Source organism: Schistocerca americana, chromosome 5 (assembly GCF_021461395.2).
Source record: "Schistocerca americana isolate TAMUIC-IGC-003095 chromosome 5, iqSchAmer2.1, whole genome shotgun sequence".
Classification (NCBI taxonomy): Eukaryota; Metazoa; Arthropoda; class Insecta; order Orthoptera; family Acrididae; genus Schistocerca; species Schistocerca americana.
Genome location: NC_060123.1, coordinates 692,595,316 through 692,667,404, shown reverse-complemented (window position 1 = coordinate 692,667,404; position 72,089 = coordinate 692,595,316).

The window sequence follows — 72,089 nt, the reverse complement described above, 5'->3', positions numbered from 1 at the left end:
ACTTCAGGTTTACTCTATCCCTTGGACAATCTTATTGACGATGAAACACAGAAATTGCATCCGAATTTAATACAAATGGCACAATGCCGACTTAAGTACAAGAGGACTGACACTCTAACTTTCAATGATTTGAACCTCTCCTGTGAGTCCAGTTTTAGTTTCCGATGCTTCACTTCAGGTTTACTGTATCCCTTGGACCTTCTTATTGACGATGAAACACAGAAATTGCATCCGAATTCAATACAAAAGGCACTATGCCGACTTAAGTACAAGAGGACTGACACACTAACTCTCTATGATTTGAACCTCTAATGTGAGCCCAGTTTTAGATTCCGATGCTTCACTTCAGGTTTAATGTATCACTTGGACCTTCCTAATGGCGATGAAACACAGAAATTGCATCCGAATTTAATACAAAAGGCACAATGCCGACATAAGTACAAGAGGACTGACACTCTAACTTTCTATGATTTGAACCTCTGCTGTGAGCCCGGTTTTAGATTCTGATGCTTTACTTCAGGTATCCTGTATCCCTTGGACCTTCTTCTTGACGATGAAACATAGAAATTGCCTGCGAATTTAATACAAAAGGCACAATTCCGACTTATGTACAAGAGGACTGACACTCTTTCTTTCAATGATTTGAACCCCTCCTGTGAGTCCAGTTTTAGATTCCGATGCTTAACTTCAGGTTTACTGTATCCCTTGGACCTTCTTATTGACGATGAAACACAGAAATTGCATCCTCATTTAATACAAAATGCACAATGCCGACTTAAGTACAAGAGGACTGACACTCTAACTTTCAATGATTTGAACTTCTCCTGTGAGTCCAGTTTTAGATTCCGATGCTTCACTTCAGGTTTACTGTATCCCTTGGACCTTCTTAGTGATGATGAAACATAGAAATAGCATCCGAAATTAATACAAAAGGCACAGTGCCGACTTAGGTACAAAAGGATTGACACTCTAACATTCTAATATATCAACCTCTCCTGTGAGTCCACTTTTACATTCCGATGCTTCACTTCAGGTTTACAGTATCAATTGGACCTTCATAATGACGATGGAACACAGAAATTGCATCCGAATTTAATACCAAAGGCACTATGCCGACTTAAGTACAATAGGACTGACACTCCAACTTTCTTTGATTTGAACGTCTCCTGTGAGTCCACTTTTAGTTTCTGATGCTTCACTTCAGGTTTACTGTATCACTTGGACCTTCTAATTGACGATGCAACACAGAAACTGCATCCGAAATTTATACAAAAGGCACAATGCCGACTTATGTACAAAAGGACAGACACTCTAACATTCTCTGATTTGAATCTCTCCTGTGAGTCCACTTTTACATTCCGATGCTTCACTTCAGGTTTACTGTAGCCCTTGGACCTTCTTATTGACGATGAAACACAGAAATTGCATCCGAATTTAATACAAAAGGCGCAATGCCGACTTAAGTACAAAAGGACTGACACTCTACTTTTCTATGATTTGAACCTCTCCTGTGAGTCCTCTTTCAGATTCTAGTGCATCACGTCACGTTTACTATATCCCTAGGACTTTCTTATTGACAACGAAACACAGAAATTGCATCCGAATTTAATACAAAAGGCACAATGCCGACTTAAGTACAAGAGGACTGACACACTAACTTTCTATGATTTGAACCTCTCCTGTGAGTCCAGTTTTAGATTCCGATGCTTCACTTCAGGTTTACTGTATCACTTGGACCTTCTAATTGACGATGAGACACAGAAATTGCATCCGAATTTAATACAAAAGGCACAATGCCGACTTAAGTACTTGAGGACTGACACTTTAACTTTCTATGATTTGAACCTCTGCTGTGAGTCTAGTTTTAGATTCCGGTGCTTCACTTCAGGTTTACTGTATCCCTTGGACCTTCTTCTTGACGATGAAACACAGAAATTGCATCCGAATTTAATACAAAAGGCACAATGCCGACTTAAGTACAAGAGGACTGACACTCTAACTTTCTATGATTTGAACCTCTCCTGTGAGTCCAGTTTTAGATTCCGAATCTTCACTTCAGGTTTACTGTATCCCTTGGACCTTCTTATTGACGATGAAACACAAAAATTGCATCCGAATTTAATACAAAAGGTGCAATGCCGACTTAAATACATGAGGACTGACACTCTAAGTTCCTATGATTTGAACCCCTCCTGTGAGTCCAGTTTTAGATTCCGATGCTTCACTTCAGGTTTACTGTATCCCTTGAACGTTCTTATTGACGATGCAACACAGAAATTGCATCCGAATTTAATACAAAAGGCACAATACCGCCTTCAGTACAAGTGGACTGACACTGTAACTTTGTATGATATGAACCTCTCCTGTATGTCCAGTTTTTGATTCCGACGCTTCACTTCAGGTTTACTGTATCCCTTGGACCTTCTTAGTGACGATGAAACACAGAAATTGCATCCGATTTTAATACAAAAGGCACAATGCCGACTTAAGTACAAGAGGACTGAAACTCTAAATTTCTATGATTTGAACATCTCCTGTGAGTCCAGTTTTAGATTCCAATGCTTCACTTCAGGTTTATTGTATCCCTTGGACCTTCATATTGACGACGAAACACAGATATTGCATCCGAATTTAATACAAAAGGCACAATGCCGACTTAAGGACAAGAGGACTGACACACTAACTTTCTATGATATGAACCTCTCCTGTGAGTCCAGTTTTAGATCCTGATGCTTCACTTCAGGTTTACTGTATCCCTTGGACCTTCTTATTGACGATGAAACACAGAAATTGCATTCGAATTTAATACAAAAGGCACAATGCCGACTTAAGTACAAAAGGACTGACACTCTAATATTCTGATACTTCAACCTCTCCTGTGAGTCCACTTTTACATTCCGATGCTTCACTTCAGGTTTACTGTATAATTTGGACCTTCATATTAACGATGGAACACAGAAATTGCATCTGAATTTAATACAAAAGTCACAATGCCGACTGAAGTACAAGTGGACTGACACTGTAACATTCTATGATTTGAACATCTCCTGTGAGTCCAGTTTTAGATTCCGATGCTTCACTTCAGGTTTACTGTATCCCTTGGACCTTCGTTATGACAATGAAGCAAAGATATTGTATCCGAATTTAATACAAAAGGCACAGTGCCGACTTAAGTACAAAAGGACTGACACTCTAACATTCTAATATATCAACCTCTCCAGTGAGTCCACTTTTACATTCCGATGCTTCACTTCAGGTTTACTGTATAATTTGGACCTTCATATTGACGATGGAACACAGAAATTGCATCCGAATTTATTACAAAAGGCACTATGCCGACTTAAGTACAAGAGGACTGACACTCTTACTTTCAATGATTTGAACCTCTCCTGTGAGTCCAGTTTTAAATTCCGATGCTTCTCTTCAGGTTTACTGTTTCCCTTGGACCTTCATATTGACGATGAAACACAGATGTTGCATCCGAATTAAACACAAAAGGCACAATGCCGACTTAAGGACAAGAGGACTGACACTCTAACGTTCTATGATTTGAACCTCCCCTGTGAGTCCAGTTTTAGATTCCGATGCTTCACTTCTGGTTTACTGTATCCCTTGGACCTTCTTATTGACGATGAAACACATATATTGCATCCGAATTTAATACAAAAGGCACAATGCCGACTTAAGAACAAGCGGACTGACACTCTAACGTTCTATGATTTGAACCTCTCCTGTGAGTCTAGTTTTAGATTCCGATGCTTCACTTCTGGTTTACTGTATCCCTTGGACCCTCTTATTGATGATTAAACCCAGAAATTGCATCCGAATTTAATACGAAAGGCACAATGCCGACTTAAGTACAAGAGGACTGACACACTAACTTTCTATGATATGTACCTCTCCTGTGAGTCCAGTTTTAGATTCCGATGCTTCACTTCAGGTTTACTGTATCCCTTGGAACTTCTTATTGACGATGAAACACAGAACTTGCATCCGAATTTAATACAAAAGGCACAATGCCGACTTATGTACAAGAGGACTGACACTCTTACATTCAATGATTTGAACCTCTCCTGTGAGTCCAGATTTAGATTCCGATGCTTCACTTCAGGTTTACTGTGTCCCTTGGACCTTCTTATTGACGACGAAACACAGAAATTGCATCCTCATTTAATACAAAATGCACAATGCCGACTTAAATACAAGAGGACTGACACTCTAACTTTCAATGATTTAACCTCTTCTGTGAGTCCAGTTTTAGATTCCGATGCTTCACTTCAGGTTTACTGTATCCCTTGGACCTTCATATTGACGATGAAACACAGATATTGCATCCGAATTTAACACAAAAGGCACAATGCCGACTTAAGGACAAGAGGACTGACACTCTAACGTTCTATGATTTGAACCTCTCCTGTGAGTCCAGTTTTAGATTCCGATGCTTCACTTCTGGTTTACTGTATCCCTTGGACCTTCTTATTGACGATGAAACACATATATTGCACCGAATTTAATTCAAAAGGCACAATGCCGACTTAAGGACAAGAGGACTGACACTCTAACGTTCTATGATTTGAACCTCTCCTGTGAGTCTAGTTTTAGATTCCGATGCTTCACTACTGGTTTACTGTATCCCTTGGGCCCTCTTATTGATGATTAAACCCAGAAATTGCATCCGAACTTAATACGAAAGGCACAATGCCGACTTAAGTACAAGAGGACTGACACACTAACTTTCTATGATATGTACCTCTCCTGTGAGTCCAGTTTTAGATTCCGATGCTTCACTTCAGGTTTACTGTATCCCTTGGAACTTCCTATTGACGATGAAACACAGAACATGCATCCGAATTTAATACAAAAGGCACAATGCCGACTTATAAACAAGAGGACTGACACTCTTACTTTCAATGATTTGAACCTCTCCTGTGAGTCCAGTTTTAGATTCCGATGCTTCACTTCAGGTTTACTGTATCCCTTGGATCTACTTATTGACGATGAAACACAGAAATTGCATCCTCATTTAATACAAAATGCACAATGCCGACTTAAGTACAAGAGGACTGACACTCTAACTTTCAATGATTTGAACCTCTCCTGTGAGTCCAGTTTTAGATTCCGATGCTTCACTTCAGGTTTACTGTATCCCTTAGACCTTCTTATTGACGATGAAACACAGAAATTGCATCCGAATTTAATACAAAATGCACAGTGCAGACTTAAGTACAAAAGGACTGACACTCTAACATTCTAATATATCAACCTCTCCAGTGAGTCCACTTTTAAATTCCGATGCTTCACTTCAGGTTACTGTATCAATTGGACCTTCATATTGGCGATGGAACACAGAAATTGCATCCGAATTTAGTACAAAGGGCACTATGCCGACTTAAGTACAAGAGGACTGACACTCTAACTTTCTATGATTTGAACCTCTCCTGTGAGTCCAGTTTTAGATTCCGATGCTTCACTTCAGGTTTAATGTATCACTTGGACCTTCTTATTGGCGATGAAACACAGAAATTGCATCCGAATTTAATACAAAAGGCACAATGCCGACTTAAGTACAAGAGGACTGACACTCTAACTTTCTGTGATTTGAACCTCTGCTGTGAGCCCGGTTTTAGATTCCGATGCTTTACTTCAGGTTTACTGTATCCCTTGGACCTTCTTCTTGACGATGAAACATAGAAATTCCATACGAATTTAATACAAAAGGCACAGTGCCGACTTAGGTACAAAAGGACTGACACTCTAACATTCTAATATATCAACCTCTCCTGTGAGTCCACTTTTACATTCCGATGCTTTACTTCAGGTTTACTGTATCAATTGGACCTTCATATTGACGGTGGAACACAGAAATTGCATCCGAATTTAATACCAAAGGCACTATGCCGACTTAAGTACAATAGGACTGACACTCTAACTTTCTTTGATTTGAACGTCTCCTGTGAGTCCACTTTTAGTTTCCGATGCTTCACTTCAGGTTTACTGTATCACTTGGACCTTCTAATTGACGATGCAACACAGAAACTGCATCCGAAATTTATACAAAAGGCACAACGCCGACTTATGTAAAAAAGGACAGACACTCTAACATTATCAGATTTGAACCTCTCCTGTGAGACCACTTTTACATTCCGATGCTTCACTTCAGGTTTACTGTATCCCTTGGACCTTCTTATTGACGATGAAACACAGAAATTGCATCCGAATTTAATACAAAAGGCGCAATGCCGACTTAAGTACAAAAGGACTGACACTCTACCTTTCTATGATTTGAACCTCTCCTGTGAGTCTAGTTTTAGATTCCGGTGCTTCACTTCAGGTTTACTGTATCCCTTGGACCTTCTTCTTGACGATGAAACACAGAAATTGCATCCGAATTTAATACAAAAGGCACAATGCCGACTTAAGTACCAGAGGACTAACAATCTAACTTTCTATGAATTGAACCTCTCCTGTGAGTCCAGTTTTAGATTCCGACGCTTCACTTCAGGTTTACTGTATCCCTTGGACCTTCTTATTGACGATTAAACACAGGAATTGCATCCGATTTTAATACAAAAGGCACAATGCCGACTTAAGTACAAGAGTACTGACACTCTAACTTTCTTTGGTTTGAACGTCTCCTGTGAGTCCAGTTTTAGTTTCCGATGTTTCACTTCAGGTTTACTGTATCACTCGGACCTTCTTATTGACGATGAAACACAGAAATTGCATCCTCATTTAATACAAAATGCACAATGCCGACTTAAGTACAGTAGGACTGACACTCTAACTTTCAATGATTTGAACCTCTCCTGTGAGTCCAGTTTTAGATTCCGATGCTTCACTTCACCTTTATGGTATCCCTTGGACCTTCTTATTGACGATGAAACACAGATATTGCATTCGAATTTAATACAAAAGGCACAGTGCCGACTTAAGTACAAAAGGACTGACACTCTAACATTCGAATATATCAACCTCTCCAGCGAGTCCACTTTTACATTCCGATGCTTCACTTCAGGTTTACTGTATCAATTGGACCTTCATATTGACGATGGAACACGGAAATTGCATCCGAATTTAATACAAAAGGCACTATGCAGACTTAAGTACAAGAGGACTAAAAATCTAACTTTCTATGAATTGAACCTCTCCTGTGAGTCCAGTTTTAGATTCCGATGCTTCACTTCGGGTTTACTGTATCCCATGGACCTTCTTCTGGACGATGAAACACAGAAATAGCATCCGAATCTAATACAACAGGCACAATGCCGACTTAAGTACAAGTGGACTGACACTGTAACTTTTTATGATATGAACCTGTCCAGTGAGCCCAGTTTTAGATTCCGATGCTTCACTTCAGGTTTGCTGTATTTCTTGGACGTTCTTATTGGCGATGAAACACAGAAATTGCATCCGATTTTAATTCAAAAGGCACAATGCCGACTTAAGTACAATAGGACTGACACTCTAACTTTCTTTGGTTTGAACGTCTCCTGTGAGTCCACTTTTAGTTTCCGATGCTTCACTTCAGGTTTACTGTATCACTTGGACCTTCTAATTGACGATGCAACACAGAAACTGCATCCAAAATTTATACAAAAGGCACAATGCCGACTTATGTACAAAAGGACTGACACTCTAACATTCTCTGATTTGAACCTCTCCTGTGAGTCCACTTTCACATTCCGATGCTTCACTTCAGGTTTACTGTATCCCTTGGACCTTCTTATTGACGACGAAACACAGAAATTGCATCCTCATTAATTACAAAATGCACAATGCCGACTTAAGTACAAGAAGACAGACACTCTAAATTACTATGATTTGAACATCTCCTGTGAGTCCAGTTTTAGATTCCGATGCTTCACTTCAGGTTTACTGTATCCCTTGGACCTTCATATTGACGATGAAACACAGATATTGCATCCGAATTTAACACAAAAGGCACAATGCCGACGTAAGGACAAGAGGACTGACACTCTAACGTTCTATGATTTGAACCTCTCCTGTGAGTCCAGTTTTAGATTCCGATGCTTCACTTCTGGTTTACTGTATCCCTTGGACCTTCTTATTGACGATGAAACACATATATTGCATCCGAATTTAATACAAAAGGCACAATGCCGACTTAAGGACAAGAGGACTGACACTCTAACGTTCTATGATTTGAACCTCTCCTGTGAGTCTAGTTTTAGATTCCGATGCTTCACTTCTGGTTTACTGTATCCCTTGGACCCTCTTATTGATGATTAAACCCAGAAATTGCATCCGAATTTAATACGAAAGGCACAATGCCGACTTAAGTACAAGAGGACTGACACACTAACTTTCTATGATATGTACCTCTCCTGTGAGTCCAGTTTTAGATTCCGATGCTTCACTTCAGGTTTACTGTATCCCTTGGAACTTCTTATTGACGATGAAACACAGAACTTGCATCCGAATTTAATACAAAAGCACAATGCCGACTTATGTACAAGAGGACTGACACTCTTACTTTCAATGATTTGAACCTCTCCTGTGAGTCCAGTTTTAGATTCCGATGCTTCACTTCAGTTTTACTGTATCCCCTGGACCTTCTTATTGACGAAGAAACACAGAAATTGCATCCTCATTTAATACAAAATGCACAATGCCGACTTAATTACAAGAGGACTGACACTCTTACTTTCAATGATTTGAACCTCTCCTGTGAACCCAGTTTTAGGTTCCGATGCTTCACTTCAGGTTTACTGTATCCCTTCGACCTTCTTATTGACGATGAAACACAGAAATTGCATCCGAATTTAATACAAAAGGCACAGTGTCGACTTAAGTACAAAAGGACTGACACTCTAACATTCTAACATATCAACCTCTCCAGTGAGTCCACTTTTACATTCCGATGCTTCACTTCAGGTTTACTGTATCAATTGGATCTTCATATTGACGATGGAACACAAAAATTGCATCCGAATCTAATACAAAAGGCACTATGCCGACTTAAGTACAAGAGGACTGACACTCTAACTTTCTATGATTTGAACCTCTCCTGTGAGTCCAGTTTTAGATTCCGATGCTTCACTTCAGGTTTAATGTATCACTTGGACCTTCTTATTGGCGATGAAACACAGAAATTGCATCCGAATTTAATACAAAAGGCACAATGCCGACTTAAGTACAAGAGGACTGACACTCTAACTTTCTATGATTTGAACCTCTGCTGTGAGCCCAGTTTTAGATTCCGATGCTTTACTTCAGGTTTACTGTATCCCTCGGACCTTCTTCTTGACGATGAAACATAGAAATTGCATACGAATTTAATACAAAAGGCACAATACCGACTTATGTACAAGAGAACTGACACTCTTACTTTCAATGATTTGAACCTCTCCTGTGAGTCCAGTTTTAGATTCCGATGCTTTACTTCAGGTTTACTGTATCCCTTGGAACTTCTTCTTGACGATGAAACATAGAAATTGCATACGAATTTAATACAAAAGGCACAATGCCGACTTATGTACACGAGAACTGACACTCTTACTTTCAATGATTTGAACCTCTCCTGTGAGTCCAGTTTTAGATTCCGATGCTTCACATCAGGTTTACTGTATCCCTTGGACCTTCTTATTGACGATGAAACACAGAAATTGCATCCTCATTTAATACAAAATGCACAATGCCGACTTAAGTACAAGAGGACTGACACTCTAACTCTCAATGATTTGAACCTCTCCTGTGAGTCCACTTTTAGTTTCCGATGCTTCACTTCAGGTTTACTGTATCACTTGGACCTTCTAATTGACGATGCAACACAGAAACTGCTTCCGAAATTTATACAAAAGGCACAACGCCGACTTATGTAAAAAAGGACAGACACACTAACATTCTCTGATTTGAACCTCTCCTGTGAGTCCACTTTTACATTCCGATGCTTCACTTCAGGTTTACTGTATCCCTTGGACCTTCTCATTGACGATGAAACACAGAAATTGCATCCGAATTTAATACAAAAGGCGCAATGCCGACTTAAGTACAAAAGGACTGACACTCTACTTTTCTATGATTTGAACCTCTCCTGTGACTCCTGTTTCAGATTCTGGTGCATCACGTCACGTTTACTATATCCCTAGGACCTTCTTATTGACAACGAAACACAGAAATTGCATCCGAATTTAATACAAAAGGCACAATGCCGACTTAAGTACCAGAGGACTAACAATCTAACTTTCTATGAATTGAACCTCTCCTGTGAGTCCAGTTTTAGATTCCGACGCTTCACTTCAGGTTTACTGTATCCCTTGGACCTTCTTATTGACGATGAAACACAGGAATTGCATCCGATTTTAATACAAAAGGCACAATGCCGACTTAAGTACAAGGGTACTGACACTCTAACTTCCTTTGGTTTGAACGTCTCCTGTGAGTCCAGTTTTAGTTTCCGATGTTTCACTTCAGGTTTACTGTATCACTCGGACCTTCTTATTGACGATGAAACACAGAAATTGCATCCTCATTTAATACAAAATGCACAATGCCGACTTAAGTACAAGAGGACTGACACTCTAACTTTCAATGATTTGAACCTCTCCTGTGAGTCCACTTTTAGATTCCGATGCTACACTTTAACTTTACTGTATCCCTTGGACCTTCTTATTGACGATGAAACACAGATATTGCATCCGAATTTAATACAAAAGGCACAGTGCCGACTTAAGTACAAAAGGACTGACACTCTAACATTCGAATATATCAACCCCTCCAGTGAGTCCACTTTTACATTCCGATGCTTCACATCAGGTTTACTGTATCAATTGGACCTTCATATTGACGATGGAACACAGAAATTGCATCCGAATTTAATACAAAAGGCACTATGCAGACTTAAGTACAAGAGGACTAAAAATCTAACTTTCTATGAATTGAATCTCTCCTGTGAGTCCAGTTTTAGATTCCGATGCTTCACGTCGGGTTTACTGTATCCCATGGACCTTCTTCTTGACGATGAAACACAGAAATAGCATCCGAATTTAATACAACAGGCACAATGCCGACTTAAGTACAGGTGGACTGACACTGTAACTTTTTATGATATGAACCTGTCCAGTGAGTCCAGTTTTAGATTCCGATGCTTCACTTCAGGTTTGCTGTATTTCTTGGACCTTCTTATTGGCGATGAAACACAGAAATTGCATCCGATTTTAATTCAAAAGGCACAATGCCGACTTAAGTACAATAGGACTGACACTCTAACTTTCTTTGGTTTGAACGTCTCCTGTGAGTCCACTTTTAGTTTCCGATGCTTCACTTCAGGTTTACTGTATCCCTTGGACCTTTATATTGACGATGAAACACAGATATTGCATCCGAATTAAACGCAAAAGGCACAATGCCGACTTAAGGACAAGAGGACTGACACTCTAACGTTCTATGATTTGAACCTCTCCTGTGAGTCCAGTTTTAGATTCCGATGCTTCACTTCTGGTTTACTGTATACCTTGGACCTTCTTATTGACGATGAAACACATATATTGCATCCGAATTTAATACAAAAGGCACAATGCCGACTTAAGGACAAGAGGACTGACACTCTAACGTTCTATGATTTGAACCTCTCCTGTGAGTCTAGTTTCAGATTCCGATGCTTCACTTCTGGTTTACTGTATCCCTTGAACCCTCTTATTGTTGATTAAACCCAGAAATTGCATCCGACTTTAATACGAAAGGCACAATGCCGACTTAAGTACAAGAGGACTGACACACTAAGTTTCTATGATATGTACCTCTCCTGTGAGTCCAGTTTTAGATTCCGATGCTTCACTTCAGGTTTACTGTATCCCTTGGAACTTCTTATTGACGATGAAACACAGAACTTGCATCCGAATTTAATACAAAAGGCACAATGCCGACTTATGTACAAGAGGACTGACACTCTTACTTTCAATGATTGGAACCTCTCCTGTGAGTCCAGTTTTAGATTCCGATGCTTCACTTCAGGTTTACTGTATCCCTTGGACCTTCTTATTGACGATGAAACACAGAAATCGCATCCTCATTTAATACAAAATGCACAATGCCGACTTAAGTACAAGAGGACTGACACTCTAACATTCTAATATATCAACCTCTCCAGTGAGTCCACTTTTACATTCCGATGCTTCACTTCAGGTTTACTGTATCAATTGGACCTTCATATTGACGATGGAACACAGAAATTGCATCCGAATTTAATACAAAAGGCACTATGCCGACTTAAGTACAAGAGGACTGACACTCTAACTTTCTATGATTTGAACCTCTCCTGTGAGTCCAGTTTTAGATTCCGATGCTTCACTTCAGGTGTAATGTATCACTTGGCCATTCTTATTGGCGATGAAACACAGAAATTGCATGTGAATTTAATACAAAAGGCACAATGCCGACTTAAGTACAAGAGGACTGACACTCTAACTTTCTATGATTTGAACCTCTGCTGTGAGCCCGGTTTTAGATTCCGATGCTTTACTTCAGGTTTACTGTATCCCTTGGACCATCTTCTTGACGATGAAACATAGAAATTGCATACGAATTTAATACAAAAGGCACAATACCCACATATGTACAAGAAAACTGACACTCTTACATTCAGTGATTTGAACTTCTCCTGTGAGTCCAGTTTTAGATTCCGATGCTTTACTTCAGGTTTACTGTATCCCTTGGAACTTCTTCTTGACGATGAAACATAGAAATTGCATACGAATTTAATACAAAAGGCACAATGCCGACTTATGTACAAGAGAACTGACACTCTTACTTTCAATGATTTGAACCTCTCCTGTGAGTCCAGTTTTAGATTACGATGCTTCACTTCAGGTTTACTGTATCCCTTGGACCTTCTTATTGACGATGAAACACAGAAATTGCATCCTCATTTAGTACAAAATGCACAATGCCGACTTAAGTACAAGAGGACTGACACTCTAACTTTCAATGATTTGAACTTCTCCTGTGAGTCGAGTTTTAGATTCCGATGCTTCACTTCAGGTTTACTGTATCCCTTGGACCTTCTTATTGACGATGAAACACAGAAATTGCATCCGAAATTAATACGAAAGGCACAATGCCGACTTAAGTACAAGAGGACTGACACACTAACTTTCTATGATATGTACCTCTCTTGTGAGTCCAGTTTTAGATTCCGATGCTTCACTTCAGGTTTACTGTATCCCTTGGAACTTCTTATTGACGATGAAACACAGAACTTGCATCCGAATTTAATACAAAAGGCACAATGCCGACTTATGTACAAGCGGACTGACACTCTTACTTTCAATGATTTGAACCTCTCCTGTGAGTCCAGTTTTAGATTCCGATGCTTCACTTCAGGTTTACTGTATCCCTTGGACCTTCTTATTGACGATGAAACACAGAAATTGCATCCGAATTTAATACAAAAAGCACAGTGTCGACTTAAGTACAAAAGGACTGACACTCTAACATTCTAATATATCAACCTCTCCAGTGAGACCACTTTTACATTCCGATGCTTCACTTCAGGTTTACTGTATCAATTGGACCTTCATATTGACGATGGAACACAGAAATTGCATCCGAATTTAATACAAAAGGCACTATGCCGACTTAAGTACAAGAGGACTGATACTCTAACTTTCTTTGATTGGAACGTCTCCTGTGAGTCCACTTTTAGTTTCCGATGCTTCACTTCAGGTTTACTGTATCACTTGGACCTTCTAATTGACGATGCAACACAGAAACGGCATCCGAAATTTATACAAAAGGCACAACTCCGACTTATGTAAAAAAGGACAGACAATCTAACATTCTCTGATTTGAACCTCTCCTGTGAGTCCACTTTTACATTCCGATGCTTCACTTCAGGTTTACTGTATCCCTTGGACCTTCTTAATGAAACACAGAAATTGCATCCGAATTTAACACAAAAGGCGCAATGCCGACTTAAGTACAAAAGGACTGACACTCTACCTTTCTATGATTTGAACCTCTCCTGTGAGTCCTGTCTCAGATTCTGGTGCATCACGTCACGTTTACTATATCCCTAGGACCTTCTTATTGACAACGAAACACAGAAATTGAATCCGAATTTAGTACAAAAGGCACAATGCCGACTTAAGTACAAGAGGACTGACACACTAAATTTCTATGATTTGAACCTCTCCTGTGAGTCCAGTTTTAGATTCCGATGCTTCACATCAGGTTTACTGTATCACTTGGACCTTCTAATTGACGATGTAACACAGAAATTGCATCCGAATTTAATACAAAAGGCACAATGCCGACTTAAGTACATGAGGACTGACACTGTAACTTTCTATGATTTGAACCTCTCCAGTGAGTCTAGTTTTAGATTCCGCTGCTTCACTTCAGGTTTACTGTATCCGTTGGACCTTCTTCTTGACGATGAAACACAGAAATTGCATCCGAATTTAATACAAAAGGCACAATGCCGACTTAAGTACAAGAGGACTAACAATCTAACTTTCTATGAATTGAACCTCTCCTGTGAGTCCAGTTTTAGATTCCGACGCTTCACTTCAGGTTTACTGTATCCCTTGGACCTTCTTATTGACGATGAAACACAGAAATTGCATCCGAATTTAATACAAAATGCAAAATGCCGACTTAAGGACAAGAGGACCCACACTCTAACGTTCTATGATTTGAACCTCTCCTGTGAGTCTAGTTATAGAATCCGATGCTTCACTTCTGGTTTACTGTATCCCTTGGACCCTCTTATTGATGATTAAACCCAGAAATTGCATCCGAATTTAATACGAAAGGCACAATGCCGACTTAAGTACAAGAGGACTGACAGACTAACTTTCTATGATATGTACCTCTCCTGTGAGTTTAGTTTTAGATTCCGATGCTTCACTTCAGGTTTACTGTATCCCTTGGAACTTCTTATTGACGATGAAACACAGAACTTGCATCCGAATTTAATACAAAAGGCACAATGCCGACTTATGTACAAGAGGACTGACACTCTTACTTTCAATGATTTTAACCTCTCCTGTGAGTAAAGTTTTAGATTCCGATGCTTCACTTCAGGTTTACTGTATCCTTTGGACCTTCTTATTGACGATGAAACACAGAAATTGCATCCTCATTTAATACAAAATGCACAATGCCGACTTAAGTACAAGAGGACTGACACTCTAACTTTCAATGATTTGAACTTCTCCTGTGAGTCCAGTTTTAGATTCCGATGCTTCACTTCAGGTTTACTGTATCCCTTGGACCTTCTTATTGACGATGAAACACAGAAATTGCATCCGAAATTAATACAAAAGGCACAGTGCCGACTTAGGTACAAAAGGACTGACACTCTAACATTCTAATATATCAACATCTCCTGTGAGTCCACTTTTACATTCCGATGCTTCACTTCAGGTTTACTGTATCAATTGGACCTTCATATTGACGATGGAACACAGAAATTGCATCCGTATTTAATACCAAAGGCACTATGCCGACTTAAGTACAATAGGACTGACACTCTAACTTTCTTTGATTTGAACGTCTCCTGTGAGTCCACTTTTAGTTTCCGATGTTTCACTTCAGGTTTACTGTATCACTCGGACCTTCTTATTGACGATGAAACACAGAAATTGTATCCGAATTTAATACAAAAGGCACAATGCCGACTTATGTACAAGAGGACTGACACTTTAAATTTCTATGATTTGAACCTCTTATGTGAGTTCAGTTTTAGATTCCGATGCTTCACTTAAGGTTTACTGTATCCCTTAGACCTTCTTAATGACGATGAAACACAGAAATTGCATCCGAATGTAATACAAAATGCAAAATGCCGACTTAAGTACAAGAGGACTGACTCTCTAACTTTCTATGATTTGAACCTCTCCTGTGAGTTCAGTTTTAGACTCCGATGCTTCACTTCAGGTTTACTGTATCCGTTGGACCTTCTTATTGACGATGAAACACAGAAATTACATCCGAATTTAGTACAAATGGCACAATGCCGACCTAAGTACAAGAGGACAGACACTCTAACTTTCTATGATTTGAACCTCTCCTGTGAGTCCAGCTTTAGATTCCGACGCTTCACTTCAGGTTTACTGTATGCCATGGACCTTCTTAGTGACGATGAAACACAGAAATAGCATCCGAATTTAATAGAGAAAGCACAGTACCGACTTAAGTACAAGAGGACTGACACTCTAACTTTCTATGATTTCAGCCTCTCCTGTGAGTCCAGCTTTAGATTCCGATGCTTCACTTCAGGTTTACTGTACCCCTTGGACCTTCTTTGTGACGATGAAACACAGAAATTGCATCCGAATTTAACACAAAAGGCACAATGCCGTCTTAAGTACAAGAGGACTGACAGTATAACTTTCTATGATTTGAACCTCTCCTGTGAGTCCAGTTTTAGATTCCGATGCTTTACTTCAGGTTTACTGTATCCCTTGGACCTTCTTATTGACGATGAAACACAGAAATTGCATCCGAATTTAATACAAAAGGCGCAATGCCGACTTAAGTACAAAAGGACTGACACTCTACCTTTCTATGATTTGAACCTCTCCTGTGAGTCCTGTTTCAGATTCTGGTGCATCACGTCACGTTTACTATATCCCTAGGACTTTCTTATTGACAACGAAACACAGAAATTGCATCCGAATTTAATACAAAAGGCACAATGCCGACTTAAGTACAAGTGGACTGACACACTAACTTTCTATGATTTGAACCTCTCCTGTGAGTCCAGTTTTAGATTCCGATGCTTCACTTCAGGTTTACTGTATCACTTGGACCTTCTAATTGACGATGAAACACAGAAATTGCATCCGAATTTAATACAAAAGTCACAATGCCGACTTAAGTACAAGAGGACTAACAATCTAATTTTCTATGTATTGAACCTCTCCTGTGAGTCCAGTTTTAGATTCCGACGCTTCACTTCAGGTTTACTGTATCCCTTGGACATTCTTATTGACGATGAAACACAGGAATTGCATCCGATTTTAATACAAAAAGCACAATGCAGACTTAAGTACAAGAGTACTGACACTCTAACTTTCTTTGGTATGAACGTCTCCTGTGAGTCCAGTTTTAGTTTCCGATGTTTCACTTCAGGTTTACTGTATCACTCGGACCTTCTTATTGACGATGAAACCCAGAAATTGTATCCGAATTTAATACAAAAGGCACAATGCCGACTTATGTACAAGCGGACTGACACTCTAAGTTTCTATGATTTGAACCTCTTATGTGAGTTCAGTTTTATGATTCCGATGCTTCACTTCAGGTTTACTGTATCCCTTGGACCTTCTTATTGACGATGAAACACAGAAATCGCATCCGAAATTAATACAAAATGCAAAATGCCGACTTAAGTACAAGAGGACTGACTCTCTAACTTTCTATGATTTGAACCTCTCCTGTGAGTTCAGTTTTAGATTCCGATGCTTCACTTCAGGTTTACTGTATCCCTTGGACCTTCTTATTGACGATGAAACACAGGAATTGCATCCGATTTTAATACAAAAGGCACAAAGCCGACTTAAGTACAAGAGTACTGACACTCTAACTTTCTTTGGTTTGAACGTCTCCTGTGAGTCCAGTTTTAGTTTCCGATGTTTCACTTCAGGTTTACTGTATCACTCGGACCTTCTTATTGACGATGAAACACAGAAATTGTATCCGAATTTAATACAAAAGGCACAATGCCGACTTATGTACCAGAGGACTGACACTCTAAGTTTCTATGATTTGAACCTCTTATGTGAGTTCAGTTTTAGATTCCGATGCTTCACTTCAGGTTTACTGTATCCCTTGGACCTTCGTATTGACGATGAAACACAGAAATTGCATCCGAATTTAATACAAAATGCAAAATGCCGACTTAAGTACAAGAGGACTGACTCTCTAACTTTCTATGATTTGAACCTCTCCTGTGAGTTCAGTTTTAGATTCCGATGCTTCACTTCAGGTTTACTGTATCCCTTGGACCTTCTAATTGACGATGAAACACTGAAATTGCATCCCAATTTAATAGAAAAAGCACAGTGCCGACTTAAGTACAAGAGAAATGACACTCTAACTTTGTATGATTGAACCTCTCCTGTGAGTCCAGTTTTAGATTCCGATGCTTCACTCCATGATTTCTGTATCCCTTGGACCTTCTTATTGACGATGAAACACAGAAATTGCAACCGAATTTAACACAAAAGGCACAATGCCAACTTAAGTACAAGAGGACAGACACTCTAATTTTCTATGATTTGAACCTATCCTGTGAGTCCAGTTTTAGATTCCGATGCTTCACTTCAGGTTTACTGTATCCTTTGGACTTTCTTATTGACGATGAAACACAGAAATTGCATCCGAATTTAATACAAAAGGCTCAATGCCGACTTAAGTACAAGAGGGCTGACACTCTAACTTTCTATGATTTGAACCTCTCCTGTGAGTCCAGTTTTAGATTCCGATGCTTCACTTCAGGTTTACCGAATTCTTTGGACCTTCTTTATGACGATGAAACACAGATATTGCATCCGAATTTAATACAAAAGGCAATATGCCCACTTAAGTACAAGAGGACTGACACTCTAACTTTCTATGATTTGAACCTCTCCTGTGAGTCCAGTTTTAGATTCCGATGCTTCACTTCAGGTTTACTGTATCCCTTGGACCTTCTTATTGACGATGAAACACAGATATTACATCCGAATTTAATACAAAAGGCACAATGCCGACTTAAGTACAAGAGGACTGACACTCTAACTTCCTATGATTTGTACCTCTTCTGTGAGCCCAGTTCTGGATTCCGATGCTTCACTTCAGGTTTACTGTATCCCTTGGACCTTCTTATTGACGATGAAACACAGAAATTCCATCCGAATTTATTGAAAAAGCACCGTACCGACTTAAGTACAAGAGGACTGACACTCTAACTTTCTATGATTTAAACCACTCCTGTGAGTCCAGATTTAGTATCCGATGATTCACTTCAGGTTTACTGAATCACTTGGACCTTCTTATTGACGATGAAACACAGAAATTGCATCCGAATTGAATACAAAAGGCACAATGCCAACCCAAGTACAAGAGGACTGACACTCTAACTCTCTATGATTTGAACCTCTTATGTGAGTCCAGTTTTTGATTCTGATGCTTCACTTCAGGTTTACTGTATCCCTTGGACCTTCTTATTGACGATGAAACACAGAAATTGCATCCGAATTTAATACAAAATGCAAAATGCCGACTTAAGTACAAGAGGACTGACTCTCTAACTTTCTATGATTTGAACCTCTCCTGTGAGTTCAGTTTTAGATTCCGATGTTTCACTTCGGGTTTACTGTATCCCTTGGACCTTCTTATTGACGATGAAACACAGAAATTGCATCCGAATTTAATACAAATGGCACAATGCCGACTTAAGTACAAGAGGACTGACACTCTAACTTTCTGTGATTTGAACCTCTCCTGTGAGTCCAGTTTTAGATTCCGTCGCTTCACTTCAGGTTTACTGTATCCCATGGACCTTCATATTGACGATGAAACACAGAAATAGCATCCGAATTTAATACAGAAGGCTCAATGCCGACTTAAGTACAAGAGGGCTGACACTCTAACTTTCTATGATTTGAACCTCTCCTGTGAGTCCAGTTTTAGATTCCGATGCTTCACTTCAGGTTTACTGTATCCCTTGGACCTTCTTATTGACGATGAAACACAGAAATTGCATCCCAATTTGATAGAAAAAGCACAGTGCCGACTTAAGTACAAGAGGACTGACACTCTAACTTTCTATGATTTCAGCCTCTCCTGTGAGTCCAGCTTTAGATTCCGATGGTTCACTTCAGGTTTACTGTATCCCTTGGACCTTCTTATTGACGATGAAACACAGAAATTGCATCCGAATTTAATACAAAAGGCGCAATGCCGACTTAAGTACAAAAGGACTGACACTCTACCTTTCTATGATTTGAACCTCTCCTGTGAGTCCTGTTTCAGATTCTGGTGCATCACGTCACGTTTACTATATCCCTAGGACTTTCTTATTGACAACGAAACACAGAAATTGCATCCGAATTTAATACAAAAGGCACAATGCCGACTTAAGTACAAGAGGACTGACACACTAACTTTCTATGATTTGAACCTCTCCTGTGAGTCCAGTTTTGGATTCCGATGCTTCACTTCAGGTTTACTGTATCACTTGGACCTTCTAATTGACGATGAAACACAGAAATTGCATCCGAATTTAATACAAAAGGCACAATGCCGACTTAAGTACAAGAGGACTAACAATCTAACTTTCTATGTATTGAACCTCTCCTGTGAGTCCAGTTTTAGATTCCGACGCTTCACTTCAGGTTTACTGTATCCCTTGGACCTTCTTATTGACGATGAAACACCGGAATTGCATTCGATTTTAATACAAAAAGCACAATGCAGACCTAAGTACAAGAGTACTGACACTCTAACTTTCTTTGGTTTGAACGTCTCCTGTGAGTCCAGTTTCAGTTTCCGATGTTTCACTTCAGGTTTACTGTATCACTCGGACCTTCTTATTGACGATGAAACACATAAATTGTATCCGAATTTAATACAAAAGGCACAATGCCGACTTATGTACAAGAGGACTGACACTCTAAGTTTCTATGATTTGAACCTCTTATGTGAGTTCAGTTTTAGATTCCGATGCTTCACTTCAGGTTTACTGTATCCCTTGGACCTTCTTATTGACGATGAAACACAGAAATTGCATCCGAAATTAATACAAAATGCAAAATGCCGACTTAAGTACAAGAGGACTGACTCTCTAACTTTCTATGATTTGAACCTCTCCTGTGAGTTCAGTTTTAGATTCCGATGCTTCACTTCAGGATTACTGTATCCCTTGGACCTTCTTATTGACGATGAAACACAGGAATTGCATCCGATTTTAATACAAAAGGCACAATGCCGACTTAAGTACAAGAGTACTGACACTCTAACTTTCTTTGGTTTGAACGTCTCCTGTGAGTCCAGTTTTAGTTTCCGATGTTTCACTTCAGGTTTACTGTATCACTCGGACCTTCTTATTGACGATGAAACACAGAAATTGTATCCGAATTTAATACAAAAGGCACAATGCCGACTTATATACAAGAGGACTGACACTCTAAGTTTCTATGATTTAAACCTCTTATGTGAGTTCAGTTTTAGATTCCGATGCTTCACTTCAGGTTTACTGTATCCCTTGGACCTTCGTATTGACGATGAAACACAGAAATTGCATCCGAATTTAATACAAAATGCAAAATGCCGACTTAAGTACAAGAGGACTGACTCTCTAACTTTCTATGATTTGAACCTCTCCTGTGATTTCAGTTTTAGATTCCGATGCTTCACTTCAGGTTTACTGTATCCCTTGGACCTTCTTATTGACGATGAAACACAGAAATTGCATCCAAATTTAATAGAAAAAGCACAGTGCCGACTTAAGTACAAGAGAAATGACACTCTAACTTTGTAAGATTGGACCTCTCCTGTGAGTCCAGTTTTAGATTCCGATGCTTCACTCCATGATTTCTGTATCCCTTGGACCTTCTTATTGACGATGAAACACAGAAATTGCAACCGAATTTAACACAAAACGCACAATGCCAACTTAAGTACAAGAGGACAGACACTCTAATTTTCTATGATTTGAACCTATCCTGTGAGTCCAGTTTTAGATTCCGATGCTTCACTTCAGGTTTACTGTATCCTTTGGACTTTCTTATTGACGATTAAACACAGAAATTGCATCTGAATTTAATACAAAAGGCTCAATGCCGACTTAAGTACAAGAGGGCTGACACTCTAACTTTCTATGATTTGAACCTCTCCTGTGAGTCCAGTTTTAGATTCCGATGCTTCACTTCAGGTTTACCGAATTCTTTTGACCTTCTTATTGACGATGAAACACAGATATTGCATCCGAATTTAATACAAAAGGAAATATGCCCACTTAAGTACAAGAGGACTGACACTCTAACTTTCTATGATTTGAACCTCTCCTGTGAGTCCAGTTTTAGATTCCGATGCTTCACTTCAGGTTTATTGTATCCCTTGGACCTTCTTATTGACGATGAAACACAGAAATTACATCCGAATTTAATACAAAAGGCACAATGCCGACTTAAGTACAAGAGGACTGACACTCTAACTTCCTATGGTTTGTACCTCTTCTGTGAGCCCAGTTCTGGATTCCGATGCTTCACTTCAGGTTGACTGTATCCCTTGGACCTTCTTATTGACGATGAAACACAGAAATTGCATCCGAATTTATTGAAAAAGCACCGTACCGACTTAAGTACAAGAGGACTGACACTCTAACTTTCTATGATTTGAACCTCTCCTGTGAGTCCAGATTTGGTATCCGATGCTTCACTTCAGGTTTACTGAATCACTTGGACCTTCTTATTGACGATGAAACACAGAAATTGCATCCGAATTGAATACAAAAGGCACAATGCCAACCCAAGTACAAGAGGACTGACACTCTAACTCTCTATGATTTGAACCTCTTATGTGAGTCCAGTTTTTGATTCTGATGCTTCACTTCAGGTTTACTGTATCCCTTGGACCTTCTTATTGACGATGTAACACAGAAATTGCATCCGAATTTAATACAAAATGCAAAATGCCGACTTAAGTGCAAGAGGACTGACTCTCTAACTTTCTATGATTTGAACCTCTCCTGTGAGTTCAGTTTTAGATTCCGATGCTTCACTTCAGGTTTACTGTATCCCTTGGACCTGCTTGTTGACGATGAAACACAGAAATTGAATCCGAATTTAATACAAATGGCACAATGCCGACTTAAGTACAAGAGGACTGACACTCTAATATTCTATAATTTGAACCTCTCCTGTGAGTCCAGTTTTAGTTTCCGTCGCTTCACTTCAGGTTTACTGTATCCCATGGACCTTCTTATTGACGATGAAACACAGAAATAGCATCCGAATTTAATAGCGAAAGCACAGTACCGACTTAAGTACAAGAGGACTGACACTCTAACTTTCTATGATTTCAGCCACTCCTGTGAGTCCAGCTTTAGATTCCGATGCTTCACTTCAGGTTTACTGTATCCCTTGGACCTGCTTTGTGACGATGAAACACAGAAATTGCATCCGAATTTAATAGAAAAGGCACAATGCCGTCTTAAGTACAAGAGGACTGACAGTATAACTTTCTATGATTTGAACCTCTCCTGTGAGTCCAGTTTTAGATTCCGATGCTTCACTTCAGGTTTACTGTATCCCTTGGACCTTCTTATTGACGATGAAACACAGAAATTGCATCCCAATTTGATAGAAAAAGCACAGTGCCGACTTAGGTACAAGAGAACTGACACTCTAACTTTGTATGATTTGAACCTCTCCTGTGAGTCCAGTTTTAGATTCCGATGCTTCACTCCATGATTTCTGTATCCCTTGGACCTTCTTATTGACGATGAAACACAGAAATTGCAACCGAATTTAACACAAAAGGCACAATGCCGACTTAAGTACAAGAGGACAGACACTCTAATTTTCTATGATTTGAACCTATCCTGTGAGTCCAGTTTTAGAATCCGATGCTTCACTTCAGGTTTACTGTATCCTTTGGACTTTCTTATTGACGATGATATACAGAAATTGCATCCGAATTTAATACAAAAGGCTCAATGCCGACTTAAGTACAAGAGGGCTGACACTCTAACTTTCTATGATTTGAACCTCTCCTGTGAGTCCAGTTTTAGATTCCGATGCTTCACTTCAGGTTTACTGTATCCCTTGGACCTTCTTATTGACGATGAAACACAGACATTACATCCGAATTTAATACTAAAGGCACAATGTCGATTTAAGTACAAGTGGACTGACACTCTAACTTTCTATGATATGAACCTCTCCTGTGAGTCCAGTTTTAGATTCCGATGCTTCACTTCAGGTTTACTGTATGCCTTGGACCTTCTTATTGACGATGAAACACAGAAATTGCATCCGAATTTAATACAAAAGGCACTATGCCGACTTAAGTACAAGAGGACAGACACTCTAACTTTCTATGGTTTCAACGTCTCCTGTGAGTCCAGATTTAGTTTTCGATGCTTCGCTTCAGGTTTACTGTATCACTTGGACCTTCTTATTGACGATGAAAAACAGAAATTGCATCCGAATTTAATAAAAAAGGCACAATGCCGACTTAAGTACATGTGGACTGACACTCTAACTTTCTATGATTTAGACAACCCCTGTGAGTCTAATTTTAGATTCCGAAGCTTCACTTTGGGTTTACTGTATCCCTTGGATCTTCTTATTGACGATGAAAGACAGAAATTGCATCCGAATTTAATACAAAAGGCACAATGCCGACTTAAGTACAAGAGGACTGACTCTCTAATTTTCTACGATTTGAACCTCTCCTGTGAGTCCAGTTTTAGATTCCGATGCTTCAGTTCAGGTTTACTGTATCCCTAGGACCTTCTTATTGACGGTGAAACACAGACATTGCATCCGAATTTAATACGAAAGGCACAATGCCGACTTAAGTACAAGAGCACTGACGCTCTAAGTTGCTATGATTTGAACCTCTCCTGTGAGTCCAGTTTTAGATTGCGATGCTTCACTTCAGGTTTACTGTATTCCTTGGGCATTCTTATTGACGATGAAACACAGAAATTGCATCCGAATTCAATACAAAAGGCACAATGCCGACTTAAGTACAAGAGGAATGACACCCTAACTGTTTATGATTTGAACCTCTCCTGTGAGTCAAGTTTTAGATTCCGATGCTTCACTTCAGGTCTACTGTATCCCTTGGACCTTCTTATTGACGATGAAAAACAGAAATTGCATGCGAATATACTAGAAAAAGCACAGTGACGACTTAAGTACAAGAGGATTGACCGTCTAACTTTCTATGATTTGAACCTCTCCTGTGAGTCCAGTTTTAGATTCCGATGCTTCACTTCAGGTTTACTGTATCCCTTGGACCTTCTTAATGACGATGAAACACAGAAATTGCATCCGAATTTAATACAAAAGGCACAATGCCGACTTAAGTACAAGAGGACTGACACTCTAACTTTCTATGATTTGAACCTCTCCTGTGAGTAGAGTTTTAGATTCCAATGCTTCACTTCAGGTTTACTGTATCCCTTGGACCTTCTTATTGACGATGAAACACAGAAATTGCATCCGAATTTAATACAAAAGGCACAATGCCGACTTAAGTACAAGAGGTCTGACACAATAACTTTCTATGTTTTGAACCTCTCATGTGAGTCCAGTTTTAGATTCCGATGCTTCACTTCAGGTTTACTGTATTCCTTCGACCTTCTTATTGATGATGAAACACCAAAATTACATCCAAATTTAATACAAAAGGCACAATGCCGACTTAAGTACCAGTGGACTGACACTGTAACTTTCTATGATATGAACCTCTCCTGTGAGTCCAGTTTTAGATTCCGATGCTTCACTTCAGGTTTACTGTATACCATGGACCTTCTTATTGACGATGAAGCACAGAAATTGCATCCGAATGTAATACAAAGGGCACAATGCCGACTTCAGCACAAGAGGACTAACACTCTAACTTCCAATGATTTGAACCTCTTCTGTGAGTCCACTTTTAGTTTCCGATGCTTCACTTCAGGTTTACTGTATCCCTTGGACCTTCTTATTGACCGTGAAACACAGACATTGCATCCGAATTTAATACGAAAGGCACAGTGCCGACTTAAGTACAAGAGCACTGACACTCTAACTTGCTATGATTTGAACCTCTCCTGTGAGTCCAGTTTTAGATTCCGATGCTTCACTTCAGGTTTACTGTATCCCTTGGACCATATTATTGACGATGAAACACAGAAATAGCATCCGAATTTAATACAAAATGCACAATGCCGACTTAGGTACAGGAAGACTCACACTCTAACTTTCTATGATTTGAACCTCTCCTGTGAGTCCAGTTTTAGATTGCGATGCTTCACTTCAGGTTTACTGTATTCCTTGGACATTCTTATTGAGGATGAAACACAGAAATTGTATCCGAATTTAATACAAAAGCACAATGCCGACTTAAGTACAAGAGGAATGACACCCTAACTGTTTATGATTTGAACCTCTCCTGTGAGTCAAGTTTTAGATTCCGATGCTTCACTTCAGGTCTACTGTATCCCTTGGACCTTCTTATTGACGATGAAACACAGAAATTGCATCCGAATATACTAGAAAAAGCACAGTGACGACTTAAGTACAAGAGGACTGGCCCTCTAACTTTCTATGATTTGAACCTCTCCTGTGAGTCCAGTTTTAGATTCCGATGCTTCACTTCAGGTTTACTGTATCCCTTGGACCTTCTTATTGACGATGAAACACAGAAATTGCATCCGAATTTAATACAAAAGGCACAATGCCGACTTAAGTACAAGAGGACTGACACTCTAACTTTCTATGATTTGAACCTCTCCTGTGAGTCCAGTTTTAGACTCCGATGCTTCACTTCAGGTTTACTGTAGCCCTTGGACCTTCTTATTGACGATGAAACACAGAAATTGCATCCGAATTTAATACAAAAGGCACAATGCCGACTTAAGTACAAGAGGAGTGACACTCTAACTTTCTATGATTTGAACCACTCCTGTGAGTAGAGTTTTAGATTCCGATGCTTCACTTCAGGTTTACTGTATCTTTTGGACCTTCTTATTGACGATGAAACACAGATATTGCATCAAAATTTAATACAAAAGGCACAATGCCGACTTAAGTACAAGAGGTCTGACACACTAACTTTCTATGTTTTGAACTTCTCATGTGAGTCCAGTTTTAGATTCCGATGCTTCACTTCAGGTTTACTGTATCCCTTCGACGTTCTTATTGACGATGAAACACAAAAATTACATCCAAATTTAATACAAAAGGCACAATGCCGACTTAAGTACAAGTGGACTGACACTGTAACTTTCTGTGATATGAACCTCTCCTGTGAGTCCAGTTTTAGTTTCCGATGTTTCACTTCAGGTTTACTGTATCACTCGGACCTTCTTATTGACGATGAAACACAGAAATTGTATCCGAATTTAATACAATAGGCACAATGCCGACTTATATACAAGAGGACTGACACTCTAAGTTTCTATGATTTGAACCTCTTATGTGAGTTCAGTTTTAGATTCCGATGCATCACTTCAGGTTTACTGTATCCCTTGGTCCTTCGTATTGACGATGAAACACAGAAATTGCATCCGAATTTAATACAAAATGCAAAATGCCGACTTAAGTACAAGAGGACTGATTCTCTAACTTTCTATGATTTGAACCTCTCCTGTGAGTTCAGTTTTAGATTCCGATGCTTCACTTCAGGTTTACTGTATCCCTTGGACCTTCTTATTGACGATGAAACACAGAAATTGCATCCCAATTTAATAGAAAAAGCACAGTGCCGACTTAAGTACAAGAGAAATGACACTCTAACTTTGTATGATTGAACCTCTCCTGTGAGTCCAGTTTTAGATTCCGATGCTTCACTCCATGATTTCTGTATCCCTTGGACCTTCTTATTGACGATGAAACACAGAAATTGCAACCGAATTTATCACAAAAGGCACAATGCCAACTTAAGTGCAAGAGGACAGACACTCTAATTTTCTATGATTTGAACCTATCCTGTGAGTCCAGTTTTAGATTCCGATGCTTCACTTCAGGTTTACTGTATCCTTTGTACTTTCTTATTGACGATGAAACACAGAAATTGCATCCGAATTTAATACAAAAGGCTCAATGCCGACTTAAGTACAAGAGGGCTGACACTCTAACTTGCTATGATTTGAACCTCTCCTGTGAGTCCAGTTTTAGATTCCGATGCTTCACTTCAGGTTTACCGAATTCTTTGGACCTTCTTATTGACGATGAAACACAGATATTGCATCCGAATTTAATACAAAAGGAAATATGCCCACTTAAGTACAAGAGGACTGACACTCTAACTTTCTATGATTTGAACCTCTCCTGTGAGTCCAGTTTTAGATTCCGATGCTTCACTTCAGGTTTACTGTATCCCTTGGACCTTCTTATTGACGATGAAACACAGAAATTGCATCCCAATTTGATAGAAAAAGCACAGTGCCGACTTAAGTACAAGAGAACTGACACTCTAACTTTGTATGATTTGAACCTCTCCTGTGAGTCCAGTTTTAGATTCCGATGCCTCACTCCATGATTTCTGTATCCCTTGGACCTTCTTATTGACGATGAAACACAGAAATTGCAACCGAATTTAACACAAAAGGCACAATGCCGACTTAAGTACAAGAGGACAGACACTCTAATTTTCTATGATTTGAACCTATCCTGTGAGTCCAGTATTAGATTCCGATGCTTCACTTCAGGTTTACTGTATCGTTTGGACTTTCTTATTGACGATGAAATACAGAAATTGCATCCGAATTTAATACAAAAGGCTCAATGCCGACTTAAGTACAAGAGGGCTGACACTCTAACTTTCTATGATTTGAACCTCTCCTGTGAGTCCAGTTTTAGATTCCGATGCTTCACTTCAGGTTTACTGTATCCCTTGGACCTTCTTATTGACGATGAAACACAGACATTACATCCGAATTTAATACTAAAGGCACAATGTCGATTTAAGTACAAGTGGACTGACACTCTAACTTTCTATGATATGAACCTCTCCTGTGAGTCCAGTTTTAGATTCCGATGCTTCACTTCAGGTTTACTGTATACCTTGGACCTTCTTATTGACGATGAAACACAGAAATTGCATCCGAATTTAATACAAAAGGCACTATGCCGACTTAAGTACAAGAGGACAGACACTCTAACTTTCTATGGTTTCAACGTCTCCTGTGAGTCCAGATTTAGTTTTCGATGCTTCGCTTCAGGTTTACTGTATCACTTGGACCTTCTTATTGACGATGAAAAACAGAAATTGCATCCGAATTTAATAAAAAAGGCACAATGCCGACTTAAGTACATGTGGACTGACACTCTAACTTTCTATGATTTAGACTACCCCTGTGAGTCTAATTTTAGATTCCGATGCTTCACTTTGGGTTTACTGTATCCCTTGGATCTTCTTATTGACGATGAAACACAGAAATTGCATCCGAATTTAATACAAAAGGCACAATACCGACTTAAGTACAAGAGGACTCACTCTCTAATTTTCTACGATTTGAACCTCTCCTGTGAGTCCAGTTTTAGATTCCGATGCTTCAGTTCAGGTTTACTGTATCCCTTGGACCTTCTTATTGACGGTGAAACACAGACATTGCATCCGAATTTAATACGAAAGGCACAATGCCGACTTAAGTACAAGAGCACTGACGCTCTAAGTTGCTATGATTTGAACCTCTCCTGTGAGTCCAGTTTTAGATTCCGATGCTTCACTTCAGGTTTACTGTATCCCTTGGACCATATTATTGACGATGAAACATAGAAATAGCATCCGAATTTAATACAAAATGCACAATGCCGACTTAGGTACAGGAAGACTCACACTCTAACTTTCTATGATTTGAACCTCTCCTGTGAGTCCAGTTTCAGATTGCGATGCTTCACTTCAGGTTTACTGTATTAATTGGACATTCTTATTGACGATGAAACACAGAAATTGCATCCGAATTTAATACAAAAGGCACAATGCCGACTTAAGTACAAGAGGAATGACACCCTAACTGTTTATGATTTGAACCTCTCCTGTGAGTCAAGTTTTAGATTCCGATGATTCACTTCAGGTCTACTGTATCCCTTGGACCTTCTTATTGACGATGAAAAACAGAAATTGCATGCGAATATACTAGAAAAAGCACAGTGACGACTTAAGTACAAGAGGATTGACCGTCTAACTTTCTATGATTTGAACCTCTCCTGTGAGTCCAGTTTTAGATTCCGATGCTTCACTTCAGGTTTACTGTATCCCTTGGACCTTCTTATTGACGATGAAACACAGAAATTGCATCCGAATTTAATACAAAAGGCACAATGCCGACTTAAGTACAAGAGGACTGACACACTAACTTTCTATGATTTGAACCTCTCCTGTGAGTAGAGTTTTAGATTCCGATGCTTCACTTCAGGTTTACTGTATCCCTTGGACCTTCTTATTGACGATGAAACACAGAAATTGCATCCGAATTTAATACAAAAGGCACAATGCCGACTTAAGTACAAGAGGTCTGACACACTAACTTTCTATGTTTTGAACCTCTCATGTGAGTCCAGTTTTAGATTCCGATGCTTCACTTCAGGTTTACTGTATTCCTTCGACCTTCTTATTGATGATGAAACACCAAAATTACATCCAAATTTAATACAAAAGGCACAATGCCGACTTAAGTACAAGTGGACTGACACTGTAACTTTCTATGATATGAACCTCTCCTGTGAGTCCAGTTTTAGTTTCCGATGCTTCACTTCAGGTTTACTGTATACCATGGACCTTCTTATTGACGATGAAGCACAGAAATTGCATCCGAATGTAATACAAAGGGCACAATGCCGACTTCAGCACAAGAGGACTAACACTCTAACTTCCTATGATTTGAACCTCATCTGTGAGTCCACTTTTAGTTTCCGATGCTTCACTTCAGGTTTACTGTATCCCTTGGACCTTCTTATTGACGGTGAAACACAGACATTGCATCCGAATTTAATACGAAAGGCACAGTGCCGACTTAAGTACAAGAGCACTGACACTCTAAATTGCTATGATTTGAACCTCTCCTGTGAGTCCAGTTTTAGATTCCGATGCTTCACTTCAGGTTTACTGTATCCCTTGGACCATATTATTGACGATGAAACACAGAAATAGCATCCGAATTTAATACAAAATGCACAATGCCGACTTAGGTACAGGAAGACTTTCACTCTAACTTTCTATGATTTGAACCTCTCCTGTGAGTCCAGTTTTAGATTGCGATGCTTCACTTCAGGTTTACTGTATTCCTTGGACATTCTTATTGAGGATGAAACACAGAAATTGTATCCGAATTTAATACAAAAGGCACAATGCCGACTTAAGTACAAGAGGAATGACACCCTAACTGTTTATGATTTGAACCTCTCCTGTGAGTCAAGTTTTAGATTCCGATGCTTCACTTCAGGTCTACTGTATCCCTTGGACCTTCTTATTGACGAGGAAACACAGAAATTGCATCCGAATATACTAGAAAAAGCACAGTGACGACTTAAGTACAAGAGGACTGACCCTCTAACTTTCTATGATTTGAACCTCTCCTGTGAGTCCAGTTTTAGATTCCGATGCTTCACTTCAGGTTTACTGTATCCCTTGGACCTTCTTATTGACGATGAAACACAGAAATTGCATCCGAATTTAATACAAAAGGCACAATGCCGACTTAAGTACAAGAGGACTGACACTCTAACTTTCTATGATTTGAACCTCTCCTGTGAGTCCAGTTTTAGATTCCGATGCTTCACTTCAGGTTTACTGTATCCCTTCGACCTTCTTATTGACGATGAAACACAAAAATTACATCCAAATTTAATACAAAAGGCACAATGCCGACTTAAGTACAAGTGGACTGACACTGTAACTTTCTGTGATATGAACCTCTCCTGTGAGTCCAGTTTTAGTTTCCGATGTTTCACTTCAGGTTTACTGTATCACTCGGACCTTCTTATTGACGATGAAACACAGAAATTGTATCCGAATTTAATACAATAGGCACAATGCCGACTTATATACAAGAGGACTGACACTCTAAGTTTCTATGATTTGAACCTCTTATGTGAGTTCAGTTTTAGATTCCGATGCATCACTTCAGGTTTACTGTATCCCTTGGACCTTCGTATTGACGATGAAACACAGAAATTGCATCCGAATTTAATACAAAATGCAAAATGCCGACTTAAGTACAAGAGGACTGATTCTCTAACTTTCTATGATTTGAACCTCTCCTGTGAGTTCAGTTTTAGATTCCGATGCTTCACTTCAGGTTTACTGTATCCCTTGGACCTTCTTATTGACGATGAAACACAGAAATTGCATCCCAATGTAATAGAAAAAGCACAGTGCCGACTTAAGTACAAGAGAAATGACACTCTAACTTTGTATGATTGAACCTCTCCTGTGAGTCCAGTTTTAGATTCCGATGCTTCACTCCATGATTTCTGTATCCCTTGGACCTTCTTATTGACGATGTAACACAGAAATTGCAACCGAATTTATCACAAAAGGCACAATGCCAACTTAAGTGCAAGAGGACAGACACTCTAATTTTCTATGATTTGAACCTATCCTGTGAGTCCAGTTTTAGATTCCGATGCTTCACTTCAGGTTTACTGTATCCTTTGTACTTTCTTATTGACGATGAAACACAGAAATTGCATCCGAATTTAATACAAAAGGCTCAATGCCGACTTAAGTACAGGAGGGCTGACACTCTAACTTGCTATGATTTGAACCTCTCCTGTGAGTCCAGTTTTAGATTCCGATGCTTCACTTCAGGTTTACCGAATTCTTTGGACCTTCTTATTGACGATGAAACACAGATATTGCATCCGAATTTAATACAAAAGGAAATATGCCCACTTAAGTACAAGAGGACTGACACTCTAACTTTCTATGATTTGAACCTCTCCTGTGAGTCCAGTTTTAGATTCCGATGCTTCACTTCAGGTTTACTGTATCCCTTGGACCTTCTTATTGACGATGAAACACAGAAATTGCATCCCAATTTGATAGAAAAAGCACAGTGCCGACTTAAGTACAAGAGAACTGACACTCTAACTTTGTATGATTTGAACCTCTCCTGTGAGTCCAGTTTTAGATTCCGATGCCACACTCCATGATTTCTGTATGCCTTGGACCTTCTTATTGACGATGAAACACAGAAATTGCAACCGAATTTAACACAAAAGGCACAATGCCGACTTAAGTACAAGAGGACAGACACTCTAATTTTCTATGATTTGAACCTATCCTGTGAGTCCAGTTTTAGATTCCGATGCTTCACTTCAGGTTTACTGTATCGTTTGGACTTTCTTATTGACGATGAAATACAGAAATTGCATCCGAATTTAATACAAAAGGCTCAATGCCGACTTAAGTACAAGAGGGCTGACACTCTAACTTTCTATGATTTGAACCTCTCCTGTGAGTCCAGTTTTAGATTCCGATGCTTCAGTTCAGGTTTACTGTATCCCTTGGACCTTCTTATTGACGGTGAAACACAGACATTGCATCCGAATTTAATACGAAAGGCACAATGCCGACTTAAGTACAAGAGCACTGACGCTCTAAGTTGCTATGATTTGAACCTCTCCTGTGAGTCCAGTTTTAGATTCCGATGCTTCACTTCAGGTTTACTGTATCCCTTGGACCATACTATTGACGATGAAACACAGAAATAGCATCCGAATTTAATACAAAATGCACAATGCCGACTTAGGTACAGGAAGACTCACACTCTAACTTTCTATGATTTGAACCTCTCCTGTGAGTCCAGTTTAGGTTGCGATGCTTCACTTCAGGATTACTGTATTCCTTGGACATTCTTATTGACGATGAAATACAGAAATTGCATCCGAATTTAATACAAAAGGCACAATGCCGACTTAAGTACAAGATTAATGACACCCTAATTGTTTATGATTTGAACCTCTCCTGTGAGTCAAGTTTTAGATTCCGATGCTTCACTTCAGGTCTACTGTATCCCTTGGACCTTCTTATTGACGATGAAAAACAGAAATTGCATCCGAATATACTAGAAAAAGCACAGTGACGACTTAAGTACAAGAGGATTAAACCTCTAACTTTCTATGATTTGAACCTCTCCTGTGAGTCCAGTTTTAGATTCCGATGCTTCACTTCAGGTTTACTGTATCCCTTGGACCTTCTAATTGACGATGAAACACAGAAATTGCTTCCGAATTTAATACAAAAGGCACAATGCCGACTTAAGTACAAGAGGTCTGACACACTAACTTTCTATGTTTTGAACCTCTCATGTGAGTCCAGCTTTAGATTCCGATGCTTCACTTCAGGTTTACTGTATCCCTTCGACCTTCTTATTGATGATGAAACACCAAAATTACATCCAAATTTAATACAAAAGGCACAATGCCGACTTAAGTACAAGTGGACTGACACTGTAACTTTCTATGATATGAACCTCTCCTGTGAGTCCAGTTTTAGATTCCGATGCTTCACTTCAGGTTTACTGTATTCCATGGACCTTCTTATTGACGATGAAGCACAGAAATTGCATCCGAATGTAATACAAAGCGCACAATGCCGACTTCAGCACAAGAGGACTAACACTCTAACTTCCTATGATTTGAACCTCTTCTGTGAGTCCACTTTTAGTTTCGATGCTTCACTTCAGGTTTACTGTATCCCTTGGACCTTCTTATTGACGGTGAAACACAGACATTGCATCCGAATTTAATACGAAAGGCACAGTGCCGACTTAAGTCCAAGAGCACTGACACTCTAACTTGCTATGATTTGAACCTCTCCTGTGAGTCCAGTTTGAGATTTCGATGCTTCACTTCAGGTTTACTGTATCCCTTGGACCATATTATTGACGATGAAACACAGAAATAGCATCCGAATTTAATACAAAATGCACAATGCCGACTTAGGTACAGGAAGTCTCACACTCTAACTTTCTATGATTTGAACCTCTCCTGTGAGTCCAGTTTTAGATTGCGATGCTTCACTTCAGGTTTACTGTATTCCTTGGACATTCTTATTGAGGATGAAACACAGAAATTGCATCCGAATTTAATACAAAAGGCACAATGCCGACTTAAGTACAAGAGGAATGACACCCTAACTGTTTATGATTTGAACCTCTCCTGTGAGTCAAGTTTTAGATTCCGATGCTTCACTTCAGGTCTACTGTATCCCTTGGACCTTCTTATTGACGATGAAACACAGAAATTGCATCCGAATTTCATACAAAAGGCACTATGCCGACTTAAGTACAAGAGGACAGACACTCTAACTTTCTATGATTTCAACGTCTCCTGTGAGTCCAGATTTAGTTTTCGATGCTTCGCTTCAGGTTTACTGTATCACTTGGACGTTCTTATTGACGATGAAAAACAGAAATTGCATCCGAATTTAATAAAAAAGGCACAATGCCGACTTAAGTACATGTGGACTGACACTCTAACTTTCTATGATTTAGACAACTCCTGTGAGTCTAATTTTAGATTCCGATGCTTCACTTTGGGTTTACTGTATCCCTTGGACCTTCTTATTGACGATGAAACACAGAAATTGCATCCGAATTTAATACAAAAGGCACAATGCCGACTTAAGTACAAGAGGACTGACTCTCTAATTTTCTACGATTTGAACCTCTCCTGTGAGTCCAGTTTTAGATTCCGATGCTTCAGTTCAGGTTTACTGTATCCCTTGGACCTTCTTATTGACGGTGAAACACAGACATTGCATCCGAATTTAATACGAAAGGCACAATGCCGACTTAAGTACAAGAGCACTGACGCTCTAAGTTGCTATGATTTGAACCTCTCCTGTGAGTCCAGTTTTAGATTCCGATGCCTCACTTCAGGTTTACTGTATCCCTTGGACCATACTATTGACGATGAAACACAGAAATAGCATCCGAATTTAATACAAAATGCACAATGCCGACTTAGGTACAGGAAGACTCACACTCTAACTTTCTATGATTTGAACCTCTCCTGTGAGTCCAGTTTTAGATTGCGATGCTTCACTTCAGGTTTACTGTATTCCTTGGACATTCTTATTGACGATGAAACACAGAAATTGCATCCGAATTTAATACGAAAGGCACAATGCCGACTTAAGTACAAGAGCACTGACGCTCTAAGTTGCTATGATTTGAACCTCTCCTGTGAGTCCAGTTTTAGATTCCGATGCTTCACTTCAGGTTTACTGTATCCCTTGGACCATACTATTGACGATGAAACACAGAAATAGCATCCGAATTTAATACAAAATGCACAATGCCGACTTAGGTACAGGAAGACTCACACTCTAACTTTCTATGATTTGAACCTCTCCTGTGAGTCCAGTTTAGGTTGCGATGCTTCACTTCAGGATTACTGTATTCCTTGGACATTCTTATTGACGATGAAATACAGAAATTGCATCCGAATTTAATACAAAAGGCACAATGCCGACTTAAGTACAAGATTAATGACACCCTAATTGTTTATGATTTGAACCTCTCCTGTGAGTCAAGTTTTAGATTCCGATGCTTCACTTCAGGTCTACTGTATCCCTTGGACCTTCTTATTGACGATGAAAAACAGAAATTGCATCCGAATATACTAGAAAAAGCACAGTGACGACTTAAGTACAAGAGGATTAAACCTCTAACTTTCTATGATTTGAACCTCTCCTGTGAGTCCAGTTTTAGATTCCGATGCTTCACTTCAGGTTTACTGTATCCCTTGGACCTTCTAATTGACGATGAAACACAGAAATTGCATCCGAATTTAATACAAAAGGCACAATGCCGACTTAAGTACAAGAGGTCTGACACACTAACTTTCTATGTTTTGAACCTCTCATGTGAGTCCAGCTTTAGATTCCGATGCTTCACTTCAGGTTTACTGTATCCCTTCGACCTTCTTATTGATGATGAAACACCAAAATTACATCCAAATTTAATACAAAAGGCACAATGCCGACTTAAGTACAAGTGGACTGACACTGTAACTTTCTATGATATGAACCTCTCCTGTGAGTCCAGTTTTAGATTCCGATGCTTCACTTCAGGTTTACTGTATTCCATGGACCTTCTTATTGACGATGAAGCACAGAAATTGCATCCGAATGTAATACAAAGGGCACAATGCCGACTTCAGCACAAGAGGACTAACACTCTAACTTCCTATGATTTGAACCTCTTCTGTGAGTCCACTTTTAGTTTCGATGCTTCACTTCAGGTTTACTGTATCCCTTGGACCTTCTTATTGACGGTGAAACACAGACATTGCATCCGAATTTAATACGAAAGGCACAGTGCCGACTTAAGTCCAAGAGCACTGACACTCTAACTTGCTATGATTTGAACCTCTCCTGTGAGTCCAGTTTGAGATTTCGATGCTTCACTTCAGGTTTACTGTATCCCTTGGACCATATTATTGACGATGAAACACAGAAATAGCATCCGAATTTAATACAAAATGCACAATGCCGACTTAGGTACAGGAAGTCTCACACTCTAACTTTCTATGATTTGAACCTCTCCTGTGAGTCCAGTTTTAGATTGCGATGCTTCACTTCAGGTTTACTGTATTCCTTGGACATTCTTATTGAGGATGAAACACAGAAATTGCATCCGAATTTAATACAAAAGGCACAATGCCGACTTAAGTACAAGAGGAATGACACCCTAACTGTTTATGATTTGAACCTCTCCTGTGAGTCAAGTTTTAGATTCCGATGCTTCACTTCAGGTCTACTGTATCCCTTGGACCTTCTTATTGACGATGAAACACAGAAATTGCATCCGAATATACTAGAAAAAGCACAGTGACGACTTAAGTACAAGAGGACTGACCCTCTAACTTTCTATGATTTGAACCTCTCCTGTGAGTCCAGTTTTAGATTCCGATGCTTCACTTCAGGTTTACTGTATCCCTTGGACCTTCTTATTGACGATGAAACACAGATATTGCATCAAAATTTAATACAAAAGGCACAATGCCGACTTAAGTACAAGAGGACTGACACTCTAACTTTCTATAATTTGAACCTCTCCTGTGAGTCCAGTTTTAGATTCCGATGCTTCACTTCAGGTTTACTGTAGCCCTTGGACCTTCTTATTGACGATGAAACACAGAAATTGCATCCGAATTTAATACAAAAGGCACAATGCCGACTTAAGTACAAGAGAACTGACACTCTAACTTTCTATGATTTGAACCACTCCTGTGAGTAGAGTTTTAGATTCCGATGCTTCACTTCAGGTTTACTGTATCCCTTGGACCTTCTTATTGACGATGAAACACAGATATTGCATCAAAATTTAATACAAAAGGCACAATGCCGACTTAAGTACAAAAGGTCTGACACACTAACTTTCTATGTTTTGAACCTCTCATGTGAGTCCAGTTTTAGATTCCGATGCTTCACTTCAGGTTTACTGTATCCCTTCGACCTTCTTATTGACGATGAAACACAAAAATTACATCCAAATTTAATACAAAAGGCACAATGCCGACTTAAGTACAAGTGGACTGACACTGTAACTTTCTATGATATGAACCTCTCCTGTGAGTCCAGTTTTAGATTCCGATGCTTCACTTCAGCTTTACTGTATCCCTTGGACCTTCTTATTGACGATGAAACACAGAAATTACATCCGAATTTAATACTAAAGGCACAATGTCGATTTAAGTACAAGTGGACTGACACTCTAACTTTCTATGATATGAACCTCTCCTGTGAGTCCAGTTTTAGATTCCGATGCTTCGCTTCAGGTTTACTGTATACCTTGGACCTTCTTATTGACGATGAAACACAGAAATTGCATCCGAATTTCATACAAAAGGCACTATGCCGACTTAAGTACAAGAGGACAGACACTCTAACTTTCTATGATTTCAACGTCTCCTGTGAGTCCAGATTTAGTTTTCGATGCTTCGCTTCAGGTTTACTGTATCACTTGGACGTTCTTATTGACGATGAAAAACAGAAATTGCATCCGAATTTAATAAAAAAGGCACAATGCCGACTTAAGTACATGTGGACTGACACTCTAACTTTCTATGATTTAGACAACTCCTGTGAGTCTAATTTTAGATTCCGATGCTTCACTTTGGGTTTACTGTATCCCTTGGACCTTCTTATTGACGATGAAACACAGAAATTGCATCCGAATTTAATACAAAAGGCACAATGCCGACTTAAGTACAAGAGGACTGACTCTCTAATTTTCTACGATTTGAACCTCTCCTGTGAGTCCAGTTTTAGATTCCGATGCTTCAGTTCAGGTTTACTGTATCCCTTGGACCTTCTTCTTGACGGTGAAACACAGACATTGCATCCGAATTTAATACGAAAGGCACAATGCCGACTTAAGTACAAGAGCACTGACGCTCTAAGTTGCTATGATTTGAACCTCTCCTGTGAGTCCAGTTTTAGATTCCGATGCCTCACTTCAGGTTTACTGTATCCCTTGGACCATACTATTGACGATGAAACACAGAAATAGCATCCGAATTTAATACAAAATGCACAATGCCGACTTAGGTACAGGAAGACTCACACTCTAACTTTCTATGATTTGAACCTCTCCTGTGAGTCCAGTTTTAGATTGCGATGCTTCACTTCAGGTTTACTGTATTCCTTGGACATTCTTATTGACGATGAAACACAGAAATTGCATCCGAATTTAATACAAAAGGCACAATGCCGACTTAAGTACAAGAGGAATGACACCCTAACTGTTTATGATTTGAACCTCTCCTGTGAGTCAAGTTTTAGATTCCGATGCTTCACTTCAGGTCTACTGTATCCCTTGGACCTTCTTATTGACGATGAAAAACAGAAATTGCATCCGAATATATTAGAAAAAGCACAGTGACGACTTAAGAACAAGAGGATTGAACCTCTAACTTTCTATGATTTGAACCTCTCCTGTGAGTCCAGTTTTAGATTCCGATGCTTCACTTCAGGTTTACTGTATCCCTTGGACCTTCTTATTGACGATGAAACACAGAAATTGCATCCGAATTTAATACAAAAGGCACAATGCCGACTTAAGTACAAGAGGACTGACACTCTAACTTTCTATGATTTGAACCTCTCCTGTGAGTAGAGTTTTAGATTCCGATGCTTCACTTCAGGTTTACTGTATCCCTTGGACCTTCTTATTGACGATGAAACACAGATATTGCATCAAAATTTAATACAAAAGGCACAATGCCGACTTAAGTACAAGAGGTCTGACACACTAACTTTCTATGTTTTGAACCTCTCATGTGAGTCCAGCTTTAGATTCCGATGCTTCACTTCAGGTTTACTGTATCCCTTCGACCTTCTTATTGATGATGAAACACCAAAATTACATCCAAATTTAATACAAAAGGCACAATGCCGACTTAAGTACAAGTGGACTGACACTGTAACTTTCTATGATATGAACCTCTCCTGTGAGTCCAGTTTTAGATTCCGATGCTTCACTTCAGGTTTACTGTATACCATGGACCTTCTTATTGACGATGAAGCACAGAAATTGCATCAGAATGTAATACAAAGGGCACAATGCCGACTTCAGCACAAGAGGACTAACACTCTAACTTCCTATGATTTGAACCTCTTCTGTGAGTCCACTTTTAGTTTCCGATGCTTCACTTCAGGTTTACTGTATCCCTTGGACCTTCTTATTGACGGTGAAACACAGACATTGCATCCGAATTTAATACGAAAGGCACAGTGCCGACTTAAGTACAAGAGCACTGACACTCTAACTTGCTATGATTTGAACCTCTCCTGTGAGTCCAGTTTTAGATTTCGATGCTTCACTTCAGGTTTACTGTATCCCTTGGACCATATTATTGACGATGAAACACAGATATAGCATCCGAATTTAATACAAAATGCACAATGCCGACTTAAGTACAAGAGGACTGACACTCTAACTTTCTATGATTTGAATCTCTCCTGTGAGTCCAGTTTTAGATTCCGATGCTTCACTTCAGGTTTACTGTATTCCTTGGACATTCTTATTGAGGATGAAACACAGAGATTGCATCCGAATTTAATACAAAAGGCACAATGCCGACTTAAGTACCAGAAGAATGACACCCTAACTGTTTATGATTTGAACCTCTCCTGTGAGTCAAGTTTTAGATTCCGATTCTTCACTTCAGGTCTACTGTATCCCTTGGACCTTCTTATTGACGATGAAACACAGAAATTGCATCCGAATATACTAGAAAAAGCACAGTGACGACTTAAGCACAAGAGGACTGACCCTCTAACTTTCTATGATTTGAACCTCTCCTGTGAGTCCAGTTTTAGATTCCGACGCTTCACTTCAGGTTTACTGTATCCCTTGGACCTTCTTATTGACGATGAAACACATAAATTGCATCCGAATTTAATACAAAAGGCACAATGCCGACTTAAGTACAAGAGAACTGACACTCTAACTTTCTATGATTTGAATCTCTCCTGTGAGTCCAGTTTTAGATTCCGATGCTTCACTTCAGGTTTACTGTAGCCCTTGGACCTTCTTATTGACGATGAAACACAGAAATTGCATCCGAATTTAATACAAAAGGCACAATGCCGACTTAAGTACAAGAGGACTGACACTCTAACTTTCTATGATTTGAACCACTCCTGTGAGTAGAGTTTTAGATTCCGATGCTTCACTTCAGGTTTACTGTATCCCTTGGACCTTCTTATTGACGATGAAACACAGATATTGCATCAAAATTTAATACAAAAGGCACAATGCCGACTTAAGTACAAGAGGTCTGACACACTAACTTTCTATGTTTTGAACCTCTCATGTGAGTCCAGTTTTAGATTCCGATGCTTCACTTCAGGTTTACTGTATCCCTTCGACCTTCTTATTGACGATGAAACACAAAATATACATCCAAATTTAATACAAAAGGCACAATGCCGACTTAAGTACAAGTGGACTGACACTGTAACTTTCTATGATATGAACCTCTCCTGTGAGTCCAGTTTTAGATTCCGATGCTTCACTTCAGCTTTACTGTATACCTTGGACCTTCTTATTGACGATGAAACACAGAAATTGCATGCGAATTTAATACAAAAGGCACAATCCGGACTTAAGTACGAGAGGACTGACACTCTAACTTTCTATGATTTGAACCTCTCCTGGGAGTCCAGTTTTAGATTCCGATGCTTCACTTCAGGTTTACTGTATACCTTGGACCTTCTTATTGACGATGAACCACAGAAATTGCATCCGAATTTAATACAAAAGCCACAATGCCAACTTAAGTACAAGAGGACTGACACTCAAACTTTCTATGATTTGAACCTCTCCTGTGAGTCCAGTTATAGATTCCGAGGCTTCACTTCAGGTTTACTGTATCCCTTGGACCTTCCTAATGTCGATGAGACAGAGAAATTGCATCCGAATTTAATACAAAAGGCACAATGCCGACTTAAGTAGAAGAGGACTGACACTCTAAATTTCTACGATTTTAACCTCTCCTGTGAGTCCAGTTTTAGATTCCGACGCTTCACTTCAGGTTTACTGTATCCCTTGGACCTTCTTAATGACGATGAGACACAGAAATTGCATCCGAATTTAATACAAAAGGCACAATGCCGACGTAAGTACAAGAGAACTGACACTCTAAATTTCTATGGTGCTAACCTCTCCTGTGAGTCCAGTTTTAGATTCCGACACTTCACTTCAGGTTTACTGTATCCCTTGGACCTTCTTAATGAAGATGAGACACAGAAATTGCATCCGAATTTAATACAAAAGGCACAATAACGACTTAAGTACAAGAGGACTTACACTCTAACTTTCTATGATATTAACCTCTCCTGTGAGTCCAGTTTTAGATTCCGAAGCTTCACTTCAGGTTTACTGTATCCCTTGTACCTTCTTATTGACGATGAAACACAGAAATTGCATCCGAATTAATAACAAAGGACACAATGCCGACTTAAGTACAAGAATACTGACACTCTAACATTCTATGATTTGAACCACTCCTGTGACTCCAGTTTTAGATTCCGATGCTTCACTTCAGGTTTACTGTATCCCTTGGACCTTCTTATTGACGATGAAACACCGAAATTGCATCCGAATTTAATACAAAAGGCACAATGCCGACTTAAGTACAAGAGGATTGCCACTCTAATTCCCTATGATATAAACCATTCCTGTGAGTCCAGTTTTAGATTCCGATGCTTCACTTCAGGTTTACTGTATTCCTTGGACCTTCTTATTGACGATAAGACATAGAAATTGCATCCGAATTTAGTACAAAAGGCACAATGCCGACTTAAGTACAAGAGGACTGATACTCTAGCTTTCTATGATTTAAACCTCTCCCGTGAGTCCAGTTTTAGATTGCGATGCTTCACTTCAGGTTTACTGTATTCCTTGGACCTTCTTAATGACGATGAGACACAGAAATTGCATCCGAATTTAATACAAAAGGCACAATGCCGATTTAAGCACAAGTGGACTGACACTCTAACTTTCTATGATTTGAACCTCTCCTGTGAGTCCAGTTTTAGATTCAGACGCTTCACTTCAGGTTTACTGTATACCTTGGACATTCTTAATGACGGTGAAACACAGAAATTGCATCAGAATTTAATACAAAGGGCCCAATGCCTACTTCAGTACAAGAGGACTGACACTCTAATTTTCTATGATTTGAACCCCTCCTTTGAGTCCTGTTTTAGATTCCGATGGTTCATATCAGGTTTACTGTATCCCCTGGACCTTCTTTTTGACGATGAAACACAGAAATTGCATCCGAATTCAATACAAAAGGCACAATGCCGACTTAAGTACAAGAGGACTGACACACTAACTTTCTATGATTTGAACATCTCCTGTGAGTCCAGTTTTAGATTCCGATGCTTCATATGAGGTTTACTGTATCCCATGGACCTTGTTATTGACGATGAGAGACAGAAATTGCATTACAATTTAATACAAAAGGCACAATGCCGACTTAAGTTTAAGAGGATTGACACTCTAATTCCCTTTGATATAAACCACACCTGTGAGTCCAGTTTTAGATTCCGATGCTTCACTTTAGGTTTACTGTATTCCTTGGACCTTCTTATTGACGATGAAACACAGAAATTGCATCCAAATTTAATACAAAAGGCGCAATGCCGACTTAAGTACAAGAGGAAGGACACTCTAACTTTCCATGATTTGAACCTCTCCTGTGAGTCCAGTTTTAGATTCCGATGCTTCACTTCAGGTTTACTGTATCCCTTGGACCTGCTTATTGACGATGAAACACATAAATTTCATCCGAATTTAATACAAAAGGCGCAATGGTGACATAAGTACAAGAGGACTGACACTCTAACTTTCTATGGTTTGAACCTCTCCTGTGAGTCCAGTTTTAAATTCCGATGCTTCACTTCATGTTTACTCTATCCCTTGGACCTTCCTATTGACGATGAAACACAGAAACTGCATCCAAATTAATTACAAAAGGCCCAATGCCGACTTAAGTACAAGAGGACTGACACTCTAAGTTTCAATGATTAGAACCTCTCCTGTGAGTCCAGTTTTAGATTCCGACGCTTCACTTCAGGTTTACTGTATCCCTTGGACCTTCTTATAGACGATGAAACACAGAAATTGCATCCGAATTTAATACATAAGGCACAATGCCGACTTAGGTGCAAGAGGACTGACACACTAACTTTCTATGATTTGAACCTTTCCTGTGAGTCCAGTTTTAGATTCCGATGCTTCACTTCAGGTTTACTGTATCCCTTGGACTTTCTTATTGTCGATGAAACACAGAAATTGCATCCGAAATTAATACAAAAGGCACAACGCCAACTTAAGTACAAGAGGACTGACACTCTACCTTTCTTTGAGTTGAACCTCTCCTGTGAGTCCAGTTTTAGTTTCCGATGATTCACTTCAGGTTTACTGTATCTCTTGGACCTTCTTATTGACGATGAAACACAGAAATTGCATCCAAATTTAATACAAAAGCCACAATGCCAACTTAAGTACAAGAGGACTGACACGCAAACTTTCTATGTTTTGAACATCTCCTGTGAGTCCAGTTTTAGATTCCGATGCTTTATATGAGGTTTACTGTATCCCATGGACCTTCTTATTGACGATGAGAGACAGAAATTACATTAGAATTTAATACAAAAGGCACAATGCCGACTTAAGTTTAAGAGGATTGACACTCTAATTCCCTTTGATACAAACCACACCTGTGAGTCCAGTTTTAGATTCCGATGCTTCACTTTAGGTTTACTGTATTCCTTGGACCTTCTTATTGACGATGAAACACAGAAATTGCATCCAAATTTAATACAAAAGGCGCAATGCCGACTTAAGTACAAGAGGAAGGACACTCTACCTTTCCATGATTTGAACCTCTCCTGTGAGTCCAGTTTTAGATTCCGATGCTTCACTTCAGGTTTACTGTATCCCTTGGACCTGCTTATTGACGATGAAACACATAAATTTCATCCGAATTTAATACAAAAGGCGCAATGGTGACATAAGTACAAGAGGACTGACACTCTAACTTTCTATGGTTTGAACCTCTCCTGTGAGTCCAGTTTTAAATTCCGATGCTTCACTTCATGTTTACTCTATCCCTTGGACCTTCCTATTGACGATGAAACACAGAAACTGCATCCAAATTAATTACAAATGGCCCAATGCCGACTTAAGTACAAGAGGACTGACACTCTAAGTTTCAATGATTAGAACCTCTCCTGTGAGTCCAGTTTTAGATTCCGACGCTTCACTTCAGGTTTACTGTATCCCTTGGACCTTCTTATAGACGATGAAACACAGAAATTGCATCCGAATTTAATACATAAGGCACAATGCCGACTTAGGTGCAAGAGGACTGACACACTAACTTTCTATGATTTGAACCTTTCCTGTGAGTCCAGTTTTAGATTCCGATGCTTCACTTCAGGTTTACTGTATCCCTTGGACTTTCTTATTGTCGATGAATCACAGAAATTGCATCCGAAATTAATACAAAAGGCACAACGCTGACTTAAGTACAATAGGACTGACACTCTACCTTTCTTTGAGTTGAACCTCTCCTGTGAGTCCAGTTTTAGTTTCCGATGATTCACTTCAGGTTTACTGTATCTCTTGGACCTTCTTATTGACGATGAAACACAGAAATTGCATCCAAATTTAATACAAAAGCCACAATGCCAACTTAAGTACAAGAGGACTGACACTCAAACTTTCTATGATTTGAACCTCTCCTGTGAGTCCAGTTTTAGATTCCGATGCTTCACTTCAGGTTTACTGTAGCCCTTGGACCTTCTTATTGACGATGAAACACAGAAATTGCATCCGAATTTAATACAAAAGGCACAATGCCGACTTAAGTACAAGAGGACTGACACTCTAACTTTCTATTATTTGAACCACTCCTGTGAGTAGAGTTTTAGATTCCGATGCTTCACTTCAGGTTTACTGTATCCCTTGGACCTTCTTATTGACGATGAAACACAGATATTGCATCAAAATTTAATACAAAAGGCACAATGCCGACTTAAGTACAAGAGGTCTGACACTCTAACTTTCTATGTTTTGAACCTCTCATGTGAGTCCAGTTTTAGATTCCGATGCTTCACTTCAGGTTTACTGTATCCCTTCGACCTTCTTATTGACGATGAAACACAAAAATTACATCCAAATTTAATACAAAAGGCACAATGCCGACTTAAGTACAAGTGGACTGACACTGTAACTTTCTATGATATGAACCTCTCCTGTGAGTCCAGTTTTAGATTCCGATGCTTCACTTCAGCTTTACTGTATACCTTGGACCTTCTTATTGACGATGAAACACAGAAATTGCATGCGAATTTAATACAAAAGGCACAATCCGGACTTAAGTACGAGAGGACTGACACTCTAACTTTCTATGATTTGAACCTCTCCTGGGAGTCCAGTTTTAGATTCCGATGCTTCACTTCAGGTTTACTGTATACCTTGGACCTTCTTATTGACGATGAACCACAGAAATTGCATCCGAATTTAATACAAAAGTCACAATGCCGACTTAAGTACAAGAGGACTGACACTCTATCTTTCTATGAGTTGAACCACTCGTGTGAGTCCAGTTTTAGTTTCCGATGATTCACTTCAGGTTTACTGTATCTCTTGGACCTTCTTATTGACGATGAAACACAGAAATTGCATCCAAATTTAATACAAAAGCGACAATGCCAACTTATGTACAAGAGGACTGACACTCAAACTTTCTATGATTTGAACCTCTCCTGTGAGTCCAGTTTTAGATTCCGAGGCTTCACTTCAGGTTTACTGTATCCCTTGGACCTTCCTAATGTCGATGAGACAGAGAAATTGCATCCGAATTTAATACAAAAGGCACAATGCCGACTTAAGTAGAAGAGGACTGACACTCTAAATTTCTATGATTTTAACCTCTCCTGTGAGTCCAGTTTTAGATTCCGACGCTTCACTTCAGGTTTACTGTATCCCTTGGACCTTCTTAATGACGATGAGACACAGAAATTGCATCCGAATTTAATACAAACGGCACAATGCCGACGTAAGTACAAGAGAACTGACACTCTAAATTTCTATTGTGTTAACCTCTCCTGTGAGTCCAGTTTTAGATTCCGACACTTCACTTCAGGTTTACTGTATCCCTTGGACCTTCTTAATGAAGATGAGACACAGAAATTGCATCCGAATTTAATACAAAAGGCACAATAACGACTTAAGTACAAGAGGACTTACACTCTAACTTTCTATGATATTAACCTCTCCTGTGAGTCCAGTTTTAGATTCCGAAGCTTCACTTCAGGTTTACTGTATCCCTTGTACCTTCTTATTGACGATGAAACACAGAAATTGCATCCGAATTAATAACAAAGGACACAATGCCGACTTAAGTACAAGAATACTGACACTCTAACATTCTATGATTTGAACCTCTCCTGTGACTCCAGTTTTAGATTCCGATGCTTCACTTCAGGTTTACTGTATCCCTTGGACCTTCTTATTGACGATGAAACACCGAAATTGCATCCGAATTTAATACAAAAGGCACAATGCCGACTTAAGCACAAGAGGATTGCCACTCTAATTCCCTATGATATAAACCATTCCTGTTAGTCCAGTTTTAGATTCCGATGCTTCACTTCAGGTTTACTGTATTCCTTGGACCTTCTTATTGACGATGAAACACAGAAATTGCATCCAAATATTATACAAAGACACAATGCCGACTTAAGTACAAGAGGACTGACACTCTAACTTTCTATGGTTTGAACCTCTCCTGTGAGTCCAGTTTTAAATTCCGATGCTTCACTTCATGTTTACTCTATCCCTTGGACCTTCCTATTGACGATGAAACACAGAAACTGCATCCAAATTAATTACAAAAGGCCCAATGCCGACTTAAGTACAAGAGGACTGACACTCTAAGTTTCAATGATTAGAACCTCTCCTGTGAGTCCAGTTTTAGATTCCGACGCTTCACTTCAGGTTTACTGTATCCCTTGGACCTTCTTATAGACGATGAAACACAGAAATTGCATCCGAATTTAATACATAAGGCACAATGCCGACTTAGGTGCAAGAGGACTGACACACTAACTTTCTATGATTTGAACCTTTCCTGTGAGTCCAGTTTTAGATTCCGATGCTTCACTTCAGGTTTACTGTATCCCTTGGACTTTCTTATTGTCGATGAAACACAGAAATTGCATCCGAAATTAATACAAAAGGCACAACGCTGACTTAAGTACAATAGGACTGACACTCTACCTTTCTTTGAGTTGAACCTCTCCTGTGAGTCCAGTTTTAGTTTCCGATGATTCACTTCAGGTTTACTGTATCTCTTGGACTTTCTTATTGACGATGAAACACAGAAATTGCATCCAAATTTAATACAAAAGCCACAATGCCAACTTAAGTACAAGAGGACTGACACTCTAACTTTCTATTATTTGAACCACTCCTGTGAGTAGAGTTTTAGATTCCGATGCTTCACTTCAGGTTTACTGTATCCCTTGGACCTTCTTATTGACGATGAAACACAGATATTGCATCAAAATTTAATACAAATGGCACAATGCCGACTTAAGTACAAGAGGTCTGACACCCTAACTTTCTATGTTTTGAACCTCTCATGTGAGTCCAGTTTTAGATTCCGATGCTTCACTTCAGGTTTACTGTATCCCTTCGACCTTCTTATTGACGATGAAACACAAAAATTACATCCAAATTTAATACAAAAGGCACAATGCCGACTTAAGTACAAGTGGACTGACACTGTAACTTTCTATGATATGAACCTCTCCTGTGAGTCCAGTTTTAGATTCCGATGCTTCACTTCAGCTTTACTGTATACCTTGGACCTTCTTATTGACGATGAAACACAGAAATTGCATGCGAATTTAATACAAAAGGCACAATCCGGACTTAAGTACGAGAGGACTGACACTCTAACTTTCTATGATTTGAACCTCTCCTGGGAGTCCAGTTTTAGATTCCGATGCTTCACTTCAGGTTTACTGTATACCTTGGACCTTCTTATTGACGATGAACCACAGAAATTGCATCCGAATTTAATACAAAAGTCACAATGCCGACTTAAGTACAAGAGGACTGACACTCTATCTTTCTATGAGTTGAACCACTCGTGTGAGTCCAGTTTTAGTTTCCGATGATTCACTTCAGGTTTACTGTATCTCTTGGACCTTCTTATTGACGATGAAACACAGAAATTGCATCCAAATTTAATACAAAAGCGACAATGCCAACTTATGTACAAGAGGACTGACACTCAAACTTTCTATGATTTGAACCTCTCCTGTGAGTCCAGTTTCAGATTCCGAGGCTTCACTTCAGGTTTACTGTATCCCTTGGACCTTCCTAATGTCGATGAGACAGAGAAATTGCATCCGAATTTAATACAAAAGGCACAATGCCGACTTAAGTAGAAGAGGACTGACACTCTAAATTTCTATGGTGTTAACCTCTCCTGTGAGTCCAGTTTTAGATTCCGACACTTCACTTCAGGTTTACTGTATCCCTTGGACCTTCTTAATGAAGATGAGACACAGAAATTGCATCCGAATTTAATACAAAAGGCACAATAACGACTTAAGTACAAGAGGACTTACACTCTAACTTTCTATGATATTAACCTCTCCTGTGAGTCCAGTTTTAGATTCCGAAGCTTCACTTCAGGTTTACTGTATCCCTTGTACCTTCTTATTGACGATGAAACACAGAAATTGCATCCGAATTAATAACAAAGGACACAATGCCGACTTAAGTACAAGAATACTGACACTCTAACATTCTATGATTTGAACCTCTCCTGTGACTCCAGTTTTAGATTCCGATGCTTCACTTCAGGTTTACTGTATCCCTTGGACCTTCTTATTGACGATGAAACACCGAAATTGCATCCGAATTTAATACAAAAGGCACAATGCCGACTTAAGTACAAGAGGATTGCCACTTTAATTCCCTATGATATAAACCATTCCTGTTAGTCCAGTTTTAGATTCCGATGCTTCACTTCAGGTTTACTGTATTCCTTGGACCTTCTTATTGACGATGAAACACAGAAATTGCATCCAAATATTATACAAAGACACAATGCCGACTTAAGTACAAGAGGACTGACACTCTAACTTTCTATGATTTGGACCAATCCTGTGAGTCCAGTTTTAGATTCCGATGCTTCACTTCAGGTTTACTGTGTCCCTTGGACCTGCTTATTGACGATGAAACACAGAAATTACATACGAGTTCAAACAAAAGGCACAATGATGACTTAAGTACAAGTGGACTGACACTCTAACTTCCTATGATTTGTACCTCTCCTGTGAGTCCAGTTTTAGATTCAGACGCTTCACTTCAGGTTTACTGTATACCTTGGACATTCTTAATGACGGTGAAACACAGAAATTGCATCAGAATTTAATGCAAAGGGCCCAATGCCTACTTCAGTACCAGAGGACTGACACTCTAATTTTCTATGATTTGAACCCCTCCTTTGAGTCCTGTTTAAGATTCCGATGGTTCATATCAGGTTTACTGTATCCCCTGGACCTTCTTTTTGACGATGAAACACAGAAATTGCATCCGAATTCAATACAAAAGGCACAATGCCGACTTAAGTACAAGAGGACTGACACACTAATTTTCTATGATTTGAACATCTCCTGTGAGTCCAGTTTTAGATTCCGATGCTTCATATGAGGTTTACTGTATCCCATGGACCTTCTTATTGACGATGAGAGACAGAAATTGCATTAGAATTTAATACAAAAGGCACAATGCCGACTTGAGTTTAAGAGGATCGACACTCTAATTCCCTTTGATATAAACCACACCTGTGAGTCCAGTTTTAGATTCCGATGCTTCACTTCAGGTTTACTGTATTCCTTGGACCTTCTTATTGACGATGAAACACAGAAATTGCATCCAAATTTAATACAAAAGGCGCAATGCCGTCTTAAGTACAAGAGGAAGGACACTCTAACTTTCTATGGTTTGAACCTCTCCTGTGAGTCCAGTTTTAAATTCCGATGCTTCACTTCATGTTTACTCTATCCCTTGGACCTTCCTATTGACGATGAAACACAGAAACTGCATCCAAATTAATTACAAAAGGCCCAATGCCGACTTAAGTACAAGAGGACTGACACTCTAAGTTTCAATGATTAGAACCTCTCCTGTGAGTCCAGTTTTAGATTCCGACGCTTCACTTCAGGTTTACTGTATCCCTTGGACCTTCTTATAGACGATGAAACACAGAAATTGCATCCGAATTTAATACATAAGGCACAATGCCGACTTAGGTGCAAGAGGACTGACACTCTAACTTTCTATGATTTGAACCTTTCCTGTGAGTCCAGTTTTAGATTCCGATGCTTCACTTCAGGTTTACTGTATCCCTTGGACTTTCTTATTGTCGATGAAACACAGAAATTGCATCCGAAATTAATACAAAAGGCACAACGCCGACTTAAGTACAAGAGGACTGACACTCTACCTTTCTTTGCGTTGAACCTCTCCTGTGAGTCCAGTTTTAGTTTCCGATGATTCACTTCAGGTTTACTGTATCTCTTGGACATTCTTATTGACGATGAAACACAGAAATTGCATCCAAATTTAATACAAAAGCCACAATGCCAACATAAGTACAAGAGGACTGACACTCAAACTTTCTATGATTTGAACCTCTCCTGTGAGTCCAGTTTTAGATTCCGAGGCTTCACTTCAGGTTTACTGTATCCCTTGGACCTTCCTAATGTCGATGAGACACAGAAATTGCATCCGAATTCAATACAAAAGGCACAATGCCGACTTAAGTAGAAGAGGACTGATACTCTAAATTTCTATGATTTTAACCTCTCCTGTGAGTCCAGTTTTAGATTCCGACGCTTCACTTCAGGTTTACTGTATCCCTTGGACCTTCTTAATGACGATGAGACACAGAAATTGCATCCGAATTTAATACGAAAGGCACAATGCCGACGTAAGTACAAGAGAACTGACACTCTAAATTACTATGGTTTTAACCTCTCCTGTGAGTCCAGTTTTAGATTCCGACACTTCACTTCAGGTTTACTGTATCCCTTGGACCTTCGTAATGAAGATGAGACACAGAAATTGCATCCGAATTTAATACAAAAGACACAATGCCGACTTAAGTACAAGAGGACTGACACTCTAACTTTCTATGATTTGGACCACTCCTGTGAGGCCAGTTTTAGATTCCGATGCTTCACTTCAGGTTTACTGTATCCCTTGGACCTGTTTATTGGCGATGAAACACAGAAATTGCATTCGTGTTTAATACAAAAGGCGCAATGGTGACTTAAGTACAAGTGGACTGACACTCTAACTTTCTATGATTTGAACCTCTCCTGTGAGTCAAGTTTTAAATTCCGATGATTCACTTCAGGTTTCCTGTATCCCTTGGACATTCATATTGACGATGAAACACAGAAATTGCATCCGAATTTAATACAAAAGGCACAATGCCGACTTAAGTACAAGAGAACTGACACTCTAAGTTTCTATGAATTAAACATCTCCTGTGAGTCCAGTTTTAGATTCCGATGCTTCACTTCAGGTTTACTGTATCCCTTGGACCTGTTTATTGGCGATGAAACACAGAAATTGCATTCGAGTTTAATACAAAAGGCGCAATGGTGACTTAAATACAAGTGGACTGACACTCTAACTTTCTATGATTTGAACCTCTCCTGTGAGTCAAGTTTTAAATTCCGAAGCTTCACTTCAGGTTTACTGTATGCCTTGGACCTTCTTATTGACGATGAAACACCGAAATTGCATCCGAATTTAATACAAACGGCACAATGCCGACGTAAGTACAAGAGAACTGACACTCTAAATTTCTATGGTGTTAACCTCTCCTGTGAGTCCAGTTTTAGATTCCGACACTTCACTTCAGGTTTACTGTATCCCTTGGACCTTCTTAATGAAGATGAGACACAGAAATTGCATCCGAATTTAATACAAAAGGCACAATAACGACTTAAGTACAAGAGGACTTACACTCTAACTTTCTATGATATTAACCTCTCCTGTGAGTCCAGTTTTAGATTCCGAAGCTTCACTTCAGGTTTACTGTATCCCTTGTACCTTCTTGTTGACGATGAAACACAGAAATTGCATCCGAATTAATAACAAAGGACACAATGCCGACTTAAGTACAAGAATACTGACACTCTAACATTCTATGATTTGAACCTCTCCTGTGACTCCAGTTTTAGATTCCGATGCTTCACTTCAGGTTTACTGTATCCCTTGGACCTTCTTATTGACGATGAAACACCGAAATTGCATCCGAATTTAATACAAAAGGCACAATGCCGACTTAAGTACAAGAGGATTGCCACTCTAATTCCCTATAATATAAACCATTCCTGTGAGTCCAGTTTTAGATTCCGATGCTTCACTTCAGGTTTACTGTATTCCTTGGACCTTCTTATTGACGATGAAACACAGAAATTGCATCCAAATATTATACAAAGACACAATGCCGACTTAAGTACAAGAGGACTGACACTCTAACTTTCTATGATTTGGACCAATCCTGTGAGTCCAGTTTTAGATTCCGATGCTTCACTTCAGGTTTACTGTGTCCCTTGGACCTGCTTATTGACGATGAAACACAGAAATTACATACGAGTTCAAACAAAAGGCACAATGATGACTTAAGTACAAGTGGACTGACACTCTAACTTCCTATGATTTGTACCTCTCCTGTGAGTCCAGTTTTAAATTCCGATGATTCACTTCAGGTTTTCTGTATCCCTTGGACATTCATATTGACGATGAAACACAGAAATTGCATCCGAATTTAATACAAAAGGCACAATGCCGACTTAAGTACAAGAGAACTGACACTCTAAGTTTCTATGATTTGAACATCTCCTGTGAGTCCAGTTTTAGATTCCGATGCTTCACTTCAGGTTTGCTGTATCCCTTGGACCTTCTTATTGACGATGAAACACAGAAATTGCATCTGAATTTAATACAAAAGGCACAATGCCGACTTAAGTACAAGAGGACTGACACTCTAATTTTCTATGATTTGAACCTCTCCTGTGAGTCCAGTTTTAGATTTCGATGCTTTCCTTCAGGATTACTGTATCCGTTGGATCTTCTTATTGACGATAAGACATAGAAATTGCATCCGAATTTAATACAAAATGCACAATGCCGACTTAAGTACAAGAGGACTGATACTCTAACTTTCTATGATTTAAACCTCTCCCGTGAGTCCAGTTTTAGATTGCGATGCTTCACTTCAGGTTTACTGTATTCCTTGGACCTTCTTAATGACGATGAGACACAGAAATTGCATCCGAATTTAATACAAAAGGCACAATGCCGACTTAAGTACAAGTGGACTGACACTCTAACTTTCTATGATTTGAACTTCTCCTGTGAGTCCAGTTTTAGATTCAGACGCTTCACTTCAGGTTTACTGTATACCTTGGACATTCTTAATGACGGTGAAACACAGAAATTGCATCAGAATTTAATGCAAAGGGCCCAATGCCTACTTCAGTACAAGAGGACTGACACTCTAATTTTCTATGATTTGAACCCCTCCTTTGAGTCCTGTTTAAGATTCCGATGGTTCATATCAGGTTTACTGTATCCCCTGGACCTTCTTTTTGACGATGAAACACAGAAATTGCATCCGAATTCAATACAAAAGGCACAATGCCGACTTAAGTACAAGAGGACTGACACACTAATTTTCTATGATTTGAACATCTCCTGTGAGTCCAGTTTTAGATTCCGATGCTTCATATGAGGTTTACTGTATCCCATGGACCTTCTTATTGACGATGAGAGACAGAAATTGCATTAGAATTTAATACAAAAGGCACAATGCCGACTTGAGTTTAAGAGGATCGACACTCTAATTCCCTTTGATATAAACCACACCTGTGAGTCCAGTTTTAGATTCCGATGCTTCACTTCATGTTTACTCTATCCCTTGGACCTTCCTATTGACGATGAAACACAGAAACTGCATCCAAATTAATTACAAAAGGCCCAATGCCGACTTAAGTACAAGAGGACTGACACTCTAAGTTTCAATGATTAGAGCCTCTCCTGTGAGTCCAGTTTTAGATTCCGACGCTTCACTTCAGGTTCACTGTATCCCTTGGACCTTCTCATAGACGATGAAACACAGAAATTGCATCCGAATTTAATACATAAGGCACAATGCCGACTTAGGTGCAAGAGGACTGACACACTAACTTTCTATGATTTGAACCTTTCCTGTGAGTCCAGTTTTAGATTCCGATGCTTCACTTCAGGTTTACTGTATCCCTTGGACTTTCTTATTGTCGATGAAACACAGAAATTGCATCCGAAATTAATACAAAAGGCACAACGCCGACTTAATTACAAGAGGACTGACACTCTACCTTTCTTTGCGTTGAACCTCTCCTGTGAGTCCAGTTTTAGTTTCCGATGATTCACTTCAGGTTTACTGTATCTCTTGGACCTTCTTATTGACGATGAAACACAGAAATTGCATCCAAATTTAATACAAAAGCCACAATGCCAACTTAAGTACAAGAGGACTGACACTCAAACTTTCTATGATTTGAACCTCTCCTGTGAGTCCACTTTTAGATTCCGAGGCTTCACTTCAGGTTTACTGTATCCCTTGGACCTTCCTAATGTCGATGAGACACAGAAATTGCATCCGAATTTAATACAAAAGGCACAATGCCGACTTAAGTAGAAGAGGACTGATACTCTAAATTTCTATGATTTTAACCTCTCCTGTGAGTCCAGTTTTAGATTCCGACGCTTCACTTCAGGTTTACTGTATCCCTTGGACCTTCTTAATGACGATGAGACACAGAAATTGCATCCGAATTTAATACGAAAGGCACAATGCCGACGTAAGTACAAGAGAACTGACACTCTAAATTACTATGGTTTTAACCTCTCCTGTGAGTCCAGTTTTAGATTCCGACACTTCACTTCAGGTTTACTGTATCCCTTGGACCTTCGTAATGAAGATGAGACACAGAAATTGCATCCGAATTTAATACAAAAGACACAATGCCGACTTAAGTACAAGAGGACTGACACTCTAACTTTCTATGATTTGGACCACTCCTGTGAGGCCAGTTTTAGATTCCGATGCTTCACTTCAGGTTTACTGTATCCCTTGGACCTGTTTATTGGCGATGAAACACAGAAATTGCATTCGAGTTTAATACAAAAGGCGCAATGGTGACTTAAGTACAAGTGGACTGACACTCTAACTTTCTATGATTTGAACCTCTCCTGTGAGTCAAGTTTTAAATTCCGATGATTCACTTCAGGTTTCCTGTATCCCTTGGACATTCATATTGACGATGAAACACAGAAATTGCATCCGAATTTAATACAAAAGGCACAATGCCGACTTAAGTACAAGAGAACTGACACTCTAAGTTTCTATGAATTAAACATCTCCTGTGAGTCCAGTTTTAGATTCCGATGCTTCACTTCAGGTTTACTGTATCCCTTGGACCTGTTTATTGGCGATGAAACACAGAAATTGCATTCGAGTTTAATACAAAAGGCGCAATGGTGACTTAAGTACAAGTGGACTGACACTCTAACTTTCTATGATTTGAACCTCTCCTGTGAGTCAAGTTTTAAATTCCGAAGCTTCACTTCAGGTTTACTGTATCCCTTGGACTTTCTTATTGTCGATGAAACACAGAAATTCCATCCGAATTTAATACAAAAGGCACAACGCCGACTTAAGTATTAGAGGATTGACACTCTAATTCCCTATGATATAAACCATTCCTGTGAGTCCAGTTTTAGATTCCGATGCTTCACTTCAGGTTTACTGTATTCCTTGGACCTTCGTATTGACGATGAAACGCAGAAATTGCATCCAAATTTAATACAAAAGACACAATGCCGACTTAAGTACAAGAGGACTGACACTCTAACTTTCTATGATTTGGACCACTCCTGTGAGGCCAGTTTTAGATTCCGATGCTTCACTTCAGGTTTACTGTATCCCTTGGACCTGTTTATTGGCGATAAAACACAGAAATTGCATTCGAGTTTAATACAAAAGGCGCAATGGTGACTTAAGTACAAGTGGACTGACACTCTAACTTTCTATGATTTGAACCTCTCCTGTGAGTCAAGTTTTAAATTCCGATGATTCACTTCAGGTTTCCTGTATCCCTTGGACATTCATATTGACGATGAAACACAGAAATTGCATCCGAATTTAATACAAAAGGCACAATGCCGACTTAAGTACAAGAGAACTGACACTCTAAGTTTCTATGATTTAAACATCTCCTGTGAGTCCAGTTTTAGATTCCGATGCTTCACTTCAGGTTTACTGTATCCCTTAGACCTCCTTATTGACAATGAAACACAGAAATTGCATCCGAATTTTATACAAAAGGCACAATGACGACTTATGTAGAAGAGGACTGACACTCAAACTTTCTATGATTTGAACCTCTCCTGTGAGTCCAGTTTTAGATTCCGATGCATCACTTCAGGTTTACTGTATCCGTTGGACCTTCCTAATGTCGATGAGACACAGAAATTGCATCCGAATTTAATACAAAAGGCACAATGCCGACTTAAGTAGAAGAGGACTGACACTCTAAATTTCTATGATTTTAACCTCTCCTGTGAGTCCAGTTTTAGATTCCGGCGCTTCACTTCAGGTTTACTGTATCCCTTGGACCTTCTTAATGACGATGAGACACAGAAATTGCATCCGAATTTAATACAAAAGGCACAATGCCGACTTAAGTACAAGAGAACTGACACTCTAAATTTCTATGGTTTTAACCTCTCCTGTGAGTCCAGTTTTAGATACCGACGCTTCACTTCAGGTTTACTGTATCCCTTGGACCTTCTTAATGAAGATGAGACACAGAAATTGCATCCGAATTTAATACAAAAGGCACAATGCCGACTTAAGTAGAAGAGGACTGACACTCTAACTTTCTATGATTTTAACCCCTCCTGTGAGTCCAGTTTTAGATTCCGAAGCTTCACTTCAGGTTTACTGTATCCCTTGGACCTGCTTGTTGACGATGAAACACAGAAAGTTCATCCGAATTTAATACAAAAGGCACAATGCCGACTTAAGTACAAGAGAACTGACACTCTAAGTTTCTATGAATTAAACATCTCCTGTGAGTCCAGTTTTAGATTCCGATGCTTCACTTCAGGTTTACTGTATCCCTTGGACCTGTTTATTGGCGATGAAACACAGAAATTGCATTCGAGTTTAATACAAAAGGCGCAATGGTGACTTAAGTACAAGTGGACTGACACTCTAACTTTCTATGATTTGAACCTCTCCTGTGAGTCAAGTTTTAAATTCCGAAGCTTCACTTCAGGTTTACTGTATCCCTTGGACTTTCTTATTGTCGATGAAACACAGAAATTCCATCCGAATTTAATACAAAAGGCACAACGCCGACTTAAGTATTAGAGGATTGACACTCTAATTCCCTATGATATAAACCATTCCTGTGAGTCCAGTTTTAGATTCCGATGCTTCACTTCAGGTTTACTGTATTCCTTGGACCTTCGTATTGACGATGAAACGCAGAAATTGCATCCAAATTTAATACAAAAGACACAATGCCGACTTAAGTACAAGAGGACTGACACTCTAACTTTCTATGATTTGGACCACTCCTGTGAGGCCAGTTTTAGATTCCGATGCTTCACTTCAGGTTTACTGTATCCCTTGGACCTGTTTATTGGCGATAAAACACAGAAATTGCATTCGAGTTTAATATAAAGGCGCAATGGTGACTTAAGTACAAGTGGACTGACACTCTAACTTTCTATGATTTGAACCTCTCCTGTGAGTCAAGTTTTAAATTCCGATGATTCACTTCAGGTTTCCTGTATCCCTTGGACATTCATATTGACGATGAAACACAGAAATTGCATCCGAATTTAATACAAAAGGCACAATGCCGACTTAAGTACAAGAGAACTGACACTCTAAGTTTCTATGATTTAAACATCTCCTGTGAGTCCGGTTTTAGATTCCGATGCTTCACTTCAGGTTTACTGTATCCCTTAGACCTCCTTATTGACAATGAAACACAGAAATTGCATCCGAATTTTATACAAAAGGCACAATGACGACTTATGTAGAAGAGGACTGACACTCAAACTTTCTATGTTTGAACCTCTCCTGTGAGTCCAGTTTTAGATTCCGATGCTTCACTTCAGGTTTACTGTATCCGTTGGACCTTCCTAATGTCGATGAGACACAGAAATTGCATCCGAATTTAATACAAAAGGCACAATGCCGACTTAAGTAGAAGAGGACTGACACTCTAAATTTCTATGATTTTAACCTCTCCTGTGAGTCCAGTTTTAGATTCCGGCGCTTCACTTCAGGTTTACTGTATCCCTTGGACCTTCTTAATGACGATGAGACACAGAAATTGCATCCGAATTTAATACAAAAGGCACAATGCCGACTTAAGTACAAGAGAACTGACACTCTAAATTTCTATGGTTTTAACCTCTCCTGTGAGTCCAGTTTTAGATACCGACGCTTCACTTCAGGTTTACTGTATCCCTTGGACCTTCTTAATGAAGATGAGACACAGAAATTGCATCCGAATTTAATACAAAAGGCACAATGCCGACTTAAGTAGAAGAGGACTGACACTCTAACTTTCTATGAATTTAACCTCTCCTGTGAGTCCAGTTTTAGATTCCGAAGCTTCACTTCAGGTTTACTGTATCCCTTGGACCTGCTTGTTGACGATGAAACACAGAAAGTTCATCCGAATTTAGTACAAAAGGCGCAATGGTGACTTAAGTACAAGAGGACTGACACTCTAACTTTCTATGATTTGAACCTCTCCTGTGAGTCCAGTTTTAAATTCCGATGCTTCACTTCATGTTTACTCTATCCCTTGCACCATCTTATTGACGATGGAACACAGAAACTGCATCCGAATTAATTACAAAAGGCACAATGCCGACTTAAGTACAAGAGGACTGACGCTCTAACTTTCTATGATTTGGACCACTCCTGTGAGTCCAGTTTTAGATTCCGATGCTTCACTTCAGGTTTACTGTATGCCTTGGACCTGTTTATTGGCGATGAAACACAGAAATTGCATATGAGTTTAATACAAAAGGCGCAATGGTGACTTAAGTACAAGTGGACTGACACTCTAACTTTCTATGATTTGAACCTCTCCTGTGAGTCCAGTTTTAGATTCCGATGCTTCCCTTCAGGAGTACTGTATCCGTTGGATCTTCTTATTGACGATAAGACATAGAAATTGCATCCGAGTTTAATACAAAAGGCACAATGCCGACTTAAGTACAAGAGGACTGATACTCTAACTTTCTATGATTTAAACCGCTCCTGTGAGTCTAGTTTTAGATTGCGATGCTTCACTTCAGGTTTACTGTATCCCTTGGACCTTCTTAATGACGATGAGACACAGAAATTGCATCCGAATTTAATACAAAAGGCACAATGCCGACTTAAGTACAAGTGGACTGTCACACTAACTTTCTATGATTTGAACCTCTCCTGTGAGTCCAGTTTTAGATTCCGACGCTTCACTTCAGGTTTACTGTATACCTTGGACCTTCTTAATGACGATTAAACACAGAAATTGCATCAGAATTCAATACAAAGGGTCCAATGCCGACTTAAGTACAAGAGGACTGACACTCTAATTTTCTATGACTTGAACCTCTCCTTTGAGTCCTGTTTTAGATTCCGATGGTTCATATCAGGTTTACTGTATCCCCTGGACCTTCTTTTTGACGATGAAACACAGAAATTGCATCCGAATTTAATACAAATGGCACAATGCCGACTTAAGTACAAGAGGACTGACACACTAACTTTCTATGATTTGAACATCTCCTGTGAGTCCAGTTTTAGATTCCGATGCTTCATATCAGGTTTACTGTATCCCCTGGACCTTCTTATTGACGATGAGAGACAGAAATTGCATTAGAATGTAATACAAAAGGCACAATGCGGGACTTAAGTTTAAGAGGATTGACGCTCTAATTCCCTTTGATATAAACCACACCTGTGAGTCCAGTTTTAGATTCCGATGCTTCACTTTAGGTTTACTGTATTCCTTGGACCTTCTTATTGACGATGAAACACAGAAATTGCATCCAAAGTTAATACAAAAGGCGCATTGCCGACTTAAGTACAAGAGGACTGATACTCTAACTTTCCATGATTTGAACCTCTCCTGTGAGTCCAGTTTTAGATTCCGATGCTTCACTTCAGGTTTACTGTATCCCTTGGACCTGCTTGTTGACGATGAAACACAGAAATTGCATCCGAATTTAATACAAAAGGCACAATGCCGACTTAAGAGCAAGTGGACTGTCACACTAACTTTCTATGATTTGAACCTCTCCTGTGAGTCCAGTTTTAGATTCCGATGCTTCACTTTAGGTTTACTGTATTCCTTGGACCTTCTTATTGACGATGAAACACAGAAATTGCATCCAAAGTTAATACAAAAGGCGCATTGCCGACTTAAGTACAAGAGGACTGATACTCTAACTTTCCATGATTTGAACCTCTCCTGTGAGTCCAGTTTTAGATTCCGATGCTTCACTTCAGGTTTACTGTGTCCCTTGGACCTGCTTATTGACGATGAAACACAGAAATTACATACGAGTTCAAACAAAAGGCACAATGATGACTTAAGTACAAGTGGACTGACACTCTAACTTCCTATGATTTGTACCTCTCCTGTGAGTCCAGTTTTAAATTCCGATGATTCACTTCAGGTTTTCTGTATCCCTTGGACATTCATATTGACGATGAAACACAGAAATTGCATCCGAATTTAATACAAAAGGCACAATGCCGACTTAAGTACAAGAGAACTGACACTCTGAGTTTCTATGATTTGAACATCTCCTGTGAGTCCAGTTTTAGATTCCGATGCTTCACTTCAGGTTTGCTGTATCCCTTGGACCTTCTTATTGACGATGAAACACAGAAATTGCATCTGAATTTAATACAAAAGGCACAATGCCGACTTAAGTACAAGAGGACTGACACTCTAATTTTCTATGATTTGAACCTCTCCTGTGAGTCCAGTTTTAGATTTCGATGCTTTCCTTCAGGATTACTGTATCCGTTGGATCTTCTTATTGACGATAAGACATAGAAATTGCATCCGAATTTAATACAAAAGGCACAATGCCGACTTAAGTACAAGAGGACTGATACTCTAACTTTCTATGATTTAAACCTCTCCCGTGAGTCCAGTTTTAGATTGCGATGCTTCACTTCAGGTTTACTGTATTCCTTGGACCTTCTTAATGACGATGAGACACAGAAATTGCATCCGAATTTAATACAAAAGGCACAATGCCGACTTAAGTACAAGTGGACTGACACTCTAACTTTCTATGATTTGAACCTCTCCTGTGAGTCCAGTTTTAGATTCAGACGCTTCACTTCAGGTTTACTGTATACCTTGGACATTCTTAATGACGGTGAAACACAGAAATTGCATCAGAATTTAATGCAAAGGGCCCAATGCCTACTTCAGTACAAGAGGACTGACACTCTAATTTTCTATGATTTGAACCCCTCCTTTGAGTCCTGTTTTAGATTCCGATGGTTCATATCAGGTTTACTGTATCCCCTGGACCTTCTTTTTGACGATGAAACACAGAAATTGCATCCGAATTCAATACAAAAGGCACAATGCCGACTTAAGTACAAGAGGACTGACACACTAATTTTCTATGATTTGAACATCTCCTGTGAGTCCAGTTTTAGATTCCGATGCTTCATATGAGGTTTACTGTATCCCATGGACCTTCTTATTGACGATGAGAGACAGAAATTGCATTAGAATTTAATACAAAAGGCACAATGCCGACTTGAGTTTAAGAGGATTGACACTCTAATTCCCTTTGATATAAACCACACCTGTGAGTCCAGTTTTAGATTCCGATGCTTCACTTCAGGTTTACTGTATTCCTTGGACCTTCTTATTGACGATGAAACACAGAAATTGCATCCAAATTTAATACAAAAGGCGCAATGCCGACTTATGTACAAGAGGAAGGACACTCTAACTTTCTATGGTTTGAACCTCTCCTGTGAGTCCAGTTTTAAATTCCGATGCTTCACTTCATGTTTACTGCATCCCTTGGACCTTCCTATTGACGATGAAACACAGAAACTGCATCCAAATTAATTACAAAAGGCCCAATGCCGACTTAAGTACAAGAGGACTGACACTCTAAGTTTCAATGATTAGAACCTCTCCTGTGAGTCCAGTTTTAGATTCCGACGCTTCACTTCAGGTTTACTGTATCCCTTGGACCTTCTTATAGACGATGAAACACAGAAATTGCATCCGAATTTAATACATAAGGCACAATGCCGACTTAGGTGCAAGAGGACTGACACACTAACTTTCTATGATTTGAACCTTTCCTGTGAGTCCAGTTTTAGATTCCGATGCTTCACTTCAGGTTTACTGTATCCCTTGGACTTTCTTATTGTCGATGAAACACAGAAATTGCATCCGAAATTAATACAAAAGGCACAACGCCGACTTAAGTACAAGAGGACTGACACTCTACCTTTCTTTGCGTTGAACCTCTCCTGTGAGTCCAGTTCTAGTTTCCGATGATTCACTTCAGGTTTACTGTATCTCTTGGACCTTCTTATTGACGATGAAACACAGAAATTGCATCCAAATTTAATACAAAAGCCACAATGCCAACTTAAGTACAAGAGGACTGACACTCAAACTTTCTATGATTTGAACCTCTCCTGTGAGTCCAGTTTTAGATTCCGAGGCTTCACTTCAGGTTTACTGTATCCCTTGGACCTTCCTAATGTCGATGAGACACAGAAATTGCATCCGAATTTAATACAAAAGGCACAATGCCGACTTAAGTAGAAGAGGACTGATACTCTAAATTTCTATGATTTTAACCTCTCCTGTGAGTCCAGTTTTAGATTCCGACGCTTCACTTCAGGTTTACTGTATCCCTTGGACCTTCTTAATGACGATGAGACACAGAAATTGCATCCGAATTTAATACGAAAGGCACAATGCCGACGTAAGTACAAGAGAACTGACACTCTAAATTACTATGGTTTTAACCTCTCCTGTGAGTCCAGTTTTAGATTCCGACACTTCACTTCAGGTTTACTGTATCCCTTGGACCTTCGTAATGAAGATGAGACACAGAAATTGCATCCGAATTTAATACAAAAGACACAATGCCGACTTAAGTACAAGAGGACTGACACTCTAACTTTCTATGATTTGGACCACTCCTGTGAGGCCAGTTTTAGATTCCGATGCTTCACTTCAGGTTTACTGTATCCCTTGGACCTGTTTATTGGCGATGAAACACAGAAATTGCATTCGAGTTTAATACAAAAGGCGCAATGGTGACTTAAGTACAAGTGGACTGACACTCTAACTTTCTATGATTTGAACCTCTCCTGTGAGTCAAGTTTTAAATTCCGATGATTCACTTCAGGTTTCCTGTATCCCTTGGACATTCATATTGACGATGAAACACAGAAATTGCATCCGAATTTAATACAAAAGGCACAATGCCGACTTAAGTACAAGAGAACTGACACTCTAAGTTTCTATGAATTAAACATCTCCTGTGAGTACAGTTTTAGATTCTGATGCTTCACTTCAGGTTTACTGTATCCCTTGGACCTGTTTATTGGCGATGAAACACAGAAATTGCATTCGAGTTTAATACAAAAGGCGCAATGGTGACTTAAGTACAAGTGGACTGACACTCTAACTTTCTATGATTTGAACCTCCCCTGTGAGTCAAGTTTTAAATTCCGAAGCTTCACTTCAGGTTTACTGTATCCCTTGGACTTTCTTATTGTCGATGAAACACAGAAATTCCATCCGAATTTAATACAAAAGGCACAACGCCGACTTAAGTATTAGAGGATTGACACTCTAATTCCCTATGATATAAACCATTCCTGTGAGTCCAGTTTTAGATTCCGATGCTTCACTTCAGGTTTACTGTATTCCTTGGACCTTCGTATTGACGATGAAACGCAGAAATTGCATCCAAATTTAATACAAAAGACACAATGCCGACTTAAGTACAAGAGGACTGACACTCTAACTTTCTATGATTTGGACCACTCCTGTGAGGCCAGTTTTAGATTCCGATGCTTCACTTCAGGTTTACTGTATCCCTTGGACCTGTTTATTTGCGATGAAACACAGAAATTGCATTCGAGTTTAATACAAAAGGCGCAATGGTGACTTAAGTACAAGTGGACTGACACTCTAACTTTCTATGATTTGAACCTCTCCTGTGAGTCAAGTTTTAAATTCCGATGATTCACTTCAGGTTTCCTGTATCCCTTGGACATTCATATTGACGATGAAACACAGAAATTGCATCCGAATTTAATACAAAAGGCACAATGCCGACTTAAGTACAAGAGAACTGACACTCTAAGTTTCTATGATTTAAACATCTCCTGTGAGTCCAGTTTTAGATTCCGATGCTTCACTTCAGGTTTACTGTATCCCTTGGACCTCCTTATTGACAATGAAACACAGAAATTGCATCCGAATTTTATACAAAAGGCACAATGACGACTGATGTAGAAGAGGACTGACACTCAAACTTTCTATGATTTGAACCTCTCCTGTGAGTCCAGTTTTAGATTCCGATGCTTCACTTCAGGTTTACTGTATCCGTTGGACCATCCTAATGTCGATGAGACACAGAAATTGCATCCGAATTTAATACAAAAGGCACAATGCCGACTTAAGTAGAAGAGGACTGACACTCTAAATTTCTATGATTTTAACCTCTCCTGTGAGTCCAGTTTTAGATTCCGACGCTTCACTTCAGGTTTACTGTATCCCTTGGACCTTCTTAATGAAGATGAGACACAGAAATTGGATCCGAATTTAATACAAAATGCACAATAACGACTTAAGTACAAGAGGACTTACACTCTAACTTTCTATGATTTTAACCTCTCCTGTGAGTCCAGTTTTAGATTCGGAAGCTTCACTTCAGGTTTACTGTATCCCTTGTACCTTCTTATTGACGATGAAACACAGAAATTGCATCCGAATTAATAACAAAGGACACAATGCCGACTTAGGTACAAGAATACTGACACTCTAACATTCTATGATTTGAACCTCTCCTGTGACTCCAGTTTTAGATTCCGATGCTTCACTTCAGGTTTACTGTATCCATTGGACCTTCTTATTAACGATGAAACACAGAAATTGCATCCGAATTTAATACAAAAGGCACAATGCCGACTTAAGTACAAGAGGATTGCCACTCTAATTCCCTATGATATAAACCATTCCTGTGAGTCCAGTTTTAGATTCCGATGCTTCACTTCAGGTTTACTGTATTCCTTGGACCTTCTTATTGACGATGAAACACAGAAATTGCATCCAAATTTAGTACAAAAGACACAATGCCGACTTAAGTACAAGTGGACTGACACTCTAACTTTCTATGATTTGGACCAATCCTGTGAGTCCAGTTTTAGATTCCGATGCTTCACTTCAGGTTTACTGTGTCCCTTGGACCTGCTTATTGACGATGAAACACAGAAATTGCATACGAGTTTAATACAAAAGGCGCAATGGTGACTTAAGTACACGTGGACTGACACTCTAACTTTCTATGATTTGAACGTCTCCTGTGAGTCCAGTTTTAAATTCCGATGATTCACTTCAGGTTTTCTGTATCCCTTGGACATTCATATTGACGATGAAACACAGAAATTGCATCCGAATTTAATACAAAAGGCACAATGCCGACTTAAGTACAAGAGAACTGACACACTAAGTTTCTATGATTTGAACATCTCCTGTGAGTCCAGTTTTAGATTCCGATGCTTCACTTCAGGTTTACTGTATCCCTTGGACCCTCTTATAGACGAAGAAACACAGAAATTGCATCCGAATTTAATGCAAAAGGCACAATGCGAACTTAAGGACAAAAGGACTGACACTCTAACTTTCTATGATTTGAACCTCTTCTGTGAGTCGAGTTTTAGATTCCGATGCATCACTTCAGGTTTGCTGTATCCCTTGGCCTTTCTTATTGACGATGAAACACAGAAATTGCATCCGAAATTAATACAAAATGCGCAATGCCTGCTAAGGTACAAGAAGACTGACACTCTAATTTTCCATGATTTGAACCTTTCCTATGAGTTCAGTTTTAGATACCGATGCTTCCCATCAGGCTTTCTGTATCCCTTGGACCTTCTTATTGACAATGAAACACAGAAATTGCATCCGAATTTTATACAAAAGGCACAATGACGACTTATGTACAAGAGGACTGACACTCAAACTTTCTATGATTTGAACCTCTCCTGTGAGTCCAGTTTTAGATTCCGATGCTTCACTTCAGGTTTACTGTATCCCTTGGACCTTCTTAAAGTAGATGAGACACAGAAATTGCATCCGAATTTAATACAAAAGGCACAATGCCGACTTAAGTTGAAGAGGACTGACACTCTACATTTCTATGGTTTTAACCTCTCCTGTGAGTCCATTTTAGATTCCGACACTTCACTTCAGGTTTACTGTATCCCTTGGACCTTCTTAATGAAGATGAGACACAGAAATTGCATCCGTATTTATTACAGAAGGCACAATAACGACTTAGGTACAAGAGGACTGACACCCCAGCTTTCTATGATTTTAACCTCTCCTGTGAGTCCAGTTTTAGATTCCGAAGCTTCACTTCAGGTTTACTGTATCCCTTGTACCTTCTTATTGACGATGATACACAGAATTTGCATCCGAATTAATAATAAAGGACACAATGCCGACTTAAGTACAAGAGGACTGACACTCTAGCATTCTATGATTTGAACCTCTCCTGTGACTCCAGTTTTAGATTCCGATGCTTCACTTCAGGTTTACTGTATCCCTTGGTCCTTCTTATTGACGATGAAACACAGAAATTGCATCCGAATTTAATACAAAAGGCACAATGCCGACTTAAGTATTAGAGGATTGACACTCTAATTCCCTATGATATAAACCATTCCTGTGAGTCCAGTTTTAGATTCCTATGATTCACTTCAGGTTTACTGTATTCCTTGGACCTTCTTATTGACGATGAAACGCAGATATTGCATCCAAATTTAATACAAAAGACACAATGCCGACTTAAGTACAAGAGGACTGACACGCTAACTTACTATGATTTGGACCACTCCTGTGAGTCCAGTTTTAGATTCCGATGCTTCACTTCAGGTTTACTGTATCCCTTGGACTTTCTTATTGACGATGAAACACAGCAATTGCATCTGAAATTAATACAAAAGGCACAATGCCGACTTAAGTACAAGAGGACTGACACTCTAAGTTTCAATGATTAGAACCTCTCCTGTGAGTCCAGTTTTAGATTCCGACGCTTCACTTCAGGTTTACTGTATCCCTTGGACCTTCTTATAGACGATGAAACACAGAAATTGCATCCGAATTTAATACATAAGGCACAATGCCGACTTAGGTGCAAGAGGGCTGACACACTAACTTTCTATGATTTAAACCTTTCCTGTGAGTCCAGTTTTAGATTCCGATGCTTCACTTCAGGTTTACTGTATCCCTTGGACTTTCTTATTGTCGATGAAACACAGAAATTGCATCCGAAATTAATACAAAAGGCACAACGCCGACTTAAGTACAAGAGGACTGACACTCTACCTTTCTTTGCGTTGAACCTCTCCTGTGAGTCCAGTTCTAGTTTCCGATGATTCACTTCAGGTTTACTGTAACTCTTGGACCTTCTTATTGACGATGAAACACAGAAATTGCATCCAAATTTAATACAAAAGCCACAGTGCCAACTTAAGTACAAGAGGACTGACACTCAAACTTTCTATGGTTTGAACCTCTCCTGTGAGTCCAGTTTTAGATTCCGAGGCTTCACTTCAGGTTTACTGTATCCCTTGGACCTTCCTAATGTCGATGAGACACAGAAATTGCATCCGAATTTAATACAAAAGGCACAATGCCGACTTAAGTAGAAGAGGACTGATACTCTAAATTTCTATGATTTTAACCTCTCCTGTGAGTCCAGTTTTAGATTCCGACGCTTCACTTCAGGTTTACTGTATCCCTTGGACCTTCTTAATGACGATGAGACACAGAAATTGCATCCGAATTTAATACGAAAGGCACAATGCCGACGTAAGTACAAGAGAACTGACACTCTAAATTACTATGGTTTTAACCTCTCCTGTGAGTCCAGTTTTAGATTCCGACACTTCACTTCAGGTTTACTGTATCCCTTGGACCTTCGTAATGAAGATGAGACACAGAAATTGCATCCGAATTTAATACAAAAGACACAATGCCGACTTAAGTACAAGAGGACTGACACTCTAACTTTCTATGATTTGGACCACTCCTGTGAGGCCAGTTTTATATTCCGATGCTTCACTTCAGGTTTACTGTATCCCTTGGACCTGTTTATTGGCGATGAAACACAGAAATTGCATTCGAGTTTAATACAAAAGGCGCAATGGTGACTTAAGTACAAGTGGACTGACACTCTAACTTTCTATGATTTGAACCTCTCCTGTGAGTCAAGTTTTAAATTCCGATGATTCACTTCAGGTTTCCTGTATCCCTTGGACATTCATATTGACGATGAAACACAGAAATTGCATCCGAATTTAATACAAAAGGCACAATGCCGACTTAAGTACAAGAGAACTGACACTCTAAGTTTCTATGAATTAAACATCTCCTGTGAGTCCAGTTTTAGATTCTGATGCTTCACTTCAGGTTTACTGTATCCCTTGGACCTGTTTATTGGCGATGAAACACAGAAATTGCATTCGAGTTTAATACAAAAGGCGCAATGGTGACTTAAGTACAAGTGGACTGACACTCTAACTTTCTATGATTTGAACCTCTCCTGTGAGTCAAGTTTTAAATTCCGAAGCTTCACTTCAGGTTTACTGTATCCCTTGGACTTTCTTATTGTCGATGAAACACAGAAATTCCATCCGAATTTAATACAAAAGGCACAACGCCGACTTAAGTATTAGAGGATTGACACTCTAATTCCCTATGATATAAACCATTCCTGTGAGTCCAGTTTTAGATTCCGATGCTTCACTTCAGGTTTACTGTATTCCTTGGACCTTCGTATTGACGATGAAACGCAGAAATTGCATCCAAATTTAATACAAAAGACACAATGCCGACTTAAGTACAAGAGGACTGACACTCTAACTTTCTATGATTTGGACCACTCCTGTGAGGCCAGTTTTAGATTCCGATGCTTCACTTCAGGTTTACTGTATCCCTTGGACCTGTTTATTTGCGATGAAACACAGAAATTGCATTCGAGTTTAATACAAAAGGCGCAATGGTGACTTAAGTACAAGTGGACTGACACTCTAACTTTCTATGATTTGAACCTCTCCTGTGAGTCAAGTTTTAAATTCCGATGATTCACTTCAGGTTTCCTGTATCCCTTGGACATTCATATTGACGATGAAACACAGAAATTGCATCCGAATTTAATACAAAAGGCACAATGCCGACTTAAGTACAAGAGAACTGACACTCTAAGTTTCTATGATTTAATCATCTCCTGTGAGTCCAGTTTTAGATTCCGATGCTTCACTTCAGGTTTACTGTATCCCTTGGACCTCCTTATTGACAATGAAACACAGAAATTGCATCCGAATTTTATACAAAAGGCACAATGACGACTGATGTAGAAGAGGACTGACACTCAAACTTTCTATGATTTGAACCTCTCCTGTGAGTCCAGTTTTAGATTCCGATGCTTCACTTCAGGTTTACTGTATCCGTTGGACCATCCTAATGTCGATGAGACACAGAAATTGCATCCGAATTTAATACAAAAGGCACAATGCCGACTTAAGTAGAAGAGGACTGACACTCTAAATTTCTATGATTTTAACCTCTCCTGTGAGTCCAGTTTTAGATTCCGGCGCTTCACTTCAGGTTTACTGTATCCCTTGGACCTTCTTAATGACGATGAGACACAGACATTGCATCCGAATTTAATACAAAAGGCACAATGCCGACTTAAGTACAAGAGAACTGACACTCTAAATTTCTATGGTTATAACCTCTCCTGTGAGTCAAGTTTTAGATTCCGACGCTTCACTTCAGGTTTACTGTATCCCTTGGACCTTCTTAATGAAGATGAGACACAGAAATTGGATCCGAATTTAATACAAAATGCACAATAACGACTTAAGTACAAGAGGACTTACACTCTAACTTTCTATGATTTTAACCTCTCCTGTGAGTCCAGTTTTAGATTCGGAAGCTTCACTTCAGGTTTACTGTATCCCTTGTACCTTCTTATTGACGATGAAACACAGAAATTGCATCCGAATTAATAACAAAGGACACAATGCCGACTTAGGTACAAGAATACTGACACTCTAACATTCTATGATTTGAACCTCTCCTGTGACTCCAGTTTTAGATTCCGATGCTTCACTTCAGGTTTACTGTATCCATTGGACCTTCTTATTAACGATGAAACACAGAAATTGCATCCGAATTTAATACAAAAGGCACAATGCCGACTTAAGTACAAGAGGATTGCCACTCTAATTCCCTATGATATAAACCATTCCTGTGAGTCCAGTTTTAGATTCCGATGCTTCACTTCAGGTTTACTGTATTCCTTGGACCTTCTTATTGACGATGAAACACAGAAATTGCATCCAAATTTAGTACAAAAGACACAATGCCGACTTAAGTACAAGTGGACTGACACTCTAACTTTCTAT